Below are 71,697 nucleotides of genomic sequence, written 5' to 3'. Positions count from 1 at the left end.
GAGCAGACAACTATTATTACCCCACTTTACAGATGTGAAAACTGGCTTAATGATACTCTACTCCCAAGAGGCAGTGTCGGGATATTGAGCCTGGGTCTTTGGGGGCTCCTAGTGCAGTGGGGTGGTTACAGGTGAAGGAATGGTAGCCCCAGGGTTGGGGAGTCCTCCGGGACCACTCTGGGCTGATGGCCTCTCCCTGCCTTTGCTCTGAGCCTGGGGCAGAGAAGGCAGCGGCAGGCCTGCCCCTGGTCGGTGGGTGAAGGTGGCTGTGCTGGGGAGCAAGCAGTATCGGTCATACCCATCCTCTCCCATCAAGCCTGTATCCCTGGCTTACTCTACACTTAGTCTTTCCAAATGGACCAGGCTTTGCAAAGTTACTTCACATGAAGGGTCCTTAGCAACATGGCACCGACTTGCACGCTGCATAGCCTCCTCCCTTGGGTTACCTGGGGGTGAGGATAGTGTGCCCCCCTCCAGGGTACCATTTGTTCTCCACAGAGCAGGGCTTTGCTTCCTTGCAGCTTTGCCTCTCATTGTCCTCAGGATTCTGCTTCCTCATAGGCTGGCTGGTGGGGCCACACCCAGCACATCCCTCCTCTAGGGGCACCCCTGATGCGTTCTTTCAGCTGGTCCTCCAGCCCCAACTGCCAGTAAACCCCAGGTAAAAATCTCTAGAGAGAATTCGAAGACCCAGCTCACCCTTTCACACCAGGCCCCATCTGGCCACTACCTGGTGACAGAGTAGCCATTTAGGGCCAATCAGCTGTGGCTGAGGGAGGGAGTGCAGTCTCACAGTCTGCTTGGAGCTGTCCCTTCAGTGAGGGGGGGGGGGCGGGCTGTGGGCTGGGCATTTCACTTGCAGGAGCCTGTGGTGGTGAGAGGAGCCATCATAGAAGGCTGATTTACAATGACACATTGTGGGAAGAGTCTGGAAGCCTTTATGGATGCGATGATATTTGAGATGGGCCTAGAAGGCTGGGTAGGATTCCAGGGAGCAGAGATGGGGCAGAACGTTCCGGGAGGAGTAGAGCAAGTTAAGCAGATGTTCTTGGGGGTGGTGGTGGGGGGTCTTGTGTGGCTTGAAAGAGACTGTTGGGGAGGGTAGGCAGGTGAGCCAGAGGCAACGAGGCAGCGTTGGGTTGAGGCCAGACTGAGGAAGGGGGAGGCAGTGGGGTTGTTATCAGACCTATGCTCTAGGAATCAGGGAACAGGGGAGGTACTGGGAAGGAGCCTTGCCTTTCCTATTTCCTTTGTCATCCATCTTTCCATGTCCAGACAGGGCCAACCAGCTCTCTACCCTGGCACTCACCAGGCTGGAAAACACTCAATGCCCACTGAGTGTCCATGGGCTCTTTCCCCTTCCTGATGTCCTGGCCACTGGCCAATGGGCTGCTGCTTTAAGTGACCTGTGTTAGCCCCAGGTCAGAGTTCTCTATGCCCTCTCTTCCCACACCACCATGGCTGGTGGTTGTCCTGATGATGGCTCTTCTAGCAGCCTGGATCCCTGAGACACCAGGTGGAGCAGAGCTCCGCACTGCAGTCGCCCTTCTCCCACCACACCAGGCATGTAACATGACTAAGAAAGGTACTCTGACTGTGAAATTGTTGAAGTTTGGGAACTGATCTAATGCCCTTGAACTCAGCCCAGTGTGACCAAAATGCCAGCTGAGGGGAGCCTTCCACTCAGTAGCATGGGCCACCCACCTCCAACACAGAGGGGGGCTAGAGAGGGTAGAGCTGGGAGACATCAGGGGTTAGAGCACTGGGGAAGATTTGGCTGGGAGTCTCAAAGCACCCAGCTCCTTGGGGCCACCATCACTCCTTGAGGCCACCATTGGGCTCAGTCTGCATTGCCTGGGCACGAAGTCCTCCTTGGTGGGGGCAGGTGGTACTTGGAGATGGTACAAGTAGCCTCCCTGAAGAAGATCAGCCTACCCCTGTCTCCTCCCTTCCAGGCTGGGGGGTTGTGGGAGTGGAGGAAGCCATGGCTCTAAGGCCAGACTCCCCTCCTCTGGGGTCCTGCACCCTGTCATTGGTGATGGAAGGCCATGAATGAGCTAGCTGTGACTAGCAGAATGGTGACAGCCCCAAACCATTCAATGGGCATTGTTTTTTGCTGCTGGGCCCAAGTGTGTCCTCCAGCATCTCAGAGAAAGTAAAAGTGTCATGATAAATCAAGGGGATGGGCCATCACACAGGCCTGATGACTGGCTGACAACATAATATCTGGGAGTAAATGGAGTTCAGGTGAATACAAAGCAGCCAGTCCAATCGCAGCCCCAGCAGGCACAAGGAAGGAGCCCAGGGCAAGCCCTTGCCTCTGCTGTGTGTCCCCCACTCCCTTTGTTGTCACTCATGCATGACGTTCCATTCATTCAGGACAGCCTCTGGAGAGGCAGGGGTGACGGACATTCTGATTCAGACAGGGAGAACTGGGCTCCTGGCGCTCAGAACCATGTGGGAGCTGGAGCCAGAGCACCGGGCACCCTGACCCTGAAGCCTGTGTTTCCTTCCAGCTGGCCCAGCTGCTCCTGGGATCTGACTGCAAGCTCTGGGCCAGGAAGCCTTCTTAGCAGTGCCTTCCTGGGCTTGTAATCATATGTGTGTGTAAGTGTCTGAGCGACGTGACATGCCGAGGGTGATACTGTGACATAGCCAGGTCTCAAGGCTGTGACGTCCAGAGTATGAGGAAGGAAGTGGATGAATGTAGGGTTTGGCTGCCTAGAAGATTCTTGGGGATGAAACAAGTTTTCTAAGAGGTGAAATCAGCCTCGTTTCTTTATATTCCTGTGACCTGACTCCAGGATGGTTCTGGGAAACTATACATCACTAACCAAACTTTTGGTTTTCATGTAACGGCAGTGGCCATGGGCGGAGGTATGGAAAGGTTGAGGTTTTCAGCTTCCTGAAGTCCTGTGAGTCTGCTCTCTGCAGACAGGGGTCCTCTCTGCTGTCTGCCACAGGACTCTACACAGTTGAACTAACTGGAGTAATTTCTAGAAGCAGTGCTTCCTCTAGCTAGTCTCCAGGTAGTCCTTAGCAGATTATAAAAAAAAGACAATTTTACCCCTTCTGGGAGCCCAGAAAACAGCATCTTTGTTTGAGAAGAGTCACCATTTCTTTTTTTTTCTTTTTTATTGAATTTATTGGGGGTGACACTGATTAACAAAATGATACAGATTTCAGGAGCACAATCCCACAACACCTCATTGGCACACTGTGTTGTGTGCTCACCACCCCAAGTCAGGCCAGCCCATCACCATTTATCTCCCTTCTATCCTCCTCCATTTCCACCCACACCCCTCCCCCAAGTCACTATTTCTTGAGAAACTCGCTATGTTGAGAAATTATTCTAGACATTTTACATCTATTTTTACATCTATTTTTTATAACTATTGAGTCATACTTTTACACATTGTATAATTCACTCATTTTCAGTATACAATTCAATGAAATTTTAGCAAATTTGCCAAGTTGTGCAACCATCACCGTAGATCAGTTTTAGACTATTTCCAGGCCCTGGCCGGTTGGCTCAGTGGTAGAGCGTCTGACAGGGCACACAGGAGAAGTGCCCATCTGCTTCTCCACCCTCTCTGCCTTCTCTCCATCTCTTTCCTTCTCGCAAACAAAGCTCCATTGGAGCAAAGTTGGCCCCGGTGCTGAGGATGGCTCCATGGACTCTGCCTCAGGTGCTAAAATGGTTCCAGTTGCAACAGAGCAACGCCCCAGATGGGCAGAGCATTGCCCCCTATTGAGCATGCTGGATGGATCCCGGTTGGGCACATGTGGGAGTCTGTCTCTCTGCCTCCCCACTTTTCACTTCAGAAAAATACAGAAAATAAAAAAATAAAAATAAACTGTTTCCATTACCCCAACAGGATCCCTCCTGCCCATTCACTATTAATTCCTGTTCCCTCCCTGCCCCAGGCAACCACAACTCTCTTCTTTGTCTCTATCTAGTTTGTCTTTCCTGGACATTTCATATAAATGGCATCAAACAACATGCAGTCTCTTGTATCTGACTTCTTTCAGTTAAGAGGATGTTTTCAAGGTTCATCCATGGCATAGAACACATCAGTACCTAACTCCTTTTTTATTACTGAATAGTATTCCTTTGTGTGGATATACCACATTCTGTCCATCTGTTCACCAGTTGATGGACATTTAGGTAGTTTCCAGTTTTGGGCCATTGTAAATAATGCCACTTAGAACAGTAGTGCATAGGTACTTTAAATGTGTTATTTCTAATCCTCACAATTTTGTGAGGTTGATATTATCATCCACATTTTATAGATGATAACACTGAGCATGATAGAGATTAAGTAACTCATCTGGGGACACACAGCTACTGTACTTCATCAGTTCTAGAAAGTACTTTTTTTTTATGTTTCTAAAACCAGAATGCATCTTTTAAAAAACAATTTTGTATTGATTGACTTTATTTTATTATTATTATTTTTTTATTTATTCATTTTAGAGAGGAGAGGGAGAGACAGAGAAAGAGAGAGAGAGGACAGAGAGAGAGAGAAGGGGGGAGGAGCTGGAAGCATCAACTCCCATATGTGCCTTGACCAGGCAAGCCCAGGGTTTCGAACCGGCGACCTCAGCATTTCCAGGTCGGTGCTTTATCCACTGTGCCACCACAGGTCAGGCCTGTATTGATTGCCTTTTTTTTTTTTTTTTTTTTTTGAACAACCATTTTTTTTTATTATTATTATTCATTTTAGAGAGGAGAGACAGAGAGGAGAGAGAGAAGGGGGGAGGAGCTGGAAGCTTCAACTCCCATATGTGCCTTGACCAGGCAAGCCCAGGGTTTCGAACCGGCGACCTCAGCATTTCCAGGTCGACGCTTTATCCACTGCGCCACCACAGGTCAGTGTATTGATTGACTTTAAAGAGAGACATCAATTTGTTGTTCCACCTATCCATGCATTTACTGGATGATTTTTTTTTTTTTTGTATTTTTTTTTTTTTGTATTTTTTTTTTTTTTTTTGTATTTTTCTGAAGCTGGAAACGGGGAGAGACAGTCAGACAGACTCCCGCATGCGCCTGACCGGGGTCCACCCGGCATGCCCACCAGGGGGCGACGCTCTGTCCTCCAGGGGGCGATGCTCTGCCCCTCTGGGGCGTCGCCCTGTTGCGACCAGAGCCACTCTAGCGCCTGAGGCAGAGGCCAAGGAGCCATCCCCAGCGCCCGGGCCATCTTTTGCTCCAATGGAGCCTCGGCTGCGGGAGGGGAAGAGAAAGACAGAGAGGAAGGAGAGGGGGAGGGGTGGAGAAGCAGATGGGCACTTCTCCTGTGTGCCCTGGCCGGGAATCGAACCCGGGACTCCTGCACGCCAGGCCGATGCTCTACCACTGAACCAACCGGCCAGGGCCTACTGGATGATTCTTGAATGTGCCCTGTCTAGGAATTGAACCCACAAACTTGGCATATCGGAACAGTGCTTTCTCCAACCAAGCTACCCGGCCAGGAAGGATGCACCTTATAATCAATGGTTTGTCAGACTTTATTTGGTAGCATCTTCTCCTTTCCTGGTAGTACATACATATTAGTATATTTTATAATCAAGGGCATCTTAAAATTAGTGAGATATGGTATGAAGTGGCTGATGGTAGCAGCCTCTCTTAAAGTTCATCCTGTGTTCTCAGGACTCTAGGTTGCAAGTAACAGAAATGCAACTCAATGGGGAATTTCTTGACCAATAGTGGGAAGGATACTTGCAATAGCCCGTTGGATTGTAAGAAGAGATTCAGGAGCCCTGAAAGTAGGACTCAACATCCTTAGATCCCTGCCTACCTTTCACCTCTGCTTGTTTTTTCCAATAAGCTCTCTTCCTCCATGGGGCAACCCCAGCTTAATGGTTCTTGGAGTAAAATAACCCCAAAACGTCTCTTCCTATCTCTGTGCATCAATCCTAGGAAAAAAATTTTGATTGTCCCTGTTAGGGTCTCATAACTATCTCTGGTCCAATCACTGTGGTCTGGGAAATGGGATACTGCAATAGTCCAGGCCTGGCTGACATGCCCATCATTGTGGCTAGAAAGTCTGTGACCAAAAAGAAGGGGATAGGAGTAAGTAAGCTGCGGCACCACCATTGTTCCCTTAGGCCACTATCACATGGCATCATTCGGTGACACTAAAGACTTTACAGACTAAGGGATTCTTTAGAAAGAACACCTGAAGTTTATGGTTCATTCATTCTGTTATGAGGCAATGTTCTAAAGAGGTTAATTATACATCCAAGAACTATGTTGTTGAAGGATTTAATAAAGCAATGAAACATGCATGTGATATACCAGATGTAATTATGTTTAAACTTCTCATCAAGTAAAGATTTGTTTGCAGACAGTTCTCTAATCGAAACAGGAAAAAATCTTTTAGGATACTAAACCTGTAAATTTGCCATGTTGAATTTAAGTATTTAGATCTATATTTAAAGTATGTACTATCTCTTTGGCACTTCCCCCACCCCCACCACCCCACAAGGATCTGGAACCTTCCTGCCTCCACCCTTTGCCTCCTTTTCCTCTGAACTTCCCACGCCCCATTTCCACCCACCCAAACCCTGCCTTCAATTTAATGTCACTGTCTTTGCCAGAGTCTTTCCCAGTAGTTTCATCCGAAGGGAAGTTCTCTGTCTTCTAGATCCCCATTGTTCCCTTACTAGTACCAATTATATGGCACTCATCAAAGTAGACCTTATAGCACAATAATTTCCTGAGCATTGCTTTGGTTTCTTCCTCCCTGTGTTTCCATTTCCCCATTTTAGGGAATAGCTAGGCTCTTCCTTGCCCTCAACTCACAGTAGGTTAAGTCATAGGACTAGACACACTTACTTTCAGTATTAACTGGGTAGAGGCTAAGCTGCTTCAACAGACTACCCCAAAGTACAGTCATTCAAACAAAATAGTTTACTGCTCCCTCATGTACCAATCCAGAGGCGGATGGCAGTGGTTCAAGAGGGATAAACTGCTCCTCGATGCTATTGTTCCTCCGTCTCCTGTAGTATTATCCTCTTCTGCATGGCTGTAGCTAGGAACGTTTGTTCTGGCCCATGAAGAGGGGAGAGTTTATAAAAGTCCATGGCCAAGGTTTAGAAGTTGCACACATCACTTCCATTTACATTTTATTGCATAGAATTAAATCAAATGAGTAAATCCTGACTGGTGGTGGCACAGTGGATAGAGTGTTGACCTGGAACACTTAGATCCCTGGTGAATACCCTGACATTGCCAGCTTGAGTGCAGACTCACCAGCTTGAATGTGGGGTTGCTGCCTTCAGCACAGTATCATAGACATGACCCCAGGGTCACTGGCTTGAGCCCAAAGGTTGCTGACTTGAAGCCCAAGGTCACTGGCTTGAGCAAGAGATCACTGGCTGGGCTTGAGCCTCTGGTCAAGGCACATATGAGAAAGCAGTCAATGAGCCTGACCAGGCAGTGGCACAGTAGATAGAGCATCAGACTGGGACGCAGAGGACCCAAGTTTGAAACCCTGAGGTTGCTGGCTTGAGAGCAGGCTCATCCTGTTTAAGCGGAGGCTCACCAGCTTGAACCCAAGGTCACTGGCTTGAGCAAGGGGTCACTCGCTCTGCTGTAGCCCTCCCTCCACCCCCGTCAAGGCACATATGAAAAAGCAACCGCTGAACAACTAAGGAGCTGCAACAAAGAATCGATGCTTCTCATCTCTCTCTGTTCCTGTCTGTCTGTTCCTATCTGTCCCTCTCTCTGACTCTCTCTCTGTCTCCTTAAAAAAAGAGAAAGTGATGCAACTATGAGTTGATAATTCTCATTTTCTCTCCCTCTCTTCCTATCTCTCTTTAAAATCAATTAAAAAATTTTTAAATATAATAAATACAGCCTGACCTGTGGTGGCGCTGTGGATAGGTTGTCAACCTGGAGCACTGAGGTGGCTTGTTCAAAACCCTGAGCTTGCCTGGACAAGGCACATATGGGAGTTGATGCTTCCTGCTACTCCCCCCCACCCTTTCTCTCTCCTCTCTCTCTCTCTAAAAGTGAATAAAAAAAAAAAAAAATGAATACAGCTAGCTGCAAGAAATGCTAGGAAACATAGTCTTTAGTTGAAGCAGCATGTACTAATCAAAAACTCAATTATTATAGAGGAAGGGCAGAAGATATTTGGAGGCATAACTAGCAAGTTACCACATTCTCCTTTCTGGCTTTAATTTTTCAAACCTGGTGTCATTAAAGAGATTATGCTGGGTACTCCAGAGAGTGGGGAGAGTTGACAAGCAGTGACCCAGGGGAGACAGTCTGGGGAGGAAAGAGAGTTCTGTTCCATTTTTCTATTGCTGCATAATAAAAAGCCCCAAACTTAGTGTTAAACCAGTGACGCACCATTTATTTTGCTCTTTGGGTGGTGTTTGGTGGGGACAGCTCTTCTCTGCTCTGTTTGGGATCAGCATGGCTCAGACTCAACGACCGGGGCTGGAATCACTCAAGGGCCTGCTCACATGTCTGGTTGATGCTGGCTGTTGGCTGGCATCTCAGCTGAACATGTGGCCAAAACATCTACACATGGCCTTTCTGTGTGGCTGCTTGGCTTTCTCACAGCATGGGGCTTGGGTTCCAAGAACAAGCATGCCAAGTGAGGGAGCCAAGCAGAAGCTAATTGCCTTATTATAATCTAGCCTGAAAGTAACGTGGCATCACTGCTGCCACGTTCTATCACTAGAAGCAAGCCACCAAGGGGAGGGGAAGGAGACTGCACTCTCTGATGGGTAGAGTGAGAATTTGTGGATGAGTTTCAAAACTACTACAGGTCCTGTGGGGTCTACTTGAGGTCAATGCCTAGAATGGGGCAGTATTTCAGAGGGAAGACAGCTCCTGGAGAGAGGAGCCCCAACTTCATAAGTGGCATGGAAACAGCAGAGCCTCCAGACCTATAGGGACCACAGGGTCTGAAGTTCTGGGAGTCCCAGCCATGAACTTATGATCAAAGATTGCAGACCATATGATGTCTGGGCACTGCAAACAACCCTGTGACCCTGGGAGGTGTATTTACTAGGCTGATTTCCATTTCAAGTAATAGCAAGTCCAATATAAACTGACTTAAAAAACAAAGGGACCCACTTCTAGGTATTTACTCTAGAAAATTGAAAAAGCCTTACCTAATGTTTATAGAAACTTTGATAAGTCATCTAAACTGAGAAACCACCTGACCAGGTGCAGTGGATGGGGCGTTGGACTGGGGTATGGAGGACCCAGGTTCGAGATCCCGAGGTCGCCAGCTTGAGCACGGGCTCATCTGGTTTGAGCAAGGCTCACCAGCTTGGACCCAAGGTCGCTGGCTCCAGCAAGGGGTTACTCGGTCTGCTGTAGCCCCCCAGGTAAAGGCACCTATGAGAAAGCAATCAATGAACAACTAAGGTGCCACAACAAAGAATTGATGTTTCTCATCTCTCTCCCTTCCTGTCTGTCTGTCCCTATCTGTCCCTCTCTCTGACTCTCTCTATCTCTGTCACACACACACACACAAAAAAAAAGAAACCAACCCTGGCTGGATAGCTCAGTTTGTTGGAGCATTGTCCCAATTTGCAAAGGTTGCTGATTCGATCCCTGGTCAGGGCACATATAGGAACAGATGGATGTTTTTGTCTCTCTCTCTCCCTTCCTTTCTAAAATCAATAATAAAATAAACTAGAAATCAATGTTTTTCAGTGACTGAATGGATAAACGAACTGTAGTTCATTGAGACCATGGAAACCTGAAGGAACAAACTGTGCAACACAGAGAACCTCAAAGGTATTGTGCTGAGTGGAAGAGGCGGGTGTTGGAAGTTACACACAGTTGGAGTCTATTTATGACATATATTCTATTTATATGGCATCGAGGAAAAGACAAAACTATAGGGCTGGAGAACAGATCAGTGACTGCAAAGGGTTAAAGGTCAGGAAAAAAATTCAACAACAAAGACAAAACATGAGGGAATTTGGGAGGAGCTCAGTCTGTTCTGTTCTGTATCCTGACTGTGGTGATGGTTACATGACTCTACACATGCTAAAACTCCAAAAGAGTTCATTTTTACTGTATATAAATTCAAAAAATAAAATATAATTATGCTTTCAATAAATGGTACTGAAAACATTAAACGTCCACATGCAAAAAAAAAAAAAAGTGACTATAGACACAGAGCCTAAATGTCAAACATCAAATTATGACATTCTTAGAAAATAATAAGAGAAGAGCTAAGTGACCTTGGGTATGGTGATGACTTTTAAAATACAACGTCCAACGTCCAACACTGGTTTATCACCTGGAATGGCCTGTATGAGGCTGGGCTGGAGTGAGTTCAGAAGGCACAAGTCATGAGAGCAGACGACTCAGATGCCTTGTGCTTCCTGGCCTCTTCCCCTTAGTCCTAGGACTTCATAGAAGTTCCTGTGATCAGTTGACTGTGAAGGAAAAAAATCAGGTCTGGTTTACAGATGGCTCTGCACAATACACTGTCATCAGCAGAAAGTGGACAGCTGCAATCCTGCTGCCCCATTGCGGGGTGGCCCGGAAGGAGGGTGGTGAAAGGAAATCTTCCCAGTGAGCAGCGCTTCTAGAGCACATTTGAGCACTTTGTCTGGGCTGAGAGGTGGCCGGAAGTGTGGATCTATACAGATTAGTTAGCAGCGGATGTGGAAAGAGTATGATTGGAACACTGGCAACAAGGAAGTCTGGGGAAGGAGCAGATGGGTAGACTTCTCCAGCTGGGCATGGAATATGAGGCTATCTGTGTCCCGTGTGACTGCTCATTAAAGGGTATCCCCAGAAAAGGAGGTTCTTGTCGATTAGGTGAACAAAACATGCTCTGTGGATGTCAGGCGGCCTCTTTGCTTGGCCACCCCAGTGCATGCACAAGGGGCCCGTGTAACCAAGTGGCCATGGTGGTAGGATTTGAGACTATACATGGACTTTCCTTTACCAACACTGACTTGGCCATCTACTGTGCCAGCAGCAGAGACCAACATTGAACCCCTACTATGAGCCCATTGGGGGCCCAGCCAACCATCTAGTGGCAGGTTGATTACACTGGACTGTTTCCCTGATGGAGGGTCAGAGAGATTTGATCCCTGTGGCTTACGCATAGCTGGATATGATGTGCTTTTCTTGCTCATGTTTCTGTAAGCATCATCATGGATGGGTTTGCAGGGTGCCTTGCTCACTCACTGACCTACAATCATGCGTCTGATTGAGGAAATCACTTGACATCAAAAAAGAGCAACAAAAGGGCTGATGCTTGTGGAATTAACTGGTTTGACCATATATCCTGTCACTCAGGAGCAGCTGACCTAACAGAAAGGTGGACAGGCCTACTGATGACCCAGTCAAGGTGCCCGTTAGGAGTTACCACTTTGAAGGAATGGGGTTCTGTCTTAAAAGTTGCAATGGATTCTTTGAATCAGAGACTGTCATATGGCGCTGCCTGCCCCACAGCCACAACACATGGGCCTGGGAATGAAGCATGAGACTGTGTCCTCTCACTGTCATCACACCTAACCCTTCTCCTGTGGTCCCAATTTCCATCTTGGTCAAGGGCCAGTCAGGAAAAAGAAACCGCACCAGTTGTTTTAACAGAAAATTTATTTTAAAGACTTGTTAAGTAGGTTTAAAAAATATTAATTAGTAGCTGAGTGAGACAAATGTGTAAGGCGGTGTTTCCCAACGTGGGGCCCACGCCCCACAGGGGGGCAATTCGATAGTTAAGGGGGGCAATTTGAAAATGGACTCGACATGACTTTAACTCTTTCTCCCCGGGCCATTTAAATGCAATGCTAGATATCGGTGCCAAATTTAACAAAAAATGCAATTCTTAAATAATTGCGGTAAATAATTATTAAGTATAATTTCGTTTGATGAGACCAAAATATCAACTGGGTGATTGGCGTCATCAAGTAAACTTAGTCCTGGGTTCACCACAGAGCGTGCCGTCTGCCGCGGGGAACCCCGGATGTTTTAAAAACTCGCTAAACGCCCTGGCCAGTTGGCTCAGTGGTAGAGCGTCGGCCTAGCGTGCGGAGGACCTGGGTTCGATTCCCGGCCAGGGCACACAGGAGAAGCGCACATTTGCTTCTCCACCCCTCCGCCGCCCCTTCCTCTCTGTCTCTCTCTTGCCCTCCCGCAGCCAAGGCTCCATTGGAGCAAAGATGGCCCAGGCGCTGGGGATGGCTCCTTGGCCTCTGCCCCAGGCGCTAGAGTGGCTCTGGTCGCAACATGGCGACGCCCAGGATGGGCAGAGCATCGCCCCCTGGTGGGCAGAGCGTCGCCCCTGGTGGGCGTGCCGGGTGGATCCCGGTCGAGCGCATGCGGGAGTCTGTCTGACTGTCTCTCCCTGTTTCCAGCTTCAGAAAAATGCAAAAAAAAAAAAAAAAAAACTCGCTAAACGCCCGACCTGTGGTGGCACAGTGGATAAAGCGTCGACCTGGAAATGCTGAGGTTGCCAGTTCGAAACCCTGGGCTTGCCTGGTCAAGGCACATATGGGAGTTGATGCTTCCTGCTCCTCCCCCCTTCTCTCTCTCTCTTCTTTCTAAAATGAATAAAAATAAATAAATAAATAAAACAAACAAACAAACAAACAAAACTCGCTAAACAACGCAGTTATTCTCACCTAATTGGCCCATCGCAACTTCTGTAGTGTTTCACATCATTCAGTTGGTGTTAATTTGAAATAAGTGTCAGTCAAAACTGTTGTAAAAGCTTGTTGATTTAATAAATATACATATATATATTGTATAGATATAATTGGTATTTGATTTTATTTTTATCAATATTAAACTCTTTATTAAGTACTTCTTGCATCGGGGCTAGAAAGCACTAATATTTTATAAATATTATTGGGGCTATAATAGTGCATGCACGACAATTTTAATTTTAGAAGCATAACTTTCCAGAAAATTTTTTCAAGTGGAAAAAATATAGATACCTTTTGATTTGTGGTGGTAGTATAGTAAATGTGTTATATACATTTAAATAAATATGAATTTTTAGTATACATTTACTCTATGTCACATTGAATATATTTTAACACATATTTTAATATTAGTTGTTTTTTTGTGTGTTTTTTTGTATTTTTCTGAAGCTAGAAACGGGGAGAGACAGTCAGACAGACTCCGGCATGCGCCCGACCGGGATCCACCCGGCATGCCTACCAGGGGCGACGCTCTGCCCACCAGGGGGCGATGCTCTGGCTCTCTGGGGCATCGCTCTGCCGCAACCAGAGCCACTCTAGCGCCTGGGGCAGAGACCAAGGAGCCATCCCCAGCGCCCGGGCCATCTTTGCTCCAATGGAGCCTTGGCTGCGGGAGGGGAAGAGAGAGACAGAGAGGAAGGAGGGGGGGGTGGGGGGTGGAGAAGCAAATGGGCGCTTCTCCTATGTGCCCTGGCCGGGAATCAAACCCGGGTCCCCCGCACGCCAGGCCGACACTCTACCGCTGAGCCAATAGGCCAGGGCTAATATTAGTTTTTAATTGATCTTATTTTTATTTCTTATAGCCCATAGTAAAATGAGTGGTGCAAACAAGAAAAAAACTCGTCAATATTCGGAGGAATATTTAAAATTTGGGTTCATACCCGCTGTTCACGATGAGCGGATTCCTTTTTGTCTTTTATGCCAGCAATGCTTGACCAATGAATCAATGAAATGAGGTCGTCTTGAGGTGCATTTGAAGGCGAAACAGAGTGCTCATATTAATTCAGATTTGAGTTACTTTAAAACTTTAAAGAAAAATTTTGAAAAAAGAACAACATTAAAGTCTCTATTTACTGCTCATACTTCAACTAATCATCGTGTTCTTGAGGCTAGTTATCAAATTTCTTTATTCATCGCTAAAACTGGAGAAAATCACACTATAGGAGAGAATTTAATAAAACCGTCAATGTAGGCATTTCTTAAAACGGTTCTTGAAAAAGATGACAAAGATGTAAAAGCTATGCCACTCAGTGACAATACTGTTAGCAGAAGAATAGACGAAATGAGTGAGGATATTGAAAAACAACTTATTGAAAAGCTGAAAACAAGAAAATTCTCCTTGCAAATGAATGAATCAACTTTGAGAGACAGTGAGGCAGTATTGATAACTTACGTAAGATATATTGATAAAGGACATTTTGCTGAAGAAATGTTGTTCTGTAAAAGATTAGAAAGCACCACTACCTCCAAAGATATATATAATAAGCTAAAAAACTACTTAGATGTCAATGATATACCAATGAAAAATATAACATCTTGTGCTGCAGATGGTGCTCCCAATATGATGGGCAAGAAAAATGGCTGCTTAAAATTGATGAAAGATGTGAATCCAGAAATGATTCTTGTGCATTGTGTTATTCATAGGGAAAACTTGGTAGCTAAAAACATCTCGCCTGTTCTGAATGAAGTATTACATACAGTAATAAAGTGTGTTAATGCTATTAAAGCTAGTGCCAAATGAGAGCGTCTTTTCAAGCTATTTTGTGAAGAACAAAATGAAGACCATGTGAGACTTTTACTTCATACTGAAGTAAGATGGCTATCTAAAGGAAACTGTTTGAAAAGATTTATGGAACTGTTTGATACTCTTAGTGATTTTTTAAGCGACAAACCTGAAATGAAGTATCTGTTAACAATAGATTGTAAAGCATTTGTGAGTTATTTAGCCGATATCTTTGAAAAACTAAATATATTAAATAAGCAACTTCAAGGAACAAATAAAACTCTTGTCGATGCAAAAGCAAAGATATTTGGTTTCATTACCAATATTGAGTTATGTCAGAAACATATTAACAACAAAAACTTTAAACAGTTTCATTGGCTCCAAAAATGTGAAGTAACTGATACCGCTTTACTTGTTATTGTCAATCATTTGAGTATTCTATCGGCTGATTTAAAAGAAAGATTTTCTGATTTAAAACAAATTGATTTTCCAATATGGATGATGCAGCCAATGTTAGTGGATTTGTCTGATATATCAAATATGCAGTATCAAGAAGAACTCGCAGAATTGCAAAATGATGAGTCAGTTAAAGCTTTATTTAATATCAAAGGACTGATGGCATGGCTTTGTGAGGAAACAGAAATCAAATACCCAAATTCAACCAAATGTGCAAGAAAACTATTGCTATCGTTTCCATCTTCATTTTTAGCTGAATGTGGATTTAGTGCTGTAAATGATTTACTGGTAAAAAAAAGAAATTGGCTGGATATAACACAATATGGAGACTTGAGACTAAAGCTAACCAAATTGGAACCTAATATAAAATCTCTGTGCAGCAAGCATCAAGCGCAAGGATCACCCTAAATTAAAATAATAAATTAATATAGAAAAATCTGTATTAAAATTATTTGAAATTTAAATTTCTGTTTTTCATTATATGTTTTGAAATTTTACTTATTGTGTTTTGTTAACAATTTCATAGTGATTTCTTCCTAGAACCTATCATTTATGTTTATTAAGTGAACAAACCAATTTTTTAATGTTAAAAGTTATGTATGTTACATAGGGGGGACATAAAAATTTTAGAAAGGTTAAGGTGGGGCATGGCACAAAAAAGGTTGGGAAACACTGGAAGGCATCACGAAGGCAGGAAGCAGCTACTACTCCTAGGACTAATGAATGAAAATGGCTGGAATTATGAAAACTCAGCTTAGAAGAGAAGCCCTGGTATAAACACACAGACTTCTGAGGAGGGGCACCGCTCAGCTGATGCTAGTGTCCTGAGTTGGAAGAAGGGTCCTGTGGGGCTGGGACCCAAACTTCTAAGGGGGCATTGGTTTAACCTGTGCTATTATCTCCGGTGGTCAGAGGGGGTGCCTGATAAGAAAGTTGGAGAAACCCACTGGTTCAGCTGCTGTGACAAGAAAGAACGCTGCTGATAGGTTGAAAAGTTGAGATTGGGATGATTCTTTCTTTTCTTTTTTTTTTTGTATTTTTCTGAAGCTGGAAACGGGGAGAGACAGTCAGACAGACTCCCGCATGTGCCCGACCAGGATCCACCCGGCATGCCCACCAGGGGGCAATGCTCGGCCCCTTCCGGTGCGTGGCTCTGCAGCGACCAGAGCCACTCTAGCGCCTGGGGCAGAGGCCAAGGAGCCATCCCCAGCGCCCGGGCCATCTTTGCTCCAATGGAGCCTTGGCTGCGGGAGGGGAAGAGAGAGACAGAGAGGGAGGGGGGGGGGTGGAGAAGCAAATGGGCGCTTCTCCTATGTGCCCTGGCCGGGAATCGAACCCGGGTCCCCCGCACACCAGGCCGACGCTCTACCGCTGAGCCAACCGGCCAGGGCCGGGATGATTCTTTCAGAAACTGGAAGCAGATAGAAAGCCCATGGGAAGCTCAAGGAAGGAGCAAGTCCCCCTGCCGCCTCCTCTACCCCAGCTAGCTCCTACCCTGCCCTCTGAGTGGAACCTTCTAGGAAGCCAGCAGAAAGCAGAGGGGGCCCCAGGTCACAAAGCAGAACCAGCACAGGGCAATTCATAGCCGAGGCAGGACTCTGGTCATTGCAGTTGGGAAAACACTGCTTACTAAAGCTGGGGGGGGGGGGGGGGAGGGGGTGTCTCTGCTTGTCCTTATGTACTTCACAAAACCTAATTAATACTTCATATAGTTCTTTATATATTTTTTAAAATCTATTAATTTGACTCAAAACCAAAAATGTATTGATTTGAGAGAGGGAGAGACATCAATTTGTTGTTCCACTGATTCATGCATTCATTGGTTGATTCTTGTATGTGCCCCGACTAGGGATCGAACCTGCAACCTTGGAGCATTGGGATGACGCTCTAACCAACTAAGTTATCTAGCTAGGATGCATACATTTCTTACTGTTTGAAATTTATCTTCCTGACCTGTGGTGGTGCAGTAAGTAGATAAAGCGTCGACCTGGAACATTGAAGTCGCCAGTTCAAAACCCCTGGCTTGCCTGGTCAAGGTACATATGGGAATTGATGCTTCCTGCTCCTCCTCTTCTCTCTTTGTCTCTCTCTTCTCTAAAATGACTAAATAAAATCCTTAAAAATAAATTAATTCTACCAGGATTGAAGTCAAGACCTGTCTTATAATTCTGCCTCTGTTCCTTACTAGCTGGGTAGATAAGGGCTTATCATTTCATTGCTCCAAGCTTCAGTTGCTGGATTACTTAAACAGGGAAAACAATACTTACTCCTCAGGGTTGCTGTGATGATAAGAGAATGTGAGCTTAGCATGGTACTTGGCACATGGAGAAGATATTCAAAAACATCTGTTCACCCTGAATATGAAGCCAAACATTACCCTTTAAAATGTTTGTCAACCGTTTGCAACATTAAGTTCCAGAGTCTTTGGGAATTTGGGGCTAAGCAGTCGTCCCTTTTTTTTTTTTAAAGGAATATTTATTTTTTATTTATTCATTTTGAGAGAGAGAGAGAGAGAACTTTGGAAGGAGCAGGTAGCATCAACTCTCATATGTGCCTTGACCAGGCAAGCCCAGGGCTTCAAACCAGTGACCTCAGCGCGTTCAGGTCAATGCTTTATCCACTGAGCCACCACAGGCCAGGCAGCAGTTGTCCCTTTTTTATCCCCCCTTTTTCCCTGTGAAAAGCTTTATTATTTCCACTTGGTTCATGGCATGGAGAGGGCTCCAGGGTGGTTAAATGGACACCCAGTGGCTGCAGGGAGAGGCTCAGGCAGAAGCCAGATGCCAGGAGGACAGAGAGGGGTCCTTGGAAGGCCTCTGGGCTCCCATAGGCTCCTACTCGTGATTGAGGACCACCCTTTCAAGAGACACGTGCCAGCGCCTCCAGGGCGACCAGCCTGCGGAGGTGAGTCAGGTGTCCCCTATCTTCTTGATGAGTTTCACCTGCTAGGCCAGGAAGCGGCTCTCCCGGAAGTCACAGAGCTGAGGGCCTGTGCGGGCAGAACGCAGGGCCTGCAGGTCCACAATGGTCTGGTTCTGGTTCTCTAGGACCATGGCGGCTTCCCTGGTGCCCTGAGTGTCACCCCACTCATTGTGGGAAGGACTCGGCATGTCCTGGGAGAGGATGCGGCCTCCTGGTTTTACTTCTTCAAGAGATTGCAGCGCCCTCACGCTTCTCCTCGGCCAACTCTGGGAAGAAGTGTCCCGGCCTTCAGAGCCACATCGTCGCGGTGGAAATAGGAGCCCAGAGAGAGGTAGGTGTGGAGCCCTGCAGATGCCGGGTGATCAGGCAGTTAACGGGACCTCCACCTGGGTGGAATAATTCTGATGAATTTGGGAGCTCATGGTTTGACAATAGGAACTAAGCTTAAATACCTGTGTTGGCTTATCTCGGATGGTACCAAACATGGTACCTGGAAAAGAGGTGGTCGGCGGTTGGAAGAAGGGGTGTCCCTAGGTCTGTTCTGTCCACACACTGTTGAAGCAAAACACAGAGGAGACTGCGAAGGGTTCTTAAAGCGGTTGTTCTTTATTTCCCAAGAGTTGGATAACTAGTAGACTTCTGGTGACATCTCCACCCGTGGGAGGGGGAGCTCCAGGGACACCCCAGGGAGAACATAGCTGACATCCCCAGGAGAGGTGACACCATCCTCTCTCTCAATGTGCCCTTTCTTTGAGAAAATACCCCCTGCTCAGCTGAGGACTGCTTTAACCAGCTCTTTCTCTTGGACTCACTGCTAAGTGCTCAGTTCTGTGAGGTGGGGGAAAGGACTCAGATTTATTAAATGGTTCTGTGAAAACTTTTGGGGGGGGGGGGCTGGGGTAGTGCAGAGGTCTGGGCATTTGTCCTAGGATCCCCTCCCCAGACGATGGGAGAAGCTTAGCAGGGCTTTTAAATGCCTTGGGAGAGAGCCCAACGCAGGACTGCTGAGGGCCATTTAAATACCCTTCCCCTTTGATGTCCTCAAGACCAGCTCTTCCAGTACTTAGGATTCCTGTTCTCCTGGGGAGCCCCTCAGGCCTTTTGGTAACCGCATAATTAACCCCTCTGGCACACCTCCACAGGACGGGTTCTTAAGTATAATCTGATCTGAGGCCTCCCTGGGTGTCCCTGGTCCTGGCCTGTCTAAATCCTGCTCATCCACGAGGCCCTTGGAAACGCTAACCTGGGGGACCCTCCAGTACCTCCCTTCAGCGCTGGGTCCCTCTCTCCTGAATGTCCCTAAGGACGCTCCTCCTCAGGACTGGGGACCGTCTGGTCATCCTTTCTCCCAATCTTTAACCGGGAATCGGGCCAGAGGCGGCTGGGGGCGCAGTGACTGTCCCTCAGAGGCCTGCTTCCTGACCAGCTTAGGCCAGGTGCCGGCGGTTGAAAGACTGGACAGAAGCCAACCTTCACGGGGCAGGAGAGACAGGGCTGCAGAGGACAAATTGCGGGCGCTCCGGACCAGAAACTACTGCTCCCCAAGAGCTGCGGCAAGAATTATCGCAAAGAATTACATACTGACGGATTCTTCGTTCATAAATATTACATTTTCATCCAACTTCTCAGGAGGCAGCTGAGCACGAGCCAGCTTTGTTTTCCAAAGGGCTACGTGCAGCCCCTCGACAGGATGCGCAGCAGCTTCAGGGCCGTAGCTGCAGCTCGCGGGCCTCCTGGCGGCCACGCGGCCTGATCGGATACGGGGCAGCCCTGGGCCTGGAGCCCAGCGGGCCGGCCGCCAACTCCCGGGAAAGGGCCCCGAACCCCGAGGGCCAGGAGGAGTTGCTGGGACAGAAGGCCGAAGCCCTGTCCGTGGCGAAACTGAGATCTCGGAAGCAAGCCTTATCGTGGGCGCGTGTGGCCCGGGAGGGGACAGCAGAGGCTGTCAGGGTCATGGGGGGCGTCCCTCCTGGACGTGCTGGCGAGAGCGCGTTGGGAAGCCGGGAAATGTGACGCGATGCCTGCGTCTCTAACTCCCCCAATGCCCAGGACCGGGGGGCGGGGGCGAAGCGGATCCCCGGGGCGTGGTCTAAATGGTGCCGCCTCCTTGGACTGCGGCCAAGGAGCGCCAGTGGTGTTGCGCGGTAGCTACTCGTTAGACTGGAGGTGATTGGAAGGACCCACTTAGCGCTTTAGGAAGGTCTCTCCCGCACCTGAAGGCGGGGAGGGAGAGAGTCCGGGTTAGGAGGCGACTTCAGAAACGCGTGGAAAAGGAAAAGCCTGCACCAGAGTGACAACATAGGCAAGGATGGGAGGGGATGGGCTCCAGAGGCACTGGGGACATGGCTCCCGGATCTGAGGTCGGGTATGTCGGTGTGAGGGGCAGGGAGGGCCCTGAACGCTCAGTCCTCATGACCCCCTCCACCCCCGGGCTGCTCCCGAGGACGCGTTGGCAGGGGCAGTCATTTCGACCCCCGAGTTCCTGAGAGTGGGCAATGGCCCTCGGGAGTCCATTCTTTGCCAGCGAAGCTTTGGGTACTGAAAGCCTTCCAGCCGCCTGGGATACGCAGTAAGGACCGGATGTGCGGCCATCTGCTGACCAGTCTGGAGCTTGTGTGGTGGCGTAGGCTCATCTGGCAGTCAGTCACCTTTAATCTGAAACATTTCCGTGTTTCCTTTCGTGAAATTAACACTGCTGTTTTGCGAAATAGTTTACCCTTTGGATTTATCTGGTTGTTTCCTCATAATTATATTCAGGTTAAACATTTGGTTAATGTTGTGTCCTCAGTGTTTTACATCAGAAGGCTCACAATGTCAGTTTGTCTCTATTGACGATGTGAAATGTGATTATTTCAGTTTAAAATCCCAGTCTCTCTTGAATCCACTCCAGTCAATATTTTGTTGTTTCACCAAAACTGTGCTTATCAAGATCACCAATTATCTCCACACTGCCAACCCCAATGGTCAGTGGTCATACCTCACCCTACTTGACTTAGTGGTATTTGACAGGGGAGAGCACATTCTCTCGTCCTTGGAGCACTTTCCTTTAGCTTCCAGGCTCTACATATGTCTGGCTTTCTTTGTGGCCCAACCATCAGTTTCCTTTGAAGCTCTCTCTCATCCCCCAAAATTTAAATGTTGAGTCAGTCCCTCAATCCTTGGACCTCTTAATTTTTCTTTCTCTACACCAGCTCCCTTGGTGATCTCATCTAGCTTTCTGGCTTTAAGACCATGTATTTGCTGATGACTTCTAAATTACTATATCCAGCCCAAACCCATTTCCTAAACCCCAGGCACATATCCAACAGTCTAAGCGAAAACTCCGCTACAGTCGAAGCATCTCCATCTTGACAATGTAACATCTAGTTACACTAGTCTGTAACTAATCTTCTATTCCCCAGTCCTGCTCCTCTCAGTCTTCCTTATTGCCAGCAACAGCAATTCACTCTTTATTTATTTATTCATTTTAGAGGAGAGAGAGAGAGAGAGAGAGAGAGAGAGAGAGAGAGAGAGAAGTGGGGGAGGAGCAGAAAGCATCAACTCCCATATGTGCCCGGGGTTTCGAACCGGCGACCTCAGCAGTCCAGGTGACGCTTTATCCACTGTGCCACCGCAGGTCAGGCCACAATTCACTCTTGAAGTTAGTTGCTCAAGCCGAAAACGTTGGCACCCGTCACCCCTCTTTGTCATGCCCAGGCCCATCAGTCCTAACCATCTCCTACCTTTAAAAAACATCCAGAATGACACTTCTCACTACCTCCACTGCCACCCCCTAAATCCAAGCCACTGTATCATGTCACGTTTTGGTCACTGCAATAGCTTCCTATCTTTCCTTCCTGCTCTCTCCTTATTTTTATTTTCCACCCAGCGGTTGGAGTGCGTTTGTTACATGTCAGACCATTTTATCCACCTGCACCAAACTCTGCAGAGGCCTCCCTCCCACCGTGTCCTTCCCGGGACCTATAAAGGCTGCATGGTCTGGCTCCCATTCTGCTTCAGATTTCCCTCCAACTTCTCTGCTCACTCATTCCACTGTAGCCACCCTGCCTCCTGTTGTTCCTGAACACATCAGGCTTGTCCCCAACAGGATCCCAGTAGGGGCTGCAATACTCTTCTCTGACACCTGTGTGACTTGCTCTTATTTTCTTCAGGTCTTGGCTCAAAAGACCTCTCAGTGATGCCTGCCTTGGCCTAGCTCCCAACACTGACCCGTGAATCACACTTCTTAACCACGGTTTTTTAATCTTTAACAGCTACCACTAAATACACTACAGCTAGTGCTTGACTTACGACCACGATTGGTTCCGACAGACCGGTCGTAACATGATTTGGTCGTAAGTTGAGTAGGCTATATGTACAGTACTGTGAAATGATGTTATAAAAATCTTTAAGTCATATTGTATCATAATTTTCTTTTTTTTTTTATAAGTTTATTTATTTATTTTTAATTTATTTATTCATTTTTAGAGAGGAGAGAGAGAGGGAGAGAGAGAGAGACAGAGAGAGAAGGGAGGAGGAGCTGGAAGCATCAACTCTCATATGTGCCTTGACCAGGCGAGCCCAGGGTTTCGAACTGGCGACCTCAGCATTCCCAGGTCGACTCTTTATCCACTACACCACCACAGGTCAGGCATATCATAATTTTCTTTCAATGTTATATATCATAATTTTCTTTGTTCATTTTATGTCATTTGCCATTTTGTTTCTTATTTTTGCATTTGTCAGGTTTAAGTAAAACACTGCATTACCAGCACAACTGGTTTAATATTTGCAAAGACAATTTCCTCTTGGTAGACATCTTGGGAGGGGTCTGATGAAAAATATCCAAGACATAAAACACAAATTGCTGTACCGAGTCTGGGATAACAGTTGAAATGGTGCACGCTTAGATGGTAGTGCTGCTGGAAGCTGGTCCACACTGTCCTACGCCCAGCTGGGCAACGCTTGCACTGCCAGACGTGGAGCAGTTGTGGCTAGCGATTGTGGTCGTCAAGTCGAATGGTCATTAAGTTGCATAGGTCGTAAGTTGATCAATATTTGTATATATTTTACTTCTTCATTGTCTATTTCTCTCACTAGAATGTAGCTCCAGGACAGGAAACCTTGTTTTGTTCACATCTGTATTCTCACAACAGTGCCTGGCACATAGAAGGTACTTACTCACTGAACCTGAAGGAAAGCAGGAACACTCATTCATTCTAGTACAAATTCATTCAACAGATTTTTACTCAGGTTCACTATGTACCAGCATGAGGGTACAATGGAACATAAAGTAAACCCCTTGTAGTATATTCTAGTAGGGGAAAGTCAGTGAAAAAGTAAACAATAATTTAATTTTGATAAATACTAAGGAAATAAAGCCAAGGGATGTGACAAGGGTATGTGAGCAGAGTTTGGTTGCAGCTCAGTGAGCAAATGGTGGAAACCGGGAAGATTGGCAAGGCCAGATCACATGGGGCCTCGTGAGCCAGAGTTTAGGTGTTATTCTGTGTGCAAAGGGAAGCAGTTAGATATTTTTAAGTGGGAAAATGACCAGAACTGTTCTTTTTCTTTTTTTATGTTTACTTTATTGATTTTAGAGAGAGGAAGAAAGAGAACAGAAGAGAGGAACATATGTTCCTGTATGTCTAAGCATCTGACTGGGGATCAAACCAGCAACCTCTGCTTCAGGACGATGCTCCGACCGGTGGAGCTATCTGGCCAGGGCCAATACTGATTGGTTTTAAAAGCATTTCTCTGGTGGCTGTGAAAAGATCAGAGGGAGTTAAAAGAGTGATAGATGCAGACTCACCACTATACCAGCAGTCCAGGGGAGACAACAGCAGCTTGGACTAGAGTGCAACAAGTGGAAATTTTTGGACACTTTTTTGACAGGTCAATGGGATTTAATGGAGCTGAGAGAGAGGGAGGAATTAAAGGGGGTATAAGCTCAAGAGCTAGCAGGGGGTGAGCAGCATGTTTTCAAATGCAGAGGGTTTTCTTGTGATTTCTTTGTCCTGGCCATTCCCAACTTTGTCTTTTCTTCCTTCATTACTACAGCCATCCCTCGCCATATTGTGGTTCACTTTTTGCGGTCTCTCTGTATCGCGGATTTTTAAATTGTATTTATCTAATTTTGTATTGTGGATTTTTCACTGTATCGCGTGATTTTGTGGTATATAGGTATTTTTATATATTTATAATTTGAATTATTTTTGCATTAAATTAAGCAAAATAAGTGTGGGAAAGGTTTATTAGTGTGGGGAGGGTTTATAAAACCTTAATATATAAACAATAAAATAAATATAAGGTCGTGGCCCTGGCTGGTTGGCTCAGCAGTAGAGCGTCGGCCTGGTGTGCAGAAGTCCCGGGTTCGATTCCTGGACAGAGCACACAGGAGAGGCACCCATTTGCTTCTCCACCCCTCCTCCTCTCCTTCCTCTCTGTCTCTCTCTTCCCCTCCCTCAGCGAGGCTCCATTGGAGCAAAGATGGCCTGGGCGCTGGGGATGGCTCTGTGGCCTCTGCGTCAGGCGTTGGACTGGCTCTGGATGCAACAGAGAGACGCCCCAGAGGGGCAGAGCATCGCCCCCTGGTGGGCATGCCGGGTGGATCCCGGTCGGGCGCATGCGGGAGTCTGTCTGACTGCCTCCCCGTTTCCAGCTTCGGAAAAATGAAAAAAAAAAAAAAAAAAAAAAAAAAAAAAAAAAAAATATATATATATATATATATATATATATATATATATATATATATATATATATATGGTCGCTACTTCAGATTTTTGCCTATTGCGGGGGGCGGGGGTTCTGGAACCTAACCCCTACAATAGACGAGGGACCACTGCACTGTCAAGACTCAACTTTTAGCCTGACCTGTGGTGGCGCAGTGGATAAAGCGTAGACCTGGAAATGCTGAGGTCGCCGGTTCGAAACCCTGGGCTTGCCTGGTCAAGGCACATATGGGAGTTGATGCTTCCAGCTCCTCCCCCCTTCTCGCTCTCTGTCTCTCTCTCTCCCTGTCTCTCTCCTCTCTAAAAATGAATAAATAAAATAAAATTAAAAGTTAAAAAAAGAACCCTCCACTTTTAGCCTGACCAGGTGGTTGCGCAGTGGATAGAGCGTGGACCCGGAACAGTAAGGTCACTGGTTTGAATCCCCAAGCTTGCCAATTCAAGGCACATAGGAAGCAGCTGCTATGAATTGATACTTCCCTCTCCTCCCCACCCCACTTTCCCTCTCTGTAAAAATCAATAAATAAAACCTTTAAAAATTTTTTAAATTTTTTTTCTTTTTTTTTTTTTTTTCTGTATTTTTCTGAAGCTGGAAACGGGGAGAGACAGACAGACTCCCGAATGCGCCCGACCGGGATGCACCAGGCACGCCCACCAGGGGGGGAGCTCTGCCTACCAAGGGGCGATGCTCTGCCCCTCCGGGGCGTGGCTCTGCAGCGACCAGAGCCACTCTAGCGCCTGGGGCAGAGGCCAAGGAGCCATCCCCAGCGCCCGGGCCATCTTTGCTCCAGTGGAGCCTTGGCTGCAGGAGGGGAAGAGAGAGACAGAGAGGAAGGGGGGGGGGGGGTGTGGAGAAGCAAATGGGCGCTTCTTCTATGTGCCCTGGCCGGGAATCGAACCCGGGTCCCCCGCACGCCAGGCCGACGCTCTACCGCTGAGCCAACCGGCCAGGGCCAAAAAAAATTTTTTTAATCTAACTTAAAGCTTCCAAATTCTTTCCTATCCTTCCAGCTACAGTAATTCCTTATTTCCCCATAACCTACTCACCTAAAATTGCCCTGCCACAAAATTTTAGCTTTTTTTCAATTTAAATTTTTTTTTTTCTTTTTTCTTTTTGTATTTTTCTGAAGCTGGAAACGGGGAGACAGTCAGACAGACTCCCGCATGCGCCCGACCGGGATCCACCCAGCACGCCCACCAGGGGCGACGCTCTGCCCACCAGGGGGCGATGCTCTGCCGCGACCAGAGCCACTCTAGCGCCTGGGGCAGAGGCCAAGGAGCCATCCCCAGCGCCCGGGCCATCTTTGCTCCAATGGAGCCTTGGCTGCGGGAGGGGAAGAGAGAGACAGAGAGGAAGGGGGGGGCGGGGGTGGAGAAGCAAATGGGCGCTTCTCCTATGTGCCCTGGCCGGGAATCAAACCCGGGTCCCCTGCACACCAGGCCGACGCTCTACCGCTGAGCCAACCGGCCAGGGTCAATTTAAAATTTGATTTAAAGATTTATTCACTTTAGAAAAGGGAGAAAGAAAGAAGGGGGGAGGAGCAGGAAGCATCAACTCCCATATGTGCCTCGACCAGGCAAGCTCAGGGTTTCGAACCAGCAATCTCTAACATTCCAGGTTGATGCTTTATCCACTGCGCCACCACAGGTCAGGCTATAAAAATTGATTTAGACTTGAGGAATATTTTCTGAAACCTTAAGGTGTTAATTAGCCATTTTCATAAGACACTTTAATATTCAGAAGCTGGTTACATCATTGAATATGTTAAAAACTAAATATAACCATGTGGTCAATTTAGCAACTTTGGACCCAACACAAATTTACTATAACTTTTCCTAAGTAGGGTTGTTATGCAGCAACTCTCAAGCATAGGAGAGGTTCTCAGCCTGTTATTATCTACCTAGGGATCAATGGGTGGCAGTTCACACATATCTAAGAGTTAAAGTATAGCCCTAAACTCAAAACTACTGTGCATATTGTCCAAACTTGTCAAACATAAACCCCCCCAAAATAAGTTGCCAGATTTATAAGTTGGAATGAGAATACATATCAAATAGTATTAACAGACCATGGTATATTGAGACAAGCTCAGTATAGTACATTGACCAGATCTGTTGATCCAGTGCCAAGTTTACCTTGGTGCCAATTTTTTTAACTGCCCAATTTTGTAATATATGACTTATTGTGTATTAGTACTTGGACAGTGAACACCTATTACTCAAAATTTAACAGAAATGCCTCACTAGGCAGTGGTGCAGTGGGTAGAGCATTGGACTGGGACGCAGAGGACCCAGATTCAAAACCCCAATGTAGGCCCTGGCCGGTTGGCTCAGCAGTAGAGCGTCGGCCTGGCGTGCAGGGGACCCGGGTTCGATTTCCGGTCAGGGCACATAGGAGAAGCGCCCATTTGCTTCTCCACCCCCCCCCCTCCTTCCTCTCTGTCTCTCTCTTCCCCTCCCGCAGCCAAGGCTCCATTGGAGCAAAGATGGCCCGGGTGCTGGGGATGGCTCCTTGGCCTCTGCCCCAGGCGCTAGAGTGGGTCTGGTCGCAGCAGAGCATCACCCGGGTGGATCCCGGTCGGGCGCATGCGGGAGTCTGTCTGACTGTCTCTCCCCATTTCCAGCTCCAGGAAAAAAAAAACCAAAACAAAACAAAAAAACAATGTAGCTGGCTTAAGCAAGGGCTCACTCAGTCTGCTGTAGCCCCCCAGTCAAGGCACATACAAGAAAGCAATCAATGAACTAAGGTGCCGCAACAAATTGATGCTTCTCATCTCTCTCCCTATCTGTCCCTATCCCTTATTTTAAAATTTTATTTAAAAAAAAAATAAAAATTAACCAAATAAATTAACTGCTAACATAATGACCATTTCATAGAGTAACAAACAAAAACTCAAAAGTAAAATTTAAGATCAACTCTAAGAACTCAAAGCATGGTATCTGCTGTTTGTAAGAAACTGGTCCAGCCTGACCTGTGGTGGCGCAGTGGATAAAGCATCGACCTGGGAATGCTGAGGTCACCGGTTCGAAACCCTGGGCTTGCCTGGTCAAGGCATATATGGGAGTTGATGCTTCCAGCGCCTCCCCACTTCTCTCTGTCTCTGCTCTCTCTCTCTCTCTGTCTCTCCCTCTCCTCTCTAGAAAAAAAAAAAATGAATAAAATAAATAAATAAATAAAATAAAATAAATAAAACTTTCAACTCTCTTTAAAAAAAAAAAAAAAAACTGGTCCACAATAGATTTTTCTTAAATTTTATTTTTTTATTTTATCTTTTTTTTTTACAGAGACAGAGAGTCAGAGAGAGGGATAGACAGGGACAGACAGACAGGAACGGAGATGAGAAGCATCAACCATTAGTTTTTCATTGCGCATTGCGACACCTTAGTTGTTGATTGCTTTCTCATATGTGCCTTGACCGTGGGGCTACAGCAGACTGAGTAACCCCTTGTTTGAGTCAGCGACCTTGGGCTCAACCTAGTGAGCTTTTTGCTCAAACCAGATGAGCCCGCACTCAAGCTGGTGACCTCGGGGTCTCGAACCTGGGTCCTTCCACATCCCAGTCCGACGCTCTATCCACTGCGCCACCGCCTGGTCAGGCCACAATAGATTTTGACAACTTTCCTCACCCTATTGGAGATACCCATTTCCCCTATTTGTGTGTGTGTGTTTAAGATTCTATTTATCAACTTTGCAGAGGGGAGAAGGGATGGGGAATGATAAGTATCAACTCATTGTTGCTTTGCATTAGCTGTCCATTGACTGCTTGTTGTATGTGCCTTGACCGGGCAAACCCAGGAGTTTGAACCAGAGACTTCAGCATTCCAGGTCAGTGCTCTATGCACTGTATGAGCAACCCCAGGCCAAGCTCATTTCCCCTATTTTCATGAACAGGACACCTGTGTCCCTTTGCACTGCAGAAAACTGAGTAAGAAACATTTAACAATTGACTTTTAATAGCTTATACTGCAATGAATAAACTTGCTCTTGCCAATACCAGTGCCTGTCCATGGAAGCATATACAAAGGATCACACTAGGATTCCACGTTAAGGGGCTCTAAAAATACCATATTCCATTAAAGAATTCTATGACCTACAATATAAGTTGCCGCTAAAAAGGAGTATACCACAGACCAGTAAGAATATAAATCCAATGTTATTCCTTGACATGCAACTATTCTTATCTCACTGATGTTTAATGATTCAGTTCACTTCAAAACCTCAACTGTTAAAACTATTGTCCAGTGCCAGGGAGATGTTAGGGGTCTTGAATTGAAAGGTTATCTTCATTTATACTAAACATTCCAAGGCTAAAGAAAACAGTCCTAGGAATTAACTATTAGTGCTTGACTAGTAACTTCAGGGTTAATATGTAGCAGCTTATAATAGCCCAAAAGCCAATGCACTAATCTTGGACCAGGCTTAATATACATATATGTATATATGTATAAAGGTACTTTCACTACTTACACAGATTTTAACTACTTCTATGTGATTCTGTTGGCTAAGTTTGGGAATTAATGGTTTAAAATACAATATATGGCCCTGGCTGCTGGCTCAGTGGATTGTGTCCACCCAGTGTATAGACATCCTTAGTTCAGTTCCTGGCCAGGGCACACAGAAGTGACCATCTGCTTCTCCCACACCCTCATCTCCTCCCTCTTTTCTCTCCCTCTCCCCTCCAGCAGCCAGTGGCTCAATTGGTTCAACTTTGGCCCCAGGAACTAAGGAGCTGGGAGCACAATAGCCTCAGGAGCTAAAGATAGCTCCCTACTCGAGCATCAGCCCCAGATGGGTTGCTGAGTGGATCCTGGTCGGGGTGCATGAAGTGTTGCAAAAGTCTGTCTCACTACTCAACCTTGCCTTAAAAAACAAAAAACAAAACACCACACCTACAATGTTTAACATCTGGTTTGGGCAAATAGATTCACGATGCAAAACTTATTACTTTCCCCTCCCTTCAACAGTCCTGTTTCAGATATAAAGTGACAAAACACTTGATACTAAAATTATTTTGAATATGGACATTTCAAGTCAATTATAAAGGTAAGGCTGATAATAAAGACCAAAAGCAGGTATAGTTTAATGTATTTTAATAGCAAACTTACAGGAACAGCACAGAAGACAGACAACATTAAAAACATACTTGCATGTAGGACAACTCAGTTAGAAAAGTATAGTGAATGGATGGAATCTACTGTATGATAAAAATGCTACAAACACCATTTAGTTGCCATCAATAAGAAATTTACTTGTTTTAAAAAAATCCAAATGCTGGCATTGTCCAGAAAAATTTAACAGGTTTATTTATATTGTTATAAAGTTGAACTGCTGAAACTTGTTCACTGAAACATTTTGACTTGCATTAATACTTTATGTCCCCACATTTATATTAAAAAAATTAACACATAAATGAAAATGGAAAAACCGCCAATACCTGATTTCTGTCCCCTATTTTCAACTTGCAATCATATACTTAGGTACCTTTTGACCCCATGGAAAAAAAATATCTAATGTTCAGAACTACCAATAACAGGAAGAAGAGAAATTTTTTTTTAAAGAATGAAATGTTTCCCATCATAGTGGATTCTTAAGCACGTTCTCCACGTATGCGGCGTGCTAGCTGGATGTCTTTTGGCATAATTGTTACACGTTTGGCATGGATAGCACACAGGTTGGTGTCTTCAAAAAGGCCAACCAGATAGGCCTCACTTGCCTCCTACAACAGGAATAAAGAAAAAAATATTAAAGGTATTCCCAACAGTTAAGATACATCTGTATCTTAAAATGATGAGGTCACTGATCCTTTTTAAAAACTTGCTTGAGAAGACGTTTACTACTTTACCAAATGCTTACATGTAAAGGCCTGTGGGACAAAGCTAAAAGGCAGCTTATGAAAAGTGCAAAGTTCAAGTATGTCTATCATCATCAAATTACACAAGTCAATTATTTCATTACTAAAATTTAGTACTTTTAGTGTTAATGACTTCTATGAAACTGAAATTTATATAGCTTCAGTAAAGCAAGAAATCTAATTTAAACTCTAATATTCTTCTCATCCCTACAAAAATAAACGGAATCCATGCATCTAATCCAGATACCCCTTTTCCCTGTTCAGTGACTCCTTATTCCAAATCCTACTCAGTCTGAGACAGGTTTGAGCCTTTGCCTTGCAAATAACGCTGTCTAGTTGACAAGTGGCTTCATCTTCCAGTCTTCATCTATCCTTACTTTCAGCTCAGATCTGATGGATGAGTACTATACGTCCCAGAACTCATAATTTGACCAATTTTACCTCGGAGATATGCCCCTACTGCCTACCAAGTGTACCTTCCTCTACGTACCCCAATAATCTGTAGTGGCATTTGTTATTCTCTAGTTATTAATAACAATTCATCAAGTTTTCCCTATTACATTGTAAGATTCTTTGAAGGCATTTTCTTATCCCTACTATCACTCAAAAACTGCTAGTTGTGTGACTCACTAACACTTGGCATGTCAAGGGAAAAAGGGAAGTTCCTACTTATAACAACTCAAATTGTTTGTACATCTTACAACTGTCTGAAATTTTAAGGATCCTTTAGTTTTAAGTTAAAACATTTGTTCATTCATTTTGAAATGAGGAAACTAGTGTTTTGTTTTACTAGGCTAGTCATAACCAAACCTTTTTAGTGGAATAGGAGCATTAAGTGAAATGTTATTTGGCCTTCTCTTTATCTAGAAGGAAGATATTTCTCTGTTCACAAGATATGTTTAGAAAAAAAATTTTTATAGTTGCCATTTTTATCCTAATTTAAAGAATTATATCCATTTTGTAATCTTTAATTATAAAATGAGAAAAGAAACAAAGATTCTCAAGTAATTCAAGCCCCAATATTATATAATATATTAGACCCACAGATAGGAAAAGTCAGATTTGGTTTTCACATTTTGACTTTGTAAGAAAACCATGGAGATTTTGCTTTTAAAAGCAACACTTAATTCCAATGGTGTACATAATTTCATGAAAATTATTCATGTTTTTATCCTTAATCTCTCCTAAAAAAATTTGTTTCACCCAAATTTTACTGTCCCTACATGTCTTCCTGAAGCAGTTGTTACCAAAAGCCAGGTCTCATTTACTACTACTCTTTAAGACCTACTGTAACACGGAGAATGCAACCACTCCTCTTGCCCCTAGTTTCCAGGTGCAGGAAACCTGGACCTCCAACACTGTTGGCACTCATTGGTCTTGTATACCAGCCATCTTTTAATACCCTTCAGATACTTAATAGAGATTTTTAACTCAAAATGCCTTGCTAGTTTTTATATTTAACCCTAATTTAAATTTACACCTTTTCTATACAATTAGTCCCTCATAACAGAAGTCCTTCATATTTAAAGATTCATTCTTGAGAATTTCTAGAAATGGCTGAGAAGTTTGAAGAGTACGACATACTGTAGCCTACTGCTTTTAGAGGTTTCACAATGCCCATCAGATACTAGGATTTAAAATTCCTCAGGAAAGAAATTAGTTTTTTACCCCAGAATTCTGCAAATCTAGAATGCTTCTGCAAAATGCAGCAGTATGAGCTGCTATACCAGTGGGTAGTCAACCTGGTCCCTACTGCCCACTAGTGGGTATTCCAGCTTTCATGGTGGGCGGTAGCGGAGCAACCAAAGTATAAATAAAAAGATAGATTTAACTATAAGAAGTTGTTTTATAAAGATTTATTCTGACCAATTTAGCGAAAATCCGACATAAAGTACTTGGTAATAATTATTATTATATGCTTTAACTTACTGTAACTCTGCTTTATAAATTTTATAAAGTTACTTCCCTACTTTATAAATCACCATTACTGTGGAACCGGTGGGCAGTTAGAAAATTTTACTACTAACAGAGATACAAAAGTGGACGGTAGGTATTAAAGGTTGACTACCCCTGTGCTATACGAACAAGCTGACAGGCCCAGATTTGGAGACCATTTATTTAAGAGTGGTATGATTCACAAGTCGACCCTGACACTACACTCAGACATGCCATATGGCAGCTGGGGCTCTCACTGTGTCTTAGAACCTGGCTATCAGTGTTACAGGGTTGTGTCTGGTCAACTCTGCAAGAAGTCGATACTCAGGATTTGTTTTTGTTTTTGTTTTTTTTTTTTTAATTTTAAATTTATTCATTTTAGAAAGGAGAGAGAGAGGGAAAGAAGAGAGAGACAGAGAGAGAAGGGGGAGGAGCAGGAAGCATCAACTCCCATATGTGCCCTGACCAGGCAAGCCCAGGGTTTCGAACCGGCAACCTCAGCATTTCCAGGTCGACGCTTTATCCACTGCACCACCACAGGTCAGGCCGATACTCAGGATTTGACTATGACCTATCTATGTATTTCCAATTCTATAATCAATGTCCCAAAGCCTTCTAAATATTAAGGCTGTAATGGGAATTAAAAGACTGCCACGTTAACTTATAGTGCAATGAACAATTCTGAGATGACAAGATAACTTGAAAGAAACATTAATTTACATTTTAAATATATCCAGTGTCTGACTATTCTACCATTTCAACACACCTATGTCCATTTTTAACATATAAATACCCCAATCCAAACTCTCAGATAGTAAAGGCAAACACTGTTTTAAGATAGCCAATTCTTGATTATCTATGGCAAACCTAGACTCGTTGGACTACCACCCCATCCTCATTTAGCTGTATTAGGAAGTTGTAAACCTTGTTAATTCTAAAGTCAGAGAAAGGGACTTTGTAATCAACTTCAACTGCTTTATTACTCTATTTCTATCAGCAAATTTTTCATCTCTGTAGCTTTAAAAGAACTGAAGAGTATATATAAAACACAAAATAAAAAACTTGCAACAAAGATTACTCTTTCCACTAAAAATAAGAGCTTTTTTAATGCTAGAATACTACCAGCAGCAGAGATGAGTATTTTGCTCAAAACTAATACAACCACTTACAAACAGTGACGATAAAGTTTACACATGAATTAATAACGACAAGTCTTATACTCAGTTTAATCGTCTTAATTTACAAGCCTGTACTGACATTTAAACTCAATAATGGAAATTACCTAATATCACTGATTAACTCAAAATGTTTAATAATTTTCAAGCATAATCATATTTTCAAAAAGCAGTCCTGCTAACTAACTAGAAAACAACACTAGCAGCTTTAAATCAATACTAAGATTCTTAGTAGTATTTCTGTATTAAAACAGTGGGGGAAATGTGATTTCTAATTGCAATACTAAATGAATGGGACTTAAAGATAATCAGTGATTAAAACAGAAAATAAAGTTTTAAGTAACAACACTGGAAGATTTCAGTAGTTTAAAATTCCAATTCACTGAGAACTTAATAGATGTGTACTCCTGGAATTCACCAATCAAATGAAGTTCAGACTAACCATAGAAACAGCTGAGCCAATTACACTTCACTGTAGAATCCACCTATCAAATCCTTCTCACATATAAAGCAAAAAGCTTGGCACAGCAACAGCAGCCTTGAAAATCACCCAGTGGTGTGTATGTAGACTCTAGACCCTCCCCCGAAAAAGACTGCGATTCAGGTCTGTGGTGGTTGGTACCTAGCAATTTGCACTTTTAATCACCTCCAACCCGATGTGCTGATGAAAGAGGGAGTTTTCTCTTATTTTCAGACACAGTTATCTAAAGAATGCCAAGTACAATATAAAATAGGTTTACTTTTGATAGATGTTAATTATTCCTGTGTACCTAATCAAATTATCTTACTTGTAGGTATTTCAAGTTTTATTCTTGGCATAAGCCACAAATAGTTTAAATACATAACCCCTAAATAGTATTTCTCAAATTCTGACACCTTGGAGCCAGGATTAAAGTCAATATGCTTCCCATTTAAATTGATATCACTAATCCCCCTTTAGCGAAGGACAAGTCCTCAAATCCTTGTTCCTTTACAAACTGGGTATCAACTGGAAGCATACCTTTTCTATTGCCAATCCTAATTACCACTCCCTGCTTCTACCTCATCACACAATTCTTCAGTTCTACCTATTCCCATCCTAGCCATTACGCTCTCTCCACTTGCACCTGCCTCTTCAGTTCCAGTAAGACATTTTATTCTAACATTCCCTTTACACCAGCCACTCTGAAACGGATTACAAGTAGATCTTTAGTCTCATGACGTCTTATTGTTCTGCAGCATCCATAAGCCAAACCACAGGGTACCATTCTCCCTTACTTTTAGTTCAATATTTAAAATTTTTAAATTGGTCTAATGGAATACACTAGGCTTTGGAGTCAAATGGCTTCAGATTACATTTTCTATGTGTGTGACCTCAAACCACCTTTTTGACACCTCAATAGCGAAATAAAGTTATCACTTATCTTATAGGCTTGTGATGATTAAATTATACAAGCACAGGCAAAGATTTAGAATTGTTCTTGGTACATAGAAGGACCTCCAACTCTTAGATTCCTACCCGCCATTTTACCTGCAAAGCACCAATAGCTGCACTCTGGAAGCGCAGATCTGTTTTGAAGTCCTGAGCAATTTCTCGCACCAGGCGCTGGAAGGGAAGTTTGCGAATCAGAAGCTCAGTGGACTTCTGATAACGTCTAATTTCACGAAGTGCCACAGTACCAGGCCTTAAAGACAATAATAATAATAATAAAAAGTTACTAAATACATAGAAATGCAGTCATTATTCTTTTTTCTTAATGGAAGTTACATATTTCATTTATTTTTTAAAAAGATTTTATTTATTCATTTTAGAGAGAAGAGCAAGTGCACTCACAGGGAGGGGGGGACATCAACTCTCATATGTGCCTTGACCAGGCAAGTCCAGGGTTTCGAACTGGTGACCTCAGCATTCCAGGTCGATGCTTCATCCACTGCACCACCACAGGTCAGGCAAAATGCAGTCTTTTTTCCAAAAACTAAACCAACTAACTTTTCTTCAACTTCCGTATCAAATTTCACTTATCAATTTATAACTTGAATATTCAAGTTTATTAAGAGTAACAAAAAAATTAAAATATCTTTAAAGCAAAAGCATGATACTGGATTCCTGCCAGGGAGTTTATTGAAGTGCCATTTATTATTTTTTTTAATTTTATTTATTGACTTTACAGAGAGGAGGGGAACAAGAAGTATCAAGTCATAGTTGCTTCACTTTAGTTGTTCACTGATTGCTTGTTGTATGTGCCTTGACAAAGCAAGCCCAGGGTTTTGAACCAGCGACCTCAGCATTCCAAGTCACTGCTCTCTATCCACCACGCCACCACAGGTCAGGCCGAAGTGCCATTTATTTTATTCATCTTTAACACATACATAATTTCCTTATAACTACAGCATGGGAAGGAATGAAGCCACTAATAAAGAAATCAGTTATTCAGATCCCTCTCAATTTGGCACTACTGTCCTTCTTCCTACCCACACCCTCTCTTCTGTAAGACCTGTCAATACAACCCAATCATCTTCATGTAAAAATACACTTGTATTTAAGTATGATTTTCCAGAATAGCTTTCCTTTGACTACTGCCCATCCCTCATGATTCTTGACTGTGGGAGTTTTGTTTTTTGTTTTGTTACTAATTGTCACAAGAAATTACCTCAATTCTGATTTATTTCTTCCACTGAACAAGATTTTATTTCTTTTGCATAGGCTACCTAGGTATGGACAACTTCTGCCCTCTAATGGCAAATGTCCTTAATAACACTGCTCAGGATAGTTCAAATGTACTAATAGAGGAAAATAAAGCAATTCAAGTAAGGGATGGAAATCCTACTAAAAAATTACCCCAAACTTGATTAAGTTATTTTTCTGTCAAAAGCAAAGGTATTCTCAAAATGTAATTTAAAATGTCACTTTATGTAAAAATATATATTACTAACATAAATAAAATGTTAAGCCCATTAATTTTTCTTAGTGATGTAATAGTCTCCTTTGGGCTATGATAAGATTCGGGCTTCAAAATTAAACACGTTCCCAGTAACACCTAATACTAAATCTTCATACCTTTCCAAGTATTAGTAGTCAAAAAAAGGGAAAAACATCAGTTTCTCTAAATCAAAGTTTGATTATACATCTTTTTGTTAAGATTATGTGGATACTGCACTTCGAGACGTTGTTCCTTTATTTATTTTTGACATAGCGAAAAAACGTGTTGTAGATATTGCCTAACCTTCCCCTTCCCCTCCCCCCCCAATCCTGTTTCGATTTGACAGCCTCCCCAAGCAAGAGGTAACTTTCCTTATTTTTAATACCTGTAACGATGAGGTTTCTTCACCCCTCCAGTAGAGGGCGCACTCTTGCGAGCGGCTTTGGTGGCCAGTTGCTTCCTTGGTGCTTTACCACCGGTCGATTTGCGGGCAGTCTGCTTGGTACGAGCCATGGTTTAGAGACCTCTTTACTTACCTACCAGCATTAAAAAACCAAAAAATCACCACATACTACCAAACATACAAGTTTTCCTGCCACTACCCCCCCACACAAAAATCTGGAAATATGATCATCACAAAAAATGTTGGTAATGTTATATAATTCGAGAGGGTGCAGATTACATTTACCACCCAAATGCGACTTCTTGAAACAAACTGTAGTACTAGAAAATTGTTACCATTAAACACCAACCACCTCTCAAAAATGCCAAATCCGAACGACAAACGGCAAAACAAAAAGACCCCTACCAACCTTGCTCCAATTACTTTAATTAAAGCAAAAAATTAGAGCTGTCTGTAAACATCTGACTCATAAACACGTCAAAAGAATGAAGCTACAAACCATAGAAAAAGGTGAGTCAAATTAGAGCCCCAAAAAAGGGTCCCTCCCTCGGAACAAGCCCCTCCCCCCCCCCCCCCCCGCGTCTGGCAGTTGATCAATTGCTGTAAATATCTGAAAACATTCCTGCTTTAGCATCTCTCCAGTTATGTTGACAAAAAGGCGTCTTGAACGAGAAACAGGAGAGGAATAGCAGCTACTACCAGCGAGAATTCTACAAAGCGCCGTCCTCGCGCAGTCCCACCAGGATCGCAATGAAATTAAAAAAACAAGTGCCCGCACCTAGGCTTTAATTAACGCACCAGCCGCCCGGCGCACCCCGAGCACCACATAAACTTTTGGTTTCGCCTCCTCTGGCCCCTGGGCTTGGGGTCCCCAGCCTGTCGCCCCGCTCCCAGCGTCTCGCGCAGCCACCAACTCGGCTTCCAGACCAGAACAAAATGGAAACAATCGCAAACGTATCCGATTCCCTTCCCAACAGACAAAACACCAAAACGCTCAGAAATGCCCCAATCCCCTGCCACGTGCCGCCCTCCAAAATGTGAAAGTTTTTTTTTTTTTTTTTGCATTTCAGATGCATCAAGTTTCCGCTTCTCCAAAAAAGGAGAAAAAAAGGTCTCTCTTCAAAAAATTTTCCTCTTTTTCTGAAATAGGGAAGAGAGAAACGGGGGAAAAAATATGGTCGGTGACCAGAGAAGAGAGACAAGATGGTGAAGCTTAGCAACAACTGTGGGGAGGCAGCAAAAAGCGAGTTACCCCAGGACGGGAAGCGGCGGCGATTTCCACCCCTTTCCCGCCCGAAAACTGGGGCCCGGGGCCCGGGGCCGGTAGTTAAGGGGCCTGCGCGGGTCATGGTGAAGGTCTGGGGTCCCGGGAAGGGAGGGAGGGCGGGATTTCACCGAAGAAAGAGGAGCCCGGGTCGCGGGGAGGAGGGAGAGCGGGTTCGTCGCCGCGGCGGTTGCTGCTGTTGGGCTGAGGCGGCGAAGAGACTGAGGAGCCGCCGCCTGAGGGGCGAGGGAAACTCGCTTCTCACCTCCATTTCTGGGCCAAAAAGTTTGTGGGCCAAACCGGAGGGGCTGCGGGCCCCCTCCCCGCACCGCCTGGGCCGGCTGCGGGGCTGACGAAAAGCGGAGCTCGGTTTCGGGGAAGCGGGCAGACGGGGAAACTTACCCCCCTTCTCCTTCGGCTGGAGCTCGACGAGCTAGAGGTGGCGCTGGCGTTAGAGAGCGACGGCGGCGCGGCGGCGGCTGCGAACACAATTGAAAGATGGCTGACACCGAGGTTATCCCCCAACACACGCCGCCCCGCCCCCGCGCCGCACGCCAACCAATCACACACAATGGAGGGAAGGCTCGGTCCCGCCCCCGCTCGCGCCCCGCCCCCGCCTCCTCCCCTCCCCCCCGCGCGCCCGTTCGCTAGCGCGCGCTCGCCCCTCCCCCGCGCGCCGCCCGCTCCCTCCTCTCAGCCACCTCGCGCCGTGTGTGTACAAACACAAAAGACATGCCGAGGGGCCGACAGCTTCTGCGGAGACGGCCGCCCGCCCCCGCTTTAACTCCCGCTCCCAGGCACCGCATTCCCACCCGGCTCTGTGCGCACGTCATCGAACTCTCAGTGCCGGGGTTTGGGGCGCCGTTGGGGAAGTGAGGGGGAGGTGAGGACGGCAGCAGCGCGGCGGGGGAACGTTGGGCCTGCGGGCGTTCCGGGCCGCGGCGGGAAGGGGTGGAGGCGCCCCCGCGCGGGCCCCGGCGCGCGCCCCCGAGGCGCCCTGGACGGCGTGGACACCGGGAGGGGGACGCGGCAGGCCAAGGCGCCGCGCCCCTGCTGAAAACATTCCCCAACCTGAAGCTTTACAGATAGAAGTCTGGTGTCCCGCTGCCACTTTCGGGCTGGGCTGCCCTGGCAGCTGGCAGGGGGCATAGCCCTCTGCGGGCTTCGTCCCGTGCCAGCTGCGGCCTCTCCGCCCGCCGACAGCTTTATCCGCTCAGACACCCGCCCGGCTGCGCGGGCCGAGCTACGGGCCATTTAGCAGTCGGTCCGCACGGGCCGTACCACCGGGGGCTGCCAGCCCCTCGCAGGTGGCGTCTCCAAGGCCGAAGGGACGAGGCTCGCCTTCTTCCTGGGCCGGGTGTCTGCTGCAAGATGGCTGTATTTTGTAAGCCTTTAAAACAATGTATGGAATACACAGCTAACTGCACCAAGGCCTGACTACGAGTCCCGGCAGTTTGTCCTACCACTCAGTTGGTCCTTTTAACTGTGTCAGTGTTTGGTAGAATTGCCACATCAGGGTAATAAAATGTCAGCAGCTTCTATGTGGTTTAGATGCAGCATAAAGGGGCAAAAATAAAATGTGGTTTGGGAATTGTTACGTTTAACCATTTTGCAATTCATAGTAGCATCAGGAACAGACTTTACGGCTCAGGTTATCCACGATACCAGTTCATTGGCCTAGAATATGTAAACCATCCCCAGATGGTATTGACAACTGTGTGTGAAGGTTTTCAGTAGGTGTCATGCAGACAACCGGTAGGGGTAGGATCGTGAAGGAGATGCATTTCATAGGTGAAGGGCACCATTTGTGATCTGAAGATCTTAGAAAGCATCTTAGTCATAAACATTATCCTGAAACAGATATATGGAAATGAGAGAGGGAATAGATTTGTCCAAGGTCACTTAAGTGAGAAACAGACCCCGGAGAGGAAAAAAAAAAAAAATCCAGGCCTCCTGTTTCATTATTATTTAATGAATGTTAAGTGGTGGTGGTTGCTGGGCAGACTACATGCAGTCTGCTAGCCTAGCCTAAATAGCACATGCAGAAAAGTTGAGGATGGACTGCCAGTGAACACTTGTCGTAATTCAGGCTGAGAAGAGTTTTTTGGTTTTGCTTCACTTTTCTTTTGTCTTCAGGAAACCAAAATACTTGTTACTGGGTTTATCCAGGAAGGCTGTTCTACGTCAATTAAATTCATTATATTTTCAAGAAATGTTAAATGACATTGGTAACTTTCTCTTGATATGCTAGATTTTCTATAGCTCCTTTTTTTTTTTTTGGCTTAAATATTTCTAAGAGGAAGACTATTTGAATTGAAACTGTTCTGATTTTGGATTATGTGAACCAACTCAGCTGTCCATCTATAAAATGGAAATACTGTTTGTGAAGCTAGGCCTCAAGTTCTTTCCAATTGTGGGATACAGCACGTAATCACCTGGGAAGTATCTGGTTAACTAGTGGCTTCAGGAAATTCTCTCATAGAGTGAATATTGAGTGCCAGTTATGTGCTAGGCACAATTCTGGGTGCTGGCAATACAATAGTGAACAACACAAGCAATGCTCCTGCCTTGGAGTTTATGATCTCTGGAAGCATTGCCTTTCAAGGGAAGCAGCATTTGTGCTAGGGGGCAGAGGGAGGTCCTTTGGAGCCCCATGAGTGGCAAATACTGTGGCTGAGGACAGAGGACTTTCGAGTCCAGACGATGGGGAGAGGAGAACTCTCAGGGTAAAAGAGATTCTAAAGGGGCACTAGAGTTAGCATTGCGCTTTGGGGCGATGCTCTAACCAACTGAGCTATCCAGCTAGGGCCAGGGTCAGTTCTGAATTGGCTCTACTCAATCTCTTGAGCTAATAACAGCCTTAAAATTTGGAGTGTTTCCCCCCCCCCCCAAAGGAGAGGATGGGAGCAAAAGCTTTTAAGTTAAAATATTTTTCCTAGAACACTTATAGCCAATAATTTAGTTTTGTTTGAAAGTAAAAAAACACAATGGGAGAGATTTTAAAATAATAATATATGCTTGGCTCCTGAGTCAGTCAAATGCAAAGATTACTGCTTCATAGAGCTGCTGTTTATGGACATTCTAGTTACTAACCCCATGCCCACTATCATGTCAGCCCTTTTTTTTTTTTTTTAGCACAATTTAAATCTATCTTGTTTTGAAGTTTATTTCTTAATTTTTCAATTACAGTTGACATGCAATGTATTACTTTCAGGTGTACAACATAGTGATAGAAATTATGAAGTGGTCATCCCGATGATCATATTTTGCTTATTATCTCTCTCTTCCCCAAGGGATGTACAGTCTAGGAAAGTGGTGGTCTTACCCAATTTTTTTTGTTGTTCATTTTAGAGAATGGAGAGAAGGGGAGAGGAGCAGGCAGCATCAACTCCCATATGTGCCTTGACCAGTTAAGCCCTGGGTTTCAAACCTGCAACCTCAGTGTTCTAGGTTGACGCTTTATTCACAGCGCCACCACAGGTCAGACCTTACCCATTTCTTTCCACTGGTCTTGCACTGCCACCCCTACTCCACAGCCAATTTGGGGCCTTTCCCAATTTGCTGTACCTTCTTATTAGGTGATCTCATTCTGTTCCATGGCAGTTGTCAAAAATGTTATAAAATGAGAGGAATAATACAATGAACCCCTATGTACCCATCACCTAGCTTCAAAATGACCAGCTCATGACCAGTCTTGTGTGTCATGTATACCTCAACTCACTCCCTCTACCTTCCCCACTTGAATTATTTTTAAGCAATTTCCAAACATTTTAGGTTATTTTGTTGGTCAATATTTGAGTATGTATCAGTAGGAACCAAATAAATAGTTGATATGCCTATTAAATCTCTTTATCATCTATAGGTTTTCTCTATTCACACTTTGTTAAAAAATGTATACTGCCTGACCAGGTGGTGGCGCAGTGGATAGCGTTGGATTAGGATGCGGAGGACCCAGGTTCAAGACCCCGAGGTCTGGCCCTGGCCGGTTGGCTCAGCGGTAGAGCGTCGGCCTGGTATGCAGGAGTCCCGGGTTCGATTCCTGGCCAGGGCACACAGGAGAGGCGCCCATTTGCTTCTCCACCCCTCCCCCTCTCCTTCCTCTCTGTCTCTCTCTTCCCGCAGCAAGGCTCCATTGGAGCAAAGATGGCCTGGGCTCTGGGGATGGCTCTGTGGCCTCTGCCTCAGGCACTAGACTGGCTCTGGATGCAACAGAGTGACGCCCCAGAGGGGCAGAGCATCGCCCCCTGGTGGGCATGCCGGGTGGATCCCGGTCGGGCGCATGTGGGAGTCTGTCTGACTGCCTCCCCATTTCCAGCTTCGGAAAAATGAAAAAAAAAAAAAAAGACCCCGAGGTCACCAGCTTGAGTGCGGGCTCATCTGGTTTGAGCAAAACTCACCAGCTTGGACCCAGGGTTGCTGGCTTGAGCAAGGGGTTACTCAGTCTGCTGTAGCCCCACGGTCAAGGCACATATGAGAAAGCAATCAATGAACAACTAAGGTGTTGCAACGAAAAACTAATGATTGATGCTTCTCATCTCTCTCCGTTCCTGTCTGTCCCTATCTATCCCTCTCTGTCTCTGTAAAAAAAAAAAAGAAAAGAAAAGAAAAATGTATCCTGAGACTTTGGATCCCAGTCCTCTCTCCAAAACTGTCTCTCCTTCAGTCTTACCCAGTAAATGGCTCTATGATTTATTCAACTGCTCAAACCCCAAACTCAGGCATCGTCCTTAGGTCAGGCCTTTCTTTCACTCCTGTAATCCTCTCTCTCTCCCTTCCTCTCTTGCTAAAATAAAAAAATAAAAATTTAAAGATTTTCATTATATATTTTTATATTATGTAATCATTGTAAGAGAAAGTACATTTAAGGAAAATATTAAATGAAACTTCTGTGAAACTGGAAAAAAATGTTTTGAAAAGTTTGAGTTAGAAACCTTGAGCTTATATCTGTGAACATAAGTGTTTATATCATGTTTTTATACTTGAGATGGCCATATGCCATTCCTGATTAAGACTTTATAATGAAGATCTCTTCAAATTCTTGATGATTTCATCATTAAAAAACTTTGTTGCCTGACCAGGCGGTGGCGCAGTGAATAGAGCGTCGGACTGGGATGCGGAAGACCCAGGTTCAAGACCCCGAGGTCGCCAGCTTGAGTGAGGGCTCATCTGGTTTGAGCAAAAAGCTCACCAGCTTGAGCCCAACGTCGCTGACTCAAGCAAGGGGTTACTTGGTCAAGGCACATAAAAAACAAAACAAAAAAAAAACAACTTTGTTCACACATGTTAGTGATAAAAAATTCAAAATAGCCCTGGCCGGTTGGCTCAGTGGTAGAGCGTTGGCCTGGTGTGCAGAAGTCCCGGGTTTGATTCCTGGCCAGGGCACACAGGAGAAGCGCCCATCTGCTTCTCCACCCCTCCCCCTCTCCTTCCTCTCTGTCTCTCTCTTCCCCTCCTGCAGCGAGGCTCCATTGGAGCAAAGATGACCGGGGCACTGGGGATGGCTCCTTGGCCTCTGCCCCAGGCGCTGGAGTGGCTCTGGTTGCAACAGAGCGACGCCCCGGAGGGGCAGAGCATTGCCCCCTGGTGGGCAGAGCGTTGCCCCCTGGTGGGCGTGCCAGGTGGATCCCTGTCGGGCGCACGCGGGAGTCTGTCTGACTGTCTCTCCCTGTTTCCAGCTTCAGAAAAATACAAAAAAAAAAAAAAAAATTCAAAATAATTGTTTTTAACCATTCAAAAAAGTATAACAGCCTGACCTGTGGTGGCGCAGTGGATAAAGCGTCAACCTGGAAACACTGAGGTTGCCAGTTCAAAACCCTGGCTTGCCTGGTCAAGGCACATATGGGAGTTGATGCTTCCTGCACCTCCCCCTTCTCTCTTTCTCTCTCTCTCTCTCTCTCTCTCTCTCTCTCTCTCTCTCTGTATCTCCCCTCCTTCTCTCTAAAATAAATAAATAAATAAAAATTAAAAAAAGTATAACAGTTGAAGTTATATATTAAAAATTCTAACCTTTCTTTCAAAGACAAAATGTAGTCTTGAAATTTCTTGTGAATGGATTTTGAATCCAATTAAACTTTTTAAAGGTCAAGTATTTAAAAATAATGATGTAGCTCAAATTTGCAAAATGTAAGCCAATTCGGAGGCCCTTTCTTTCATCTGTGCTGCCTTCCTTATGCTTGAGCATGAGCTTAATAAAATCTGTCTGGACATTTTAAAATTTGCAAAACGTGCCCTGCAGCTAGTTGCCTTGGTCACCACCAAAAAGAGTCTAAACACTAAAATGCAGAGAAGTACCTGATAGGAGGAATTCAGATCTGCACCAGGAGCCCTCATTGGCTTCTTTGTACCCAACCCTGACTGGCTGCATCTTGAGCTACACCAGTGCTCCTTGGGCACCTGGCATGGATATACCTCGGACTCCATGTTCATGATGGGCCCTGTGGGACTAAAGTAGGAATCCAGGGGCCAGAATGCCTCCTTACCTACCCTCAACATATCAGATGGAACAGTGTGGTGGGCACCGTGTAGTTATTGTACTTGGTACCACTGACTGTGGAACACAGGTTAGCCCATGCTGCTCAGGTTACTCTCAAAGGAGACCCTAGAGCTCAGGGGACCTATCTCCTGGCACTCCTATATCCCATAGAGAAAGCCATTGGACTGCTCTGAGGTCACAGCTACCATGTTGCTCCTTAGAGAGCCAACCCTCGTCTTCTTGCCCCTACTCCCCAGACTATAGTGTCACATTTTCATGCTTATTTTCTTCACAGCAACTCTTACAAGCTGACATTTTGTTGATTTCTTTGCTAATTTGTAGACACCCCCCCCCCCACTAGACTATAAAGGTAGTGAGAGCAAGGACTTGGATACTTTTATATACCTTGATATTTTGTGCACTGTACAACTTGCATGGGACCTCACCCATGCCGGACAATAAATATATAATAGATGAATAAACAAAAAGCATATTCTATAGAGTTTTACAATCAGTGGTAAGATGCATTTTGTTTGCAGGATATTCATATCTGGAAAAGTGTACCTCTTAGAGTTAATGAGCTATGATCTGTTTCTCAATATTCTCATCAGGAAAAAGAAGATAAATATTTTTTGCATGGGGAAGTTGTGAGAATGAAATGTGCCCAGTGGACCAGAGCTGTCACTATTAATGTTTTATTAAATTTAACATTCATTAAATGATTAATGGCATCTATTCTTATCATTATTCCCTGCTCACCAAGCAACCTTGGAATTGCAATTGGGCTGTCTGTTTAGATCCGAGATGCCCTCCCCGGTATCCAGGAGATCTCCACATTTTCTTTATAAATGAATAAATGAGTGTCCTAGAGAAGTGGGTTAGGGGAGGTCTGCCATGAAGAAGGAGCACCAGAAAGTTAAAGTCATTTCTGAGATCACAAGGGCCACAGCCATACCTTGAAAGATAGTGAATTCACAATGTAAATGGTACCCAATTAAGCTCTGTGGACATTAGGCAGCTTTTGAGACACTCCCCAGCCCCTGCCTTCAAATTCCACCATTCTGATGCTATGATCTTGACACTTCTTAAGTATGAATAAACAGGCAAGAAAATTCTAAGGGGAAAAAAGCCTTTACAGGATCTGCTAGCTGCTCAGTAGGTGTGAACAAGGACAATTTGGGTAAGTTGAACAAACATCTATAGAGTGCCCACTATCTGCTTGGCACTGTGCTGGGAACTTGCTACAAAGGCAAAAGGATAGCCCTTCCCCATTGCAAGAGGAATAATCTCAACACAGCGTGACACATTTGCCAGTGGAGGCATCTTGGGAGTTCTGTGGAGACATCAAGTAAATCTCAGGGTCTGGGAGTGATTAGAAGGGGTGATCCCTAAACTTGCTTGAAAATGTTTTAGATTTTTTTTTAATTTTTAATTTTTTTCTTATCACAAAAGACACAATTACAAATAACTACAGCTGACCCTTCAACAACATGGGTTTGAACTATGTGGGTCCACTCACATGTGGATTTTAAAGAAATATGTACAGTACTGTACTATAAATATATTCTGTTCCTTATTTTCTCTTTTTTAAGATTTTTATTCACTTTTTAGAGAGAAGAGAGAGAAGCATCAATTGGTTGTTCCACTTGGCCCATTTTTTTCAGTTGTGCGTTCATTGATTGCTTCTGCTGTGAGCCCTGACTGGGGCTCAAACCTATGACTTCAGTGTGCCAGGAGGATGCTTTATTCATTGAACCACTTGGGTAGGGCCCTTATTATTTTCTTTTTCTTTTTTTTTAAATGAGAGGAGGGAGATAGTGAGACAGACTCCCGCATGTGCCCCACCTGGGATCTACCCAGACAACCCCTGTCTGGCACTGATGCTTGAATCAATTGAGCTATTTTACACCTCAGGCTGAACTGTCCTCAGCGCCCAGGGCCAGTGCTTGAACCAATCGAGCCACTGGCTGCGAAGGAGAAGAGTGAGGGAAGGGAAAGAGAGAGGGGAGAGAAGCAGATGATGGTTGCTTCTCACATATACCTTGACCGGGAACTGAACCCAGGACGTCCATACACCTGGCGGAGCTCTACCACTGAGACAACTGGCCAGAGTTCTTCTTATTATTTTCTTAATAACATTTTATTTTTCTCTAGTTTATTTTATTGTAAGAATACAGTATATAATGTATATAACATAAAAAATGTGTTATAGGTAAGACTTCTGGTCAATAGTAGGCTATTAGTAGTTAAAAGTTACATGTGAGCCTGACTGGTGGTGGCACAGTGGATAGAGCATTGATCTGAGATACTGAGGACCCAGGTTCGAAACCCTGAGGTCACAGGCTTGAGTGCAGGCTCAGCTGGCTTGAGCATGGGGTTGCCAGTTTGAGTGTGGGATCACAGACATGGCCACATGGTCGCTGGCTTGAGCCCAAATGTCACTGGCTTGAGCAAGGGGGTCACTGGCTCAGCTTGAGCACCTCTAGTCAAGGCACATGTGAGAAGCAATCAACAAACAGCTAAAGTGATTGTTGGGCAAACCAATGTGTTTCAAGTGTGAAACAAATGAGTTAGGTTTGCTCGCTTGTATTTTGCATTGGCTCAGTGCAGCACATGTGTGTATCTATGAAAGGCTGTATATGGGTAATTGCCCTTAGGGCTGCACATTGCAAATTGCAGAGGGCCTGCTTCCATAGGGAGGGGCGGTTGTTTGCTATTGTTTCAGAGAACAGTATTTTCACCAGGCCTGCTTTGCTGAAGAGTGCTGAGGTTGGTGAGGTCTGTGAGTCTGGGCAGTCCAGAGGAGTTTGGGTTGTGGAACTGGAGACCAAGTTGGGGCTTGGAAGCCCTGGGAGAAAGGAAGCAGTTTTCCCGCCTTTTTGCTCACCCACCATTAGGAGACTCTAATAAATGGAATGGCCCACCATTTTCTGGCTCCACAGTTCCTTTACTATCTGTCCGAATCCAATGGGAACCTGCTTGGCCACGGTGGTGGCCCCTGGCACTCCAGTGACACAACTACAAGTCGATGTTTCTCCTCTTTCGCCCTTCCTCTCTCGCTGTCTCTGAAAAATAAACAAAACAGAAACAAACTCATAGATTCAGAGAATAAACTGATGGTTGCCAGATGGGAGGGATGTGGGAGTGCTGGCCAAAAAAGGTGAAAGGGAATAGAAGTAAAAAATTTTAGTTATAAAATAAGTAAGTCATAGGGATATAATATACAGCACAGAGAATATAGTCAATGTTAAAATAACTTTGTATGGTGACAGATGGTTACTAGACTTGCTGTGGTAATCACTTTGTTCAGTATATAAACGTTGAATAACTATATTGTACACCTTAAACTAATATAGTATTGTTTATTAACTATACTTGAATTTTAAAAAGCTCCAGTTGTGTTCTGAGGGATTAGCATCTAATTTTAAAAAATTTTTTTTTCTGAAGTTGGAAACAGGGAGGCAGTCAGACAGACTCCCGCATGCGCCCAACCAGGATCCACCTGGCATGCCCACCAGGGGACGATGCTCTGCCCATCTGGGGCGTTGCTCTGTTGCAACCAGAGCCATTCTAGAGCCTGAGGCAGAGGCCATAGAGCCATCCCCAGCGCCCAGGCCAACTTTGCTCCAATGGAGCCTTGGCTGCGGGAGGGGAAGAGAGAGACAAAGAGGAAGGAGAGGGGGAGGGGTGGAGAAGCAGATGGGCGCTTGTCCTGTGTGCCCTGGCCGGGAATCGAACCTGGGACTCCTGCACGCCAGGCCAACACTCTTCCACTGAGCCAACTTGCCAGGGCCGGGATTAGCATCTAAAAGCAAAAGTCCTCTAGCAAAGAGAGTGAGTATCAACTATTTGCCAAGTATCAGCAGTTAGCCTGTTAGTGGCACTTAGTAAATACCTTTACAAGATGCTGCTATTCTATACCCTGCAGAGGGGTGCAGTGGCTGAGTCTGTGGGGTCCTAGCGTAGTGAAGGATGGAAAAGAAAAGCTCTTAACATGAGTAATTTTTGGCCAAACTTACTTTCTCTAAAACAAAGAGACTTTCAGCAGAACTTACTTTTTCTGAAAAGATTCCCTATTCCTGGCCTTGGGGCTGGTTTCCCAGACTGTAGCCTTAGGCTAGCTTTGCAAATTTGCAGGTGTTCTGAAAGAGTTTCTCCCTGAATTAACCCTATAAATAAACATTATAAGAAAGTTTGTTTCACTGCTCTGTTTTACTGTTATGCTTTCTCTCCTCTCCATTCCTCAATCAGTATGTAATTCTGCCTATAAAACCTAATTCCAAACTGCAGTCAGGGCCACACTGATTTGAAAGGCTTCAGCCTCTGTGGGGTCTGCGCACCAGCATTAAAGACTCCTTAATTTTTTAATTTGGCTAATTGATTGTGTGTGTGGCAAGACATTTGTTTCTTGCTGTTCCATTACAACAGTAGGACCCCCTAAGCTTAGTCACTTTGTGCTCCAGAAAGTGGTTTTCAGAGCTGGCAAGAGAGGCTGAATTCAAGCACACTTAATTCAAGCTTATTAAATGAACTAAACTGCCCTGTTCAGGTAGCTCAGATGGTTAGCGCATCATCCCAACATGCCAAGGTTGAGGGTTTAATCCCAGGTCAGGGCACACAAGAAGCAATCAATGATGGCATGAATAAGTGAAACAACAAATCAGTGTTTCTCTTTGTCTCTGTCTCTCTCTTTTCTCTCTCTAAAAAAAATCAATAAATAAATGGACTAAACCAATGTGAAGGGCATGGATCCTTGTAGGTGCCTTTTAAATGTTATTTTCCTCTTCCCTTAGTCAATGAATAGCTACTGTTTATTGTTCTATTTGAAAACAATAGAGTCATTCCCACTTATTGCTCCTCTGAGTAGAATTGGGACAACATTGCTTTCCAAGGTATTTACATGGAAAGAAGACCCTTTGTGTGAGGCAGTGCACCTGGGGCTGTTGAGAGTTTGGCTCCAGACTCAGATCTGCTAAAAACCTTTTCTTCTGAAAAAGCTACCTTAATTGCGATTTCCTGCATGCCTCTTTATCTGCCATGGTTTTGTTTCAGATACATCACTGGAAATTGTGGTTTGTACTATCATTTAAGTGCTTTTTCCCCCTTCTTTACCTGGCTTAAAGGACACGTGTCTTCAGTGTAGCATCTGTTTATTACTCATTTGATCCTGTACTTGACCTACTGAAATAGAGGGGCATCGTTCAATGAAACTTACAAGGATCATTTCAAAAGTTCATCTGACACAGTGGTTTGTTGATGGTGTTGAGGTTCATGTAACAGACACTGAGATGCTGTTGATGGTTGTGTTTGTCAGTGGAACTTTTTTGGAAAGCAGTTTGCAATACATATCAAAAGTACCATAGTAAGCATAGGCCCTGACTGGATGGCTCAGCAGAAGGAAAGTTGTCACAGGCTCAGTCTCTAGTCAGAAGCAACCAATGAGTGCACAACTAAGTGGAACGAGGAGTTCTCTCTCTCTCTCTCTCTCTCTCTCTCTCTCTCTCCCTCCTCCTCTCTCTCTTCCCCTTCTTCTCTATCTCTCTCTCAAATCAATAGAAAAATTAAAATAAAATAAATGAAAGGTTAGTAAGCATATTCATACTCTGACCCCAAATTCAACTTCTAGAATCTAAAGAAACTTTTAAATATAGAAAATACATGTACAATGATTTTATTGCAGATTTATTAATACCAGTGAAAATTATAAACAAATATAAATATGATTAATATATTTTAGTAACCTCTTGAATAAAATATTCTTCCATTAGAATGCTTTCTTTAAAAATGTTTATCAGAAGTTGTTTTTTAAAATGTAATAATGGTTGGAGAAAGTAGGATATAAAATTGTGTATTTTGGGGTAAATGCTGGGGAAGTTGTACACCAGCATATACCTATACACCAGGATGGTGGTTTTTATGGGTGATACATTTTTCTTCCTAGTTTTCAAATTTTTAATAATATGATTATGTTATTTTTATAATAGAAAAAAAATTTTATTTTAAAATTTTTATTTATTTTATTATTATTTTTTTTTTACAGAGCCAGAGAGAGAGTCAGAGAGAGGGATAGACAGGGACAGACAGACAGGAACGGAGAGATGAGAAGCATCAATCATTAGTTTTTCGTTGCAACACCTTAGTTGTTCATTGATTGCTTTCTCATATGTGCCTTGATTGCGGGCCTTCAGCAGACTGAGTAACCCCTTGCTTGAGCCAGCAACCCTGGGTCCAAGCTGGTGAGCTTTTGTTCAAACCAGATGAGCCCACGCTCAAGCTGGCGACCTTGTGGTCTCGAACCTGGGTCCTTCCGCATCCCAGTCCAACACTCTATCCACTGCGCCACTGCCTGGTCAGGCGAAAAAATTTTAATTAAAAAACTCATAAATACCATTAGAACCATGTGACATGATGATGAGAATCTTCAGACCTAAAAACACCAGGACACATGGCCTGACTTATGGTTTGGCAACAGGACACAAGGTTTGAAACTGGAATCGTTCCCCCAGATCCAGGACCCACACGTACATGTATGCAACTGGCAACCAATGGCTATAAGCCATCATTAAATAGAGTGACTGGCCTTGTTTGAAGCAACTCCTCCAGACACTATGTTGTAAAGTGACTCAGGCCACCTACAGTGCCATAGTCCTAGGGCAACACAAGCTCTCAGGGGACCAAATCAAACTGATACCTTGCTGTGGCTGAAACAATAAGTCTTCTCAGCAATTGTGCCACCCAGGAAACTTCTGTGTTGGTAGCGTCATCATTCTATACAAAGAAGCCCATCAGTCCCAACTAATGTGAATACTGGTACAAAAGCATTATGATGTCTTGTCCAGGATTTAGAAGCTTTTCAGTGGGGTGCAACGACCACATTCTGCTGCCTTTCTCCTCTGCTGGGGCATTCACCATGCCTGTCCTGGGAGAGAGGGGCCTTCCTCCCAGCCCTGCACTGAATAGCACAGCCACCACGGTGCCTGGCAGTACACCAGATGTTGTTGTTTGTCTGGTCTCTTTCTCTTTCTCTCTCTTTCTCCTTCTTTCTCTCTCTTTCTCTTTCTCTTTCTCTCTCTCTCATCCATTACAGAAACTCCAAACTAACTTTTAATAAAAAATTATTGCTGAATGTTCTGAAGATTCATTCATTCAGTCATTTGTTAATTTATGAAAGGATAATTAAAACAGGCACAATTTATTACATCCTGGAATTATTTTTTTCTTTTTCTTTTTCTTTTTTTTCACAGAGACAGAGAGAGAGTCAGAGAGAGAGAGAGATAGATAGGGACAGACAGACAGGAATGGAGAGAGATGAGAAGCATCAATCATCAGTTTTTCATTGCAACACCTTAGTTGTTCATTGATTGCTTTCTCATATGTGCCTTGACCGTGGGACTTCAGCAGACTGAGTAACCTCTTGCTCGAGCCAGAGACTTTGGGTCCAAGCTGGTGAGCTTTGCTCAAACCAGATGAGCCCGTGCTCAAGCTGGCGACCTTGGGGGTCTCGAACCTGGGTCCTCCGCATGCCAGTCCAACGCTCTATTCACTGCGCCACCACCCGGTCAGGCTACATCCTGGAATTAAACAGCACAGGAAAACATCCCTCCACCTTCAGTTTACAGGCTCAGTCAGAGTCACAGAAATTGCTGGGGAAGATGGGGGTCTGAGTGCTTGGGACCTGCTGAGCAGTGTGAGATGTACCACATGTTCCTTGTGGAGTAGGCCTCAGTGGGGGAAAGGAGGACTTGGGGAATTGCTTGCAGAAAGTGGTCCTCATGGGCTTTACCCCAGGGGGGACATGGGAGGCTGGTGACTCCTAGTGGGCTGAGATTAGCTGGAAATTTAGAAGGAGGTTTAGAAAGGGAAAAGAGACACTGAGGACAAACGTCACATACTAGACGTAGTTTACCTACATCTGTCCCTTGAATGAGTGACAGTAGGACTGTCGCATTTTCCTTTGTGAAGCCACCTCTAGAGTTTGGCCCCTTTTGGGAGGTTTAGCTAATAACAGAGAGTTCATGACCACCTGCCTAGGAAGCTTCCTAGGAATTCATTGAGCAAATTTCTTTGATGCCTGAGAGCTGATGCTTACCAAAAATTAGTCTGAGTAAATTCCTAAGTGTTGGAACCAAAAAGAGCATTCTCAAGGTTGGCAGAAGCTGCTAATTGTTTCTTTTCCTACCAGAAACTTACACTAGTACTGGCTACCTCTTCATCTGCTGAGTGCATTTCTGTTGGCTTTTGGGTTGTCTAGCCATCCTGTTCTTATCTTTGAGAGGATTTCTGGAGAGTGCCAAGCAAGAATCTTCTCCAGCTGAGGACAAGGGCAGAAAACTCCTTTTCAAGTGATAATGCTAGCCTGTCTTCCACTCTAGACAGAATTGTTGTGACAAAGGGTCCAAAGAGCATTGTCAACTCATCATCTTTGGCCAGGAATGAAGTTAGGGAATACTAAGAGGCAAGAGGGGCTTATGGCCTCATGTAATCAACATACTTGTCACCTCTATCTAGAACCTATCAGGCCAATGAGCCCCATCACAGAGAAACTTAGAACCTGCCAAAACTGAGGTAAAGATGGACAACACCCTTTGTTTGTCTATAAAATATATATGTATTCTTGTCTCTTGTGTGTGGAAAATGAGGAAGTGGAATGGATATGGCCTGTGGAGTCAAACAGACCTGGGTTCATCTCCTAGCACTGCCTCTTCCTGGCCATGTGATACTTAAGCTTTAGTTTCCTCTTCTGTAATGTGAGGAGAAAAGTCCCACCAAACAAAGTAGTAGAGAGAATTCACTGAAAGCACTGAGCAATATGCCTGCAACACGACCAACTCTTTGTCTGAATTTGGAGAGAGTAAAAGCTCTGAGCCTGTGTTGTGCCTAGCTAGAGGAGCTATGTGATGTGAAGATCAAATTCTGAAAACTACACCATTCAATGTGGTCAACTGGCCTCCACCCTCATCTTGTGACTAGTAGAGGCCTGCTCCCATGAGAGTTGGCTTTGTTTTGGTCCTATGAAGTATAATAAACCACAATGATGGTTCAGTATTTGGGAGTGGCCTCCTTTAGTCATCCACTGTATCACCTGGTTGTGGCAAGGCTCTGATCTCAGGCCCACTGGTGTTACTCAGTTTAGGAGAGCAGTTTTCATTTTCATAGGAATATGGACGCCGTGGCCTCCAGGCTAATAGGGAGCTCCAAAGCTGCTGCTGCTACTTTTCTTTTTTCTTTTTTTCTTTCAGAGACAGAGAAAGAGTCAGAGAGAGGGATAGACAGGGACAGACAGACAGGAAATGGAGAGCTGAGAAGCATCAATCATTAGTTTTTCTTTGCGCATTGCAACACCTTAGTTGTTCATTGATTGCTTTCTCATACGTGCCTTGACCGGGGGCCTACAGCAGACTGAGTAACCCCTTGCTTGAGCCAGCGACCTTGGGTCCAAGCTGGTGAGCTTTTGCTCAAACCAGATGAGCCCTCGCTCAAGCTGGTGACCTTGGGGTCTCGAACCTGGATCTTTTGCATTCCAGTCCGATGCTCTATCCACTGCGCCACCATCCGGTCAGGCTACTTTTTTTTTTTTAATTTTAAATAATGTATTGATTAATTTAGAGAGAGAGGAAGGGGGAGAGAAAGAGAGATACATTAATTTGTTGTTTCACTCATTCATGCATTCATTGATTGACTCCTGTATGTGCCCTGACTGGGGATCGAATCCACAACCTTGGTGCATCGGGATGATGCTCCAACCAACTGAACTACCAGGCCAGGGATGTTTGTTTTTAAATTTAATTCATTGGGGAGACATTGGTTAATAAAATTATATAGATTTCAGTGGCACTCTAAAGTTTCTAAGGTAGCTGATTACACCCTGTCTGGAGTTGAAAGGGCTTAAAACACTGCCTTTAGACATATAAGGGATGCGTTTGCCTGTATTAGCTAGGTGAGACAATCAGAATCTGTTCTCCCTCTCCACAGCTGAAAGAACAATTCTGTCCACCTGCCTACAAGCCCGTCATCAGTCCACGCATTGGCTTTTCATCTTAGAAACATTCTCAATGGGCAGAACAACTGGGTTCTGTAATTTCACCTCTTCCTCCACCTTCACCCATGTGTAACTGTAGGCTGGACAAGCACTGCCAAAGGAAATATACATTATTCAGGGAATGTGAGCTTGTAGGTCCCACGCCCACTGTATGTATCATGCACTCACCCAAGAGGTGTGTTGCAGATGCCAAGTTTTGTCTTGTTTGAAAAAATACAGAGTTAGAAAAAAAAGATATGAAGCTATCAATCGTTGGAGGAAGATGACCAAGTGGCTCTCCTGTGAATTCTTCTTTTAGACAAAACACAAAACAACTTTGTAGGCCAAATTCAAGGCCAAAACTTCTCTAGCTAACTTATTCTTTTAGTCGTTTCAAGCTGGTTTCACCAGGTTTTAAATAAGTCACCCAGTTGTGGGTGGAGCATTACCTTCTGGGAACAACTCCCAGGTACCCGAAATACCATTTGAGAGTGAGCAAGGCATGTTCCCAAGGCCAAGGGCTTCTTTAGAGTTAGCAACTCAAATATATGTAGAATCATAAAGTATATGATATTTATCCTTCCTTTTTTTTTCTTTTTCTTTTTTTTTTTTTACAACAGTATTGCCCTGGAGTGAAGGTGGCAGGTATCAGAAATACATATAGTCCATGTCTTGTATGGTGTGTGCATTCTAGATTCGTGCTTTGGCACAGATGCTAACCACACAGATGCCAATTAGGAAACTCAAATCCAGTCATTACTCAGAGATTAAATATTTCAACACTGTGTCTCAAACTATAATTAAAGGCAGTGAGCTTCATTGCTGGGAGAACAGAAACATGAAGAGGCAAACAACTATTTTTGGAATTGTTCTTATCTCCAATACAATCTACTGTACAGTTCTAGCAACTTGTTTACAGTATTTCCAACCTGAAAAATTAATTGAAATAAAATCCCATGAAATGACACATTGGTGAAATGGCCTAGGGAGGAGGGAGGAGGCAGGTAGAAGAAAGGTGATGAGAACCAGACAGAGGGATAGGACTCTCCTCTCCCACAAAAGTTAAGAAAGAAAATGAAATAATTAAAATCCACAGTGTATATAGAATTTTGAGGGGTGGTACAATTCTAATTTTGACCCACATTTACTCTTTGTATTTTGTTGTATCATCCAACTCAAAAATTACAGTTGCAATGATATTAAGGATGCACACAGAAGTGCATTTCTTGAGTGTATACTAATGAAATCCATTACTTTATAAATGTCATGGTCTCTGTCATTTTGCAAATGACAGGCCATCTATAACACAATATACATATATTCAGAAAAAAGTGATGAGAGAATTCAGCTTAAAAATTCTATTTTCTTGGCCCTGGCCAGTGGCTCAGAGGATAGAGTGTCAGCCTAGTGTATGGACAACCTGGATTTAATTCCCAGTCAGAGAACAGAGAGGAGACGACCATCTGCTTCCTCCCCCTTTTCTTTTTCTTTCTTTATTTTTTTTTTAATTAATTTTTTTACAGGGACAGAGAGAGTCAGAGAGAGGGATAGATTAGGACAGACAGACAGGAACGGAGAGAGATGAGAAGCATCAATCATCAGTTTTTTTGTTGCGACACCTTAGTTGTTCATTGATTGCTTTCTCATATGTGCCTTGACCATGGGCCTTCAGCAGGCCGAGTAACCCCTTGCTTGAGCCAGCAACCTTGGGTCCAAGCTGGTGAGCTTTTTACTTAAGCCAGATGAGCCTGCGCTCAATCTGGCAACCTTGGGGTCTCGAACCTGGGTCCTCCACATCCCAGTCCGATGCTCTAACCACTGTGCCACTGCCTGGTCAGGCCCTCCCCCTCTTTTCCCCCCTTCTGTCCCTCTTCCCCTCCTGCAAGAGTGGCTCGATTTATTCAAGTGTAGCCCTGGGTGCTGAGCCCTTCAAGCTTATCAGCCTCAGGTGCTAAAAATAGCTCAGTATTCAGCGTTGGCCCCACACAGGAGTTGCTGGGGGGATCCCAGTCAGGGCGCATGCAGGAGTCTGTCTCACTGTCTCCCTTGCTCTTACTTAAAAAAAAGGAAAAAAAGAAAATAATAAGGGCTCTGGCCGGGTGACATCATTTAAGCAGTTTCCTAATGGCTTTAAAATTTTTTTTTAAAGACTTAGTATAGATAAAGTGCTTAAAAGCACCATATTAGTGTCTACAATTATTATTATTCCTGAATCCAGAAATCAAGAGAACTAAGAATTATTTTGAAGGTGCCGAGCACATTTTACTATATGTTTTTTTTTTGTTTGTTTTTTGGTGTGTTTTTTTTCTGAAGCTGGAAACGGGGAGAGATAGTCAGACAGACTCCTGCATGCGCCTGACCGGGATCCACCTGGCACACCCACCAGGGGCGACGCTCTGCCCACCAGGGGGCGATGCTTTGCCCCTCCGGGGCGTAGCTCTGCCGCGACCAGAGCCACTCTAGCGCCTGGGGCAGAGGCCAAGGAGCCATCCCCAGCGCCCGGGCCATCTTTGCTCCAATGGAGCCTTGACTGCGGGAGGGGAAGAGAGAGACAGAGAGGAAGGGGGGGGGGGTGGAGAAGCAAATGGGCGCTTCTTCTATGTGCCCTGGCCGGGAATCGAACCAGGGTCCCCGCACGCCAGGCCGACGCTCTACCGCTGAGCTAACCAGCCAGGGCCCATTTTACTATATGTTTAATACATACAGCCCAGGTATTTCCAAAGCAGTGTCAGGAAACACCACACATTTCAATCACACTTCTGCTGACTATACAGAGAGTAGGACAGATAGACATAAGGCAGGAAGCTGGACTTACACCAACTAAGATTCATCTGGGTTAATTACTTTTCCTGACAACTAGCATTATGTCACAGCATCCAGAATGCAAACTCATTTCATAGGTAATATTAATAATCCATAGATAATAAGGAACTTCCCTTAACTACTTATAAACTTATCTCTACCTAAAGGGAATATTCTTTTTTTAGTGGTGTGTTATAAAGAAAAATGTCCAAAGTTTTTTCCTTCTTGGTTAGTATCTCTCTCAATTTTATTGTTGTAAGTGGGTACCCTAATATAGAAAATAGGCTACAATACAATTTGACTGTATTTCAGTTAACAAAAAAAATCAATTATATATTGGGTATTAGGAGAAACCAAGGAAGTACTGTTCTTTCTGTTAGGTTGATATTGACAATATGGTCACACAAGAACATAAGTATATTTTATTTATTTATTTATTTATTTTTTTTTACAGAGGCAGAGATAGACAGGGACAGACAGACAGGAATGGAGAGAGATGAGAAGCATCAATCATCAGTTTCTTGTTGCGCGTTGCGACTTCTTAGTTGTTCATTGATTGCTTTCTCACATGTGCCTTGACCGTGGGCCTTCAGCAGACCGAGTAACCCCCTGCTGGAGCCAGCGACCTTGGGTCCAAGCTGGTGAGCTCTTTGCTCAAGCCAGATGAGCCCGTGCTCAAGCTGGCGACCTCGGGGTCTCGAACCTGGGTCCTTCCGCATCCCAGTCCGACGCTCTATCCACTGCGCCACCACCTGGTCAGGCATAAGTATATTTTTAAGAGTTGCACACTGCAATATGTAGGAGTAAATTGAAATAATTTCTATTGTTAAAATGATAATTGAGAAAAAAAGAAAGGGATATTGTGGCCAAACTTTGCTAGTTGTTAATCTGGGTCATGGGTATATGAAAGTTTGTTGCTCTACTGTCTACTTTTGTGTAAGTTTAACATTTTTACATCACACCCTGGTGGGGCAGCTCAGTTGGTTAGAGTGTTGTCCCAAGGCACAGAGATTGTTGGTTCAATTTCTGGTCAGGGCACATATAGGAACAATTTGAGGTTCCTGTCTAGCTTTCTCTCTTCCTTCCTCTCTTGCTGAAATCAATAAATAAAAATAAAAATTTTTTTTTGCATCATAAAAAGGTTTTTATAAAAGCTAATTCAAATAATTGCTTTAACAGATGTTGTTTTGTTTCGTTTAGCATGAATTAGATGGAGAGAATTCTGTTGTAGTTGAGCCTTTCTTCTAAGAAGCTTGTTTCTCTAGCTCAGGAATTCTCAAACTTGAGCATGTTTAAGTTTGCTTACAACATTGCTGGGTCCCACTCTATGGAGTTTCTGATTCAGCAGATCTGCACAGGTGCCCAGGAAATCATTTCTCTAACAAGTTCCCAGTTGACGCTGATGCTGCTGGACCATGGACCACATTGAGAACTATCTCTTCTAAACCATCCTGGTTTACTTTTTCTGCAACCAATTCCATTTCCTTTATTATTTCAAGTCAAGCATGAGTTTTAACTGTTCACATGGACCAGTTTCTAATCCTACTTCATTTTTTCTGGAATATACTGAGAGTCAAAATTTTGAGAATTTGGTATTAAAGCTCTTCACTGTTTGGTCCTGACCTATCTAGCTCTCCCATCTTATCTTTGACTATTCTCCTAACTCCAGAAATATCAGGCTATCTGACTTCTAAACAATCTGGGCATATTCCTACCTCAGTACCTTTGCCCTTGCTATTATCTCCTGCTGCAAGGCATGTGTATACTCATACACACACACACACACACACACACACACACACACACACACACACACACACACACGAGTATCCAAGGTCCAGCCCAAACCCCTCCTCTTCCTCCATGAAGCTCTCCTTGGCTATCAGCATCCATGATGCTCTCTCCCACTGCAAACCTCTCATTTTACATTAATTATATCCTATCGTGAAATAATTTTATATTATTATTAATTATATGCATGCACCTTATCTCTTCAATAAACTAACCTCCTTGAAGGCGCGGGCGGTGTTTTCTATAGAACAACTCACAAACTTTGGCCCAGAACTATGTACTTAAAAGGCAAGTTCATTTCCCTACAAACTTGGAGGGGAAGATATTTTTCTCTAAAGCAAATAATGGGATGGGACCTGAAATTTACAAATGTGGAAGCATCAGTGACAGGCTAATCGAATCCTAATATATATTTACCTCCAAGCAGACTCTGAAAATAATTACTGTTTACACAGGCCTTTGAGACCTGCAGATAAAAGGGGCTTGAAGAGAGTCTAGACTCTAGAGGATGATGATGATTCCTGTGACTCTTTCAAAGCCTCCTACCACATGTCACAGCACCCTCAGCTTTTCCCAGATTGGGAAGAGAGTCGAAGGCTTCCCCTCTGATGCTGGCTAAGAGCTAACTTCTCAACATTGCTTGAGATTTTCAGGGAAAACAACTTTAAAATAAAACTGCAGGCATTGAAAACATCAACACAACGATCACTTGGCTTCTGGAGCAAAATTGAAGCTGGGATGCTTCCTCTCAGACTCCAGCAGGGAGACGCTGGCCTCTGGAGCCCGTTCTGAGCTCCTCCCCTTCTTCAGTCTCACTCCTGGGCTCGCAGGTGTCAGGATTCTGCCTGTTACCTGGATTGAAACCATCATGTTCAAGTTACTGCAGCTTCAAGGCATTTTTTTTTTAAAAGAGAGAGACAGAGACAGAGAGAGGTACAAATAGGGACAGACAGGAAGGGAGAGAGATGAGAAGCGTCATTGAGGCAACTTAGCTGTTCTTTGATTGCTTTCTCATGTGTGCCTTGAGGAGGGTTGGGGAGGGGATACAGCTGAGCCAGTGACCCCTCACTTAAGCCAGTGACCTTGGGCTTCAAGCCAGCGACCATGGGGTCAAGTCTATGATCCCACACTCAAGCTGATGAGACTGCACTCATGCCGGCAACCTTAGGGTTTTGAACCTGGGCCCTCAGTGTCCCAGGCCAGTGCTCTCTCTCTCCATTGTATCACCATCTCGTCAGGCTCTAAGGCGTTTTTGGTCTGAGTGTATAAATTTTGGCCTGTGTTTTTCAGGGAGCATTATAGATCTCTCTCTCTCACTTTCTCTTTTGTGGTCGGTTGATTAATTGCACATCTGTTTGTGACCCAAGTTAGAGAACGTTGCATCAACCTAAGCTCAGGTTTCTCTAGCCCCTATTGTCCTGGATAATAACTTTCTTCTTTGCTTTATTCCTGCATCGCTGTTTGGGTTGATTTGGCTTGATACCACTTGGGAAATTATTCATCAACCATAAAAAAATGTCTTTTCTGAATCCGTAGCCATGCCTACCTAGGTTAGATGAAAAGAAAAGGGCTCCAATATTTATACAGGCCCAGGCAGACATGGGCCCGGTGATATAAAGCAGTAAATCACAGCAAGGTACTGTTAGAGCATGCCTCGGATGTGCTGGAAAAGGTTGAGTGTCCTCATCTGCCAACAGGAAAGAAGAAGAAAGGGATAGCCTGGTCAAGCTTGACCAGACAGGACTTATACCTGGCATGCTCATAAAGGCAGAATGCAATCTCCAATGTACAAAGAGCCAGGGTTATATTCCACACCAGACGCTAATTCCCTCCTGAGCAGCGAGATCGGGTCAAACCATTTCCTGGTTGGCAAAGAGCAACTTTGGTTTGACTAATGCATAAGATTATAAATCCTCAAACTGCTATGACTGGTGTGCTGGGAAAGTCTGCAATTTAATTAGACAACAACAAAACTCACATTTAAAAAGACTCCATCCCAGAGCCTAAACTAGAAGGTGTAGGTTTTGAACCTGGGTCTGCCATCAGTTCTAAAGGACTGCCAGCCAGGTTGGCTCCCTGCGGTGGCCTCCAAGGCTCATAGTTGGCATTTGTTCCTGCACAGGTACATCACTGTGGGTGGCCCTTGATTCCTGACTCAGTCGTTAGGAAGACAGACAAACAAGCAGCGAAGGAGGCCCTGACTCTCAGTCTCTAACTGCCCTTTGAGCCCAATTCAGGATATGGTTCCGTGCCTCCTCCCCATTTTACTTTTATGGGAAATGCTTCCTGAGGTATCACAGGCTTATTGTCTTTGGAATACAAAACCCTCAGTAAGTCACTGACTGTTCTCGTCAGCCGATTTGATTCTAGAAGAGACCTTGGAGATCATACAGCAGAATGCCAGGTTTTTAGTGCCCTCTTTTAGAATGTTGCAAAGTAAGGGGGTCCAAGGGTTTGTCACCGCCAACAAAGTGCCACATCTAATGTCATGGTGTGTCATAGCGCCACAGTCTGAAGCATATTCTCTCCGTGTGTCCCCTGACCACCTGGCAGCTGAAAGATCACCTGGAACTTGTTAGAAATGTGCGTTCCCAGGCCTCACCCCAGACCTACAGCAGCAGAAACCCTGGGGCTGAGGCCCAGCAAAGTTTTAACAGCTCCTTTGGATGGTGCTAAAGTCTGAGAAGTACTGCTCTCTAGGAAGAACATTTCTACAGGGAGGAAGCTGAAGAGAAAGTTTTATTGTCTACCTTGAGTATGCTTAATATTTATTTGTTTAAAGATTTTATTTATTGGCCCTGGCCGGTTGGCTCAGTGGTAGAGCGTTGACCTCGTGTGCAGAAGTCCTGGGTTCGATTTCCGGCCAGGGCACACAGGAGAAGCGCCCATCTGCTTCTCCACCCCCACCCCCTCTCCTTCCTCTCTGTCTCTGTCTTCTCCTCCCGCAGCCAAGGCTCCATTGGAGCAAAGATGGCCCGGGCGCTGGGGATGGCTCCTTGGCCTCTGCCCCAGGCGCTAGAGTGGCTCTGGTCCGGCATAGCAACGCCCCCAGAGGGGCAGAGCATCATCCCCTGGTGGGTAGAGCGTCCCCCCTGGTGGGCGTGCCGGGTGGATCCCAGTCGGGCGCATGTGGGAGTCTGTCTGACTGTCTCTCCCCGTTTCTAGCTTCAGAAAAATACAAAAAAAAAAAAAAAAAGATTTTATTTATTGATTTTATGGAGCAGTGGGGAGTGAAAAGTATCAATTCATAGTTGCTTCACCTTGGTTGCTCATTGATTGTTTGTTGTATGTGCCTTGACCAGGCAAGCCCAGGGTTTCAAACCATTGACCTCAGCATTCCAGGTCGATGCTTCATCTGCTGCACCACCACAGGTCAGGCAAATGTGCTTAATATTTATATAAATAGCCATTTATGTCCCTTTTTTTTTTTTTTTTGAAGCTGGAAACGGGGAGAGACAGTCAGACAGACTCCCGCATGCGCCCAACCGGGATCCACCCCGCATGCCCACCAGGGGCTACGCTCTGCCCACCAGGGGGCGATGCTCTGCCCCTCCGGGGCGTGGCTCTTTTGTGACCAGAGCCACTCTAGCGCCTGGGGCAGAGGCCAAGAAGCCATCCCCAGCGCCCGGGCCATCTTTGCTCCAATGGAGCCTCGCTGCGGGAGGGGAAGAGAGGGACAGAGAGGAAGGGGGGGGTGGAGAAGCAAATGGGTGCTTCTCCTATGTGCCCTGGCCGGGAATCGAAACCGGGTCCCCCGCACGCCAGGCCGATGCTCTACCACTGAGCCAACCGGCCAGGGCCTATGTCCCTTTTTTGCAGCTCAATGTTCATCTGAAAATTAGGAATGACCTTAATTTGTCCCCTTAACCAAGAGAAGGATGATGTTATTGTAGCAGGACATTCTCTTCTTACTCGTCTTTCTGCTCAGAGAAGAGTGTTCCTGCCGGGTCCCAGGCCCTGGAAGCCCCAAGCAAGGAGCTTCCTGAGCAACTGAGAACCGCCTAGGCCAGCTGAGGTCAGGGATGCGAAGGTGTGGCTGCTGCCCGACAGGAAAGAAATCTGGGAGTGTGCTCAGGAGTCCCGCCTGGTCCTCCAGGGAGCCTACCAGTTCGGGAAACACCTGGTAAGCCAGCCACATATGTTCGGAAGTGCTGAGGGCCTCAATAACCTTCCTCCGGCTGTTAGCAGAATAAAATGGTAAAGCACAGTGTGCCCAGAGGGCTCAGAGCCCTTTCAGAGAAAAGCATAGTATGAAGACTATTCATAGAACAAGTATTTATTTATTACATGTGGGCGGCATTTCCCTATTTATCTTTCTGCCTTCTACAAATTCAGCTGGGACTTTTTTTTTTTTTTTTGTATTTTTCTGAAGTTGGAAATGGGGAGGCAGTCAGACACTCCCACATGCGCCCAACTGGGATCCACCCGGCATGCCCACCAGGGGGCGATGCTCTGCCCATCTGGGCGTTGCTCTGTTGCAACCAGAGCCACTCTAGTGCCTGAGGCAGAGGCCATAGAGCCACCCACAGCGCCTGGCCACGTTTGCTCCAATGGAGCGCTGGCTGCAGGAGGGGAAGGGAGAGACAGAGAGGAATGAGAGGGAGAGGGGTGGAGAAGCAGATGGGCGCTTGTCCTGTGTGCCCTGGCCGGGAATCGAACCTGGGACTCTTGCACGCCAGGCCGATGCTCTACCACTGAGCCAACCGGCTAGGGCCTCAGCTGGGACTTCTTGAAGAAAGGGCCAGTACTTGGATTTCCTAGCCCTGCCCCTGGGTATCTAGTGATGTCATTCAACGTTGACTGTGTGTGACAGGTCACCTGCTGATTGAAACACTTGGGGAGGCAGTACTGCCTAATGGTTAGGCATGGCAATCCAGATGGACTGGCTTCTGCATTAACTAGTTGTTGGGACTTGGGGAAAGTTAGTTAACCATTTTGTGCCCTAGGTTTCTGCAGTAAAAAAAAAAAAAAGAAAGAAAGAAAGAAAAAGAAAAAAAGAAAAAGAAAGGAAAATCAGTAATAGTAGTGTTTACCTTGTGAGGCTCAAAGGTGATAATCCACATAAGTGCCTGGTATGTCATAAGCACTAAAGGACTCAAAGTCCCCAAACCCATCCTGCCCCTTCTTGCGACTGCACCTCCGGTTCTGCCATTCTGCTCTGTGGACTCCTTGCCTCGCCTTGACCGCACACATAGGGCCTGTGCCTCCTCATTCTCCAGAGTTCACCTTAAACGCCACTAGAGTACCTCCTGATCCCCGGTCTCCTTGGCCACACAGCACTGTGTTTTTACATTTTTATGGTATTCATCACATTTTGCCCCTCAGATTTCATAATGTTCAAAGGACCTCACATTACTCATCGTTCCTTTCCATTTCGGTCCCCCTCCAGAGTGCCCACTGGGAAACCTCCCAGGCTGGGCATACGGGTGTTAGGATGTCTTCCCATCACAAGGACTGAAAACCCAATTCAGGCGTAGCTTATAAAGTAAAAGGACTTTACTGCTCATGACATGGAGAATTCTGAGGAAATTTGGGTTTCACATGTGGTTTGATGAGGGTTCATGCCCCATTTCCTGGGAGTCCCCCAGCTCCGGTTTCTGAGGTATTGCCTCCATTCTCTATGGTCAGTTGCAGCAGGCTGGGTTACATGATTCCAAGTTCTAGTCTGGGGGGAGAATGCACTTCTCCTCCAACCAGCAAACAGAAGTCTTAACCCTCGCTCTGATCAGCCAGTTTTCGTTAGGTACCCGTCCTCTAGCCCTTAAGTGATAACTGGGGCGAAGGGATAGGACTGCCCTGACAGTGGGGGTCTGCTGTTAAAGTGCAGGGCTGTTCACCTCCACCTGAACTCCTGGCTGCTCCACAGTGGGGATGCTGAAGAAAAATTTGGGGCTGTTAGAAGAGGAAGCGGCAGAGAAAGGACGCTGGGCAGAAAACCCTTTATTACCTACCAAAAAACGGAAACTGTGCAGATTAAATAAAAGAATCTGTGCATAAATAGCAGGATGATTTTTTTTTTTTTTAAATCATGCCAGTCTGCTAGCCTTTACAATATCTTTGTTAGGCAGTTTCTGAGTCGCTTTTTAGATTACACTGAAGTTCAGGAACAAAAATCGTTGGCCTTGGAACTCTTAGAGCTCAACATACCTTCTCAAAGCTCATTTCTATAGCTCTTATTTTATTTATTTTTTTTTTTTAATTTTTTTTAATTTTTTTATTTTTCTGAAGCTGGAAACGGGGAGAGACAGTCAGACAGACTCCCGCATACGCCCGACCGGGATCCACCCGGCACACCCACCAGGGGCGATGCTCTGCCCACCAGGGGGCGATGCTCTGCCCCTCTGGGGCGTCACTCTGCCGCGACCAGAGCCACTCTAGCGCCTGGGGCAGAGGCCAAGGAGCCATCCCCAGCGCCCGGGCCATCTTTGCTCCAATGGAGCCTTGGCTGCGGGAGGAGAAGACAGAGACAGAGAGGAAGGAGAGGGGGTGGGGGTGGTGAAGCAAATGGGTGCTTCTCCTATGTGCCCTGGCTGGGAATCGAACCCGGGTCCCCCGCACGCCAGGCCGACGCTCTACCGCTGAGCCAACCGGCCAGGGCCATATAGCTCTTATTTTATTTAATCCTTTTAACCTTGGAATTGGATTAAACATATCCTCATTGTTCAAGCATGTCTTTTATTTAGTTATTTTTAATCGTATAACAAGCATCCATAAACTCATCCCCAGTAGACCCTGCCTTTCCCTATCTGAAGGATCCTGCCATCCTAAATCCTATGTTCTCATTTACTTGCTTTTCTTTTTATAAAATTTTATTTCATCTCCATGTCTTCCAAAAAAGTACATTTTTTTATTCTAGTCATTTTTAACTTAATGAATAGGGTATCATGATGTAGGTAATCTTTTGTATTTTTTTATTTACTTAATCTATTGCCACAATTCAATTATATTGTTACAGTAGCTGTAGTTCATTCGTTGTAATTGCTGAATCATATTTCATTATGGGAATAAAGCACAGTTTATCCATCTACTCTTCTCTTGATGGGTATTCGGGTTGTTCTGAGTTTTTGTTACTGTGAACAGGAGACAGGATGCTTGTAAAAGAAGATCAGCAGCCCTGGCCAAGTAGCTCAGTTGGTTAGAGCCTCATGCTGATACGCCAAGTTTGTGGGTTTGATCCCCCTTCAGGGCAGATACAAGAATCAACCAATGAACGCATAAGTCAGTGGAACAACAAATGAATGTTTCTCTCTTCCTTCCTCTATTTCTCTAAAATCAATACATTAAAAGAAGAAAAGAAGAAGAAGGAGGAAGAGGAGGATGAGGAGGAGGAGGAGGAGGAGGAAGAGGAGAAGAAGAGGAAGAAGAAAGAAGAAAGATCAGCTTGACCTGTGGTGGCGCAGTGGATAAAGCATTGACCTGGAATGCTGAGGTCATCTGTTCAAAACCCTGGGTTTGCCCGGTCAAGGCCCATATAGGAGTTGATGCTTCCTGCTCTTCCCCTCTTCTCTTTCTCTCTCTCTTCTTTCTAAAATGATATTTTAAAAATATTTAGAAAAAGAAAAAAAAAGATAGGCAAGGAGCAACTTACCCCAGATAAGAAAACCTCTTATGAAGCAACAGTAAAAAAAACAGTGCAGTATTGGCCCAGGACAAATTGACCAATGGAATAGAATGGGACAATGTGAAATTTTGCTGTATGTCAGAGGTCGCATTTAAGACTGATGGGGAAAGGAGAGATTATTTAATAAATGGGCTTGGAAATAATTATTATCCATATGAAAAAGCTGAAATTGAATCCCTGCCTCAGACAATGAGTAAAAATCAACACCAAATGGATTAGGACCTTACATATCAAAACAAAACATAAAAACTCTATTAGAAAATACAGGTGACTCTTTTAGACCTTGGAAAAGACAAAGACAAAAAAAATTAACATTTTGTTAAATTAAAAAATTATTGATTGATTTTAGAGAGAGCAGAAGGGAAGGATAGAGCGACAGATGGACAGAAACATCAATCTGTTCTGTATGTGCCCTGACCAGGGGTGGAATCCATGACCTTGAAGTATTGGAACAACGCTCTAACCAACCGAGCTATCCAGCGATGGCTACAAAAAGCATTTAACTAAAAAGGAAAAAACTGATAAATTTGACTAATTGAAAGTAAGAACATTTGTTTGCCTGTAGATTTTATGCAAACAACTTTCAGGACTAAAGATTATTCTGCTGCTTTTAATCCCACCCTCATGATAAATGCTTTTATAATTTGAGATTAATTTAAATATAAATAAAATTTCAGATGACTGTAGTCTTAAAGAGAACCACTGTTTCCTTCAAATTGTAAGGGTTTTTTTTAGAGATTTTATTTACTAATTTTAGAGAAGAGAGAGATTGAGAGAAAGGAGAGAGAGGGTGGGGAGGAGCAGAAAGCATCAACTCCCATATGTGTCTTGACCAGGCAAGTCCAGGGTTTTGAACTGGCGACCTCAGTGTTCCAGGTCGATGCTTCATCCATTGTACCACCACAAGTCAGCAAATTGTAAGTTTTTTTTGTTTTCTTTTTCCGTGTCATCCTTGTGCAGGGGCCATGCTAATCTTCTCTGTATCGTTCCAATTTTAGTATATGTGCTGCTGAAGCGAGCACCAAATTGTAAGTCTTATTAGAGCCAAAGCACCCTGTTGGCTCAGTTCACCTCCGCCAGATGTTCCCCCTCTTGCTTCCTGACTGTTCCCACCTCCCGCTCAGAATAGGAAGGAACATCAGAGCCTTTACAGGCTGGAAACAGTGATGGGAGAAGAAGGCTCAAATCTGTGTTAAAACAAGTGGGACATTATCTCCACTCCCAAAATAAAAATCTAAGTTACTAAAATAAAGGTTTACAATGAAACTAGTTAGAATTAATAAACATTTCTTCCCCAAATATTTATTTTTTAATTTTTATTAAACTTGGTTTCAGGGAGGTCCCTCCAGCAGCAGTGTGGAGTATGGATGGAGGGGGTGATGATGGAGGCAGGGAGCTCCCCCAGGCCTTGAGACCACAATGGCTGAAACAAGGCATTAGCATTCGGGGCAGAAGGGCTGGGAGACAGGTGTGAGAGATTTGGACATGGATAGATTTGGGGGTTCATAAGGCTTGGGACTCTGCAATGACTCTCAATTTTACAAATTAAGACTGGGTAGATAAATGGTAGCCACTGAGTTAGGGAATATAAAAGATAAAGCAAGCTGAGAGGAACGGGTAATTGACCTTGAAAGACGCATGGGACATCCAGATGGCAGAGAGTGGAGAAAGGCCAGGGTGAGAGAAGGGGCAGGACAAGCACAGAGAACACCCCAGAAGGGACATCCCACAGGCGTTTGATTGAGAGTGGGAGTATCTGATGGGCAAAGGATTGGAGAGAATTTTTAGGTTTAAGACGTGAAACAGAAATGTGCATCCAGGCTACGAGAAAGGAGCCAGTAGAAATGGAATGGTTTAAAATATGTGATGGAGGAATCTCATCCTTCTGTCTTACATATTGTGACTGTTGAAATTTCAAAGAAAAGATAATGGTGTTTCTAGGAAGCCACTCTTTCCCTAAAATAAGTACAAGACAGTATGAAATTATAACGTAGACTCTTTAGTCTCCTGGACAACAGGCATTAATTTCAATACATAAGCAAGGTATATATCTAATATAATAATCACACAAAGGAATGTAACTCAGGATGACAGGAGCAGGCCTAATGTCTTTATCCACATCTGCATTTCATGAATATCATGACAGCATCCAGCCTTTCTCATTGGGTTTTCTATTTACACAGATCTATGATGCAAACACACAAGCATTTTCCAGATTCGTGAAAATAATAACAGAATATCATTATGAATTCATAACAGACAATGGCAGGCTGCACATGCAGCCCAGATACACACAAGGAAAGGCAAAGAAAAGGAATCCACTGGCAAGAAGTCCACTGAAGATAAAGACACAACTGAAATGAGTTCCTGAGTTCTGCTGCCCAGGGCTCAGCAGTGATCTTGAGGTTTCTGGCAGGAGGAAGATGCTCATCATTCACCAAATGTCTTCTTGTTTCTACCTCCATGATCTCTCTTCTAGACTATATGGTGTCTCTGTAAGGACACCAGTCTCTATAAGCAGACAGGGAACCAACTATCTATCCATTCTGCTTCCTTTGTGTCCCCCACCTGTTCTCTCCTGCTACAGTCTACATGTCTTAATTCTCTCTTGGCATTGGCCTAATTATAGGACCTGACAGTAGGTGTTTGTGCTGTGGAATCAGTCAGACCCAAGTTGAAATCCTGGTTCTGACACCTAATTGCTGTGTGGCCTAGGTCAAGCCACTTAACCTTTCTGAGTCTGTTTCCATACTAGCAAAATAGGGATAGCTAATCAGTAGAGGGTGGCTATTGGTATTTATACCTCCAATCTCTCTCCAGGGTTACTTTCCTGAAATACAAATTCGATCATGTCTCTTCTTTGTTCAAAAGCTGCAGCGATCTTACCTTTATTCCAGATTAAGTTCTGGACATCTCAGCCTGGAGTTAAGAACCCTCTCTAATGCCCTAGCCATTATCCTCTATGGTTTTCACCTTTCCCCTGACTACACATGCTTTTGCAGTAACTCAGACTTCTTGCCATCCCCTGAACCCTATGCTCTCCTTGTCTATGCCTTTCTATAAAGTGTGTGTGCTTACCTAACCAGCCTATCCAATGCATAGCCATTCAAAACCCCCAAAATCCCAATTCTTTGCTTATCTCCTCTCTCTTTCCTTCCTCTCTTCTATATGCCTATATGATGTAATTTGTGTTTGTCTGTTATGATGCCTATTACAGGATTTATTGGTCTGAGGTGTTGTAAGAATGATTTTTATTTATTACGATTTTAGAGCATCTGGAGAGTTGGCCCTTACTTTTTTGTCTTGGTATCTGTCTGCCTAGTCTCCTCTGTCTTAGCTCTCTTTTCTTGCACTTAGGATGTAAGAAATGAAGAGCTGTTAAATTGAATTGAACAACCCATTAACACTGCAGGTTTCTAAATCTCCAGTATGAGCTATAACAAAATGGAGGCTCATCTTGACACAGTAAATTCCTTTGTATTTATTGACTCTGCACATGGGCCTGAAGAAGACAGGTAATGTCATTGTGTTCAATTATTACTTTATCTTCCAAGAGGCAGAAAAAGAAAGACTTGACTTACCAGCATTGGTGCTAACAAGAAAAATATACATGGTAAAGTGGAGAAAAAAGGTGTTTATTTTTATGAATTAAAATGAACTGAGTTCCAGAATACCCTCAAGAATTGAAGGCTGTACCTCTGATTTTTTATTTGGAAATTCCATCTTTACCCTCAACTTCTTTTGAATACTCATTCTAGGGCATGCTTGCTTATAGGTGTAACTCGAAAAGAAGTTCCATAGTCAAATAAGTTTACGAAATGTTTGATTTAACAAAGATTACAGAATTTCTTGGGGCTTTTTCTCTTGTTAAAGAACTTTGTGAATCTACAAGGCGGCATTTGTATGGGAGTGTTTCCAAATTAATTAGAAAATGATTTATTTTTTTAGTGCATTGTGGTGACTTAGCATTTCATGAAACATGCTTTGAGAAACACTACTCTAATATCTACTTTTTAATATATATTTTAAAGATTTTATTTATTGATTTTTAGAGAGAGGATAGAGACAGAGAAAGGCAGGGGGAGGAGTGGAAAGCATCAACTCTCATATATGCTTTGACCAGGCAAGTGCAGAGTTTCGAACCGGCAACCTCAGCATTCCAGGTTGACTCTTTATCCACTGTGCCACCACAGGTCAGGCTGATTCAATATTTGTATCATTTTGAGATTAAATTTGCATCTCCTAATAGCAGCACAAACTGCATTACTCCTCTCCATCTATCAATGAACAGAGGATTTTGACAGTGATTACAGGATAAATATGCATTTGTATGCCTTATGAAAGCTTTATATAGCCCATACACATGGGTTTTAAATTTTTAGTAAATATTTAAAGAAAAGCCCTCTGCTAACTTATAAAAAATGAGACTCCGTAATCATGTGAGGGGTGAGCCAATTCCTTATAGGAAATATATCATATATCTCTCTTTCTTCATACATATATAATAAATATAATATAATATACATGGTGGGGCAAAAGTAGGCTTACATTTGTTCATACAGTGCCTGACCAGTTGGTGGCACAGTGGATAGGACATTGGACTAGGATGCAGAGGACCCAGATTTGAAACCTCGAGGTGGCTGGCTTGGCTTGACCACGGGCTCACCAGCTTGAGTGTGGGCTCACCAGCCTGAGTGCGGGTTAGCTGGCTTGAGTGTGGGATTATAGACATGACCCCATGGTCACTGGCTTGAAGCCCATGGTCACTGGCTTGAAGCCCACGGTTGCTGGCTTGAGCCCAAGGTCGCTGGCTTGAGCAAGGGATCACTCGCTCTGCTGTAGCCCCCCCTCAAGGCACATATGAGAAAGCAATTAATGAACAACTAAGGAGCTGCAAAGAAGAATTGATGCTTTTCAACTTTCTCCCTTCCTGTCTGTCTGTCCCTATCTG

General features: G+C 44.5%; 1 protein-coding gene, 1 long non-coding RNA gene and 1 other non-coding gene across 4 annotated transcripts; 1 reads left to right on the top strand and 2 right to left on the bottom strand.

The window, feature by feature from the left end:
* Window positions 1–19,981: 19,981 nt before the first annotated feature.
* LOC136403060 (uncharacterized) lies at window positions 19,982–23,935 on the top strand. 2 transcript variants are annotated; one of them, XR_010751086.1, is made up of 3 exons: window positions 19,982–20,105; window positions 22,271–22,428; window positions 23,383–23,935. It is a non-coding gene; the product is annotated as an uncharacterized lncRNA (long non-coding RNA). The 2 variants fall into 2 exon arrangements; XR_010751085.1 differs by having other exon boundaries at window positions 19,982–20,168.
* A 5,801-nt stretch (window positions 23,936–29,736) lies between these two features.
* On the bottom strand, window positions 29,737–38,559 carry H3-3A (H3.3 histone A). Its single transcript, XM_066381355.1, has 4 exons — window positions 38,445–38,559; window positions 36,761–36,911; window positions 34,986–35,139; window positions 29,737–30,230 (listed from the first exon to the last, which is right to left on the bottom strand). The coding sequence occupies exons 2-4, from the start codon at window positions 36,886–36,888 to the stop codon at window positions 30,102–30,104; spliced, it is 411 nt and encodes a 136-aa protein (XP_066237452.1). The 5' UTR covers window positions 36,889–36,911; window positions 38,445–38,559; the 3' UTR covers window positions 29,737–30,101.
* Window positions 38,560–67,659: 29,100 nt separating this feature from the next.
* On the bottom strand, window positions 67,660–67,768 carry LOC136390224 (U6 spliceosomal RNA). Its single transcript, XR_010748656.1, has one exon. It is a non-coding gene; the product is annotated as a U6 spliceosomal RNA (small nuclear RNA).
* Window positions 67,769–71,697: the final 3,929 nt, after the last annotated feature.

The sequence above is a fragment of the Saccopteryx leptura genome, chromosome 1 (genome assembly GCF_036850995.1).
Source record: "Saccopteryx leptura isolate mSacLep1 chromosome 1, mSacLep1_pri_phased_curated, whole genome shotgun sequence".
Taxonomy (NCBI): domain Eukaryota; kingdom Metazoa; phylum Chordata; class Mammalia; order Chiroptera; family Emballonuridae; genus Saccopteryx; species Saccopteryx leptura.
The sequence above is the reverse complement of the archived record's forward strand: the minus strand, read 5'-3'. Positions and strand labels throughout refer to the sequence as shown.

Excerpts from the sequence above, each read along its gene's own strand:
- H3-3A (XM_066381355.1), bottom strand. The coding sequence starts at position 36,888 with ATGGCTCGTACCAAGCAGACTGCCCGCAAATCGACCGGTGGTAAAGCA. Across the intron at positions 35,140-36,760 it reads AAGAAACCTCATCGTTACAG|GCCTGGTACTGTGGCACTTC; the intron begins GTATTAAAAATA and ends ATTGTCTTTAAG. Across the intron at positions 30,231-34,985 it reads CAGCTATTGGTGCTTTGCAG|GAGGCAAGTGAGGCCTATCT; the intron begins GTAAAATGGCGG and ends TTCCTGTTGTAG.